Here is a 72,089-nt window from a genome sequence, read left to right on the forward strand (position 1 = left end):
GGTGAAGAGAACGGCTGTTACACATACTCCATTTTGGTGAAATCAATTATTTGGGTGTGTGAACAGTGGAATTAATTTGGGTGGTTCTTTGTTTCGTTTTTGGTGTTGATTTGGTTCGTTATTTTGGATCTTCTACAACTCTGGTTCTGAAGATTTTTGTTCATCTATTTGGTGAGGTCTTTCCTTTTGTTTATTTGTGATTATTTGGAATTCACTTAAGGGTGGTTTTGTGAGACCATTTGTGTCACATTTGTAATCGTTTGGAATCTATTTGGTTGATAGTGGAATCGGATTTCGATCCCGTGGACGTACCTCACATTGAGGGAACCACGTAAAAATTCTTGTGTTGCCTTTGATTTAATTTTTCTGCATTAGTTTTTATTCCCATTGATTAATTTACTTGTGGAGAATCACATATTTTCCCTAACAAACTTACAGTTTATTTGGGTTTATTTATTTGTGTAAATCAATGGAGGGGAATGTAGGTCGTATGTCTAACTTCAATGGAAGCAATTGGGTAACTTAGAAAACTAAAATGGAAGACCTATTATTTTGTAAAGATTTGTATGGACCCATTGAAGGTGATAGTGGCAAACTTGAGGGTATGAAAAATGATGAATGGAATAGGCTTAATCGAAAAGCCATTGGTGTTGTCCGTCAATGGATTGATGACAGTGTGTTTCATCATGTTGCTACTGAAACTTCGGCACATGATTTATGGAAAAAAATTAGAGGGCCTTTATGATAGGAAATCGGCCACAAATAAAGCTTTTTTGTTTCGTAAGTTGGTTAATTTAAAATATAAAGAGGGCAGCCCCATTCCAGAACATTTGAATGAAATAAAAAGTATTGTTAACCAACTTGCTTCTATGAAAATTATTTTTGATGATGAGTTGCAGGCTTTGATGCTACTTAGTTCTTTGCCCGAAAGTTGGGAGACTTTGGTTGTGACGGTTAGTAATTCGGCACCTGATGGAGTTGTCACAATGGACCAAGTCACTAGTAGTTTGTTGAATGAAGAAACTAGAAGAAAATCAGCGGGTTCCTCTCATTCGGAAGCATTTGTTGTGAGAGGCCAAAGCAAAACAAGGGGGAGGAGTAAGACTCCTCGTGGTCATGATCAAAGCCGTGACAAATCAAAAGATGGTTCTTTTTCAAAGAAAGGGCATATGAAGCGAGAATGCCGAAAGCTCAAGAACAAGAAGAAAAGACATGACAAAAGTGTGGACAAGAAGCAAGAAGACACAACGGCAGTCACTATCGATGATCTCATGGTCGTTTGTGAAGATGATTGTATCAATTTTGTGGGCCAAAAGAGCAATTGGGTGATTGATTCTGCTGCTTCTTTTCATGTGACTTATCGAGTTGATTTCTTCACTACCTACATCAAAGGAGATTATGGTTTTGTTCGAATGGGTAATGAATGTTTGTCCAAGGTTATTGGCATGGGTGATGTTTGCTTGGAAACAAATTTGGGCTGCAAGTTGTTGCTTAAAGATGTGAGGCATGTTCCTGACATTCAACTTAATTTGATCTCTACTGGGAAGCTAGATGATGAAGGTTTCAACAACAAATTTGGTGATGGAATATGGAAGCTCACAAAGGGTTCTTTGGTGGTGGCTAAGTGCAAGAAGACTCATACACTTTATTCAATGCAAGGAAAAATTTGTAAAGGTGTTGTCAATGCACTTGAAGATGATACTTCTACCGAATTGTGGCCCAAGCGGCTGCAAGTATTGTTCAAGAAAGAGCTTCTACCCAGTTTGAAAGGTACACATCTCAAAACTTGTGTTCATTGTTTGGCGGGTAAACAACATAGAGTTTCTTTTTATAAAAATGTTGCTTCTAGAAAAGAAAATGTTTTGGAGTTGATTCATTCGGATGTTTGTGGTCCTTTAAAAGTTAGAACACATGATGGTGCACTTTATTTTGTTACTTTCATTGATGATTATTCAAGGAAAGTTTGGGCATTTTTACTAAAAACTAAAGATCAAGTTCTAGAAGTATTTAAGCTTTTTCAGGCCATGGTTGAAAGAGAAACAAGGCAGAAATTGAAGTGCATCTGATCAGACAATGGTGGTGAATACATTGGGCCATTTGATGAGTATTGTCGCAGCCAAGGTATTCGGCACCAAAAGACAGTTAAGAAGACTCCTCAACAAAATGGAGTTGCCGAGAGGATGAACCGCACCATTGTAGAAAGAACAAGGTGTTTGCTTTCACAAGCTAAATTGCCAAGATCCTTTTGGGGTGAGGCATTGAAGGCAGCGGTTGACGTGATCAATTTGTCTCCTTCCTATCCTTTGAATGGTGATGTTCCAGAAAAAGTTTGGACCGGCAAAGATGTGTGTTATGAGCGCTTGAGAGTGTTTGGTTGCCGAGCTTTTGTTCACATTCCAAAGGATGAGAGGTCCAAGCTTGATAGTAAGTCAAGACAATGTATTTTTCTTGGCTATGGGCGTGATGAATTTGGGTATAGATTGTGGGATCCGGTCGACAAGAAAGTCATTCGAAGCCGTGATGTTGTGTTTCTTGAAGACCAAACAATTGAAGACTTTGGCAAAGGTGATCAATCGGAGCCAAAAACTAGTGATCTCATTGACATGGATCCATCTCCTTCATCTTCAGTTGATGATGAAAATGGGGGAGATATGCAGCCACCTATTGAAGATGTAGAGGATGATGCTAATCCTAATGAAGTTGAGCTAGAAATTAAGGAAGAGCATCCAACTCAAGAACCGCCACCAGAACTTGAGTTAAGGAAATCTACAAGGGACCGACAACCTTCAAGAAAGTATCCTCCAAATGAGTTTGTGTTGATTTCTAATCAAGGGGAGCCTGAGAGCTACCAAGAAGCAATTGAGCATACAAAGAAAGATGATTGGAAAAAGGCCATGGAAGAGGAGATGAATCACACCTATGATTTAGTAAAGTTGCCTAAGGGGAGAAAAATTTTGAAAAATAAGTGGGTCTTCAAATTGAAGAATGATGGCAAGAATCTGAGGTATAAGGCACGTCTTGTTGTGAAAGGCTTTGGGCAAAAGAAATGTATTGACTTTGATGAGATTTTCTCGCCGGTTGTGAAGATGTCTTCTATTCGGGTTGTACTTGGCATGGCTGCAAGTATGAACCTTGAAGTTGAGCAACTTGATGTGAAGACCGCATTTCTTCATGGTGACCTTGAAGAAGAAATTTACATGGAGCAACCAGAAGGTTTTATAGAGAAAGGGAAAGAGAAATTTGTTTACAAATTGAAGAAAAGTTTGTATGGTCTCAAGCAAGCTTTGTGGCAATGGTACAAAAAATTTGACTCTTTCATGATGAATAATGGTTTTTCTAAAACCACTTCGGACCATTGTGTGTTTGTGAAAAATTTTCCGGATGGTAAATTTATTATTCTTTTGCTTTATGCTGATGACATGTTAATTGTGGGTCAAGATTATACCATGATAAACAGGTTGAAATTGGAGTTGAGCAAGTCTTTTGCTATGAAAGATTTGGGACCGACAAAGCAAATACTTGGTATGAAAATTGTTTGTGATCGCAGAGAAGGTCTGATTTGGTTGTCTCAAGAAAGCTACATTGAGAAAGTTCTTGAGAGGTTCAACATGAATAAAGCAAAGCCGGTTGGTTGTCCACTTGCGGGTCACTTCAAACTTAATTCGAATCAATGTCCTACAAGTGAGAAAGACAAAGAAGAAATGTTGAAAGTTCCTTATGCTTCAGCGGTTGGTTCTTTGATGTATGCCATGGTTTGTACAAGGCCGGATATTGCTCATGTCGTTGGTGTGGTGAGTCGTTTTCTCTCTAATCCTGGTAAAGAACATTGGGCAGCGGTAAAATGGATTCTAAGGTATCTTCGAGGGACTTCGAAGGTGTCTTTGTGTTTTGGGGATGGTAAGTCGATGCTTGATGGGTTCACGGATTCTGACATGGCCGGTGATATTGATTCTAGGAAATCTACTTCGTGCTATTTGATGACTTTTGCAGGGGGAGCTGTGGCATGGCAATCTAAATTACAAAAATGTATTGCTCTCTCAACTACCGAAGCTGAATTTATTGCTATTACAGAAGCTTGCAAAGAAGAGTTAGAAGAAATTTTTGCAAGAGTTGGGTTTGAAGCAAGAAAAGTATGTGCTTTATTGTGATAGTCAAAGTGCTATTCACTTGAGTAAAAACTCTACTTTTCATTCGAGATTGAAGCACATTGATGTGAGATACCATTGGATTCGTGATGTGTTAGATTCGAAATTGTTACAACTTGAAAAGGTTCACACGGATGATAATATTTCGAATATGATGACTAATACTTTGTCGAGGGACAAACATTTGAAGTGTCGAACTTTGGCGGGTATGGTTGATTTCTCCACCTAAGTCGGTAGGGGGAGAATTATTGGGTATACCTCCTTATTGGAGTGTGGGACCCAATTGGTTTATTAAAAGAGTTTGATTTAGTTTGGTATTAGTTATAATATATTTTTATATATTATATCTAATTTTGTGGAGACCCAATCCAATTTGAAAACAACTAAAGTTTGATAATAAACCCTAGATTCACAATATTTTAGGGTTTTTTTTTTGCTCATCTCGAGGTGAAGAGAACGGCTGTTACACATACTCCACTTTGGTGAAATCAATTATTTGGGTGTGTGAAAAGTGGAATTAATTTCGGTGGTTCTTTGCTTCGTTATTTTGGATCTTCTACAACTCTGGTTCTGAAGATTTTTGTTCATCTATTTGGTGAGGTCTTTCCTTTTGTTTATTTGTGATTATTTGAAATTCACCTAAGGGTGGTTTTGTGAGACTATTCGTGTCTCGTTTATAATCGTTTGGAATCTATTTGGTTGATAGTGGAATCGGATTTCGATCCCGTGGACGTACCTCACATTGAGGGAACCACGTAAAAATTCTTGTGTTGCCTTTGATTTAATTTTTCCGCATTAATTTTTATTCCCATTGATTGATTTACTTGTGGGGAATCACATATTTTCTCTAACATAGACTAATTTGCAAGAATTGGAACATTTGATTCATGTTTGTTTTGAAAATTATTTCGAACATGTACCACTTGAAAAAAGTGATTGCATATGAACATTACTCAAATTATTCCAATTCAAGCAATAAGCCTTCATCCACAGGTATTCAAGCAATTATCAATTAAGCACTTAGCCTCATGGCAAGCATGCTAGACATGGCAACATCAACATGCGATATGCTAAAGCGAGTAAAGGTTTACCTAGTACTCCAAGCTAAAAAACAAATGAGTTAGAAGAATGCATGATTCCTAACTATACCATATGACTAATGCAATACATGCGATATGCAATTTACTAGGTTTGGCTACTAGTATGGCATATGAATCAATTTGATAGCATGCGGTCTAAGCACGTATTCAAAGAAGTATTAAACTAACAATACAAGTTAGAATGATGAACTGAGTCTCGGTGCATGCAATACAAATGGATGGAAACATGAGAATGCTAAACAAAATGTGATGTCCCTAAACTAATCATCATAAGCTAGTAAATAAAAAGGAGAAAGACGTGGGGTTGAAAGACATACACGTTATTACAACATTACGCTCTCACGAAGGAGAGTCCGAAGTGATCTATAGCTTTACTACTCAATACAAACGGTATCACAACATCCTAAAAAAAGGAGAGCATCCTGCCCTAGTTTTGAAAAGTCACTAAAGCGTACTATATGCACTAGGCCAATTGGTCCAAAAGGATATCTCAACAAGATTACCTAATATACCTCTCACACCTAACACCGAAAAGTGAAAGGAGGATCAAACAGTACAACGGTAATCCAGATCCAAAGGTTATGTTCCCATCATGGCAGAGCCTATGACCGGTCAGCCTTTTGGCAAGTTTTTAGGCAAGCCTTCGACAAACCGTCTAGGAATAGCAGATGGCAAACATAGTGACTTAAGCTAGTAAACAAGCCAAATGAGGGGTGGCTAACCCCTCCATTTTTGGGACTTCAAAACCATTTTTTTGGCCTCTGAAAACCACTGAAAATCAGTGGTAAAAAGCTCAAAAAAAGTTGATGAAAAGATGGAAAACACAAGTGTAAAGGCTTAGAGAACAAGGTTCAAAGAAGGGTGATTAACCCCTCTACCTTTAATAGCCTTAAACCACAAGGTTCAGCCCACAAAAATAGTTGAAAAAATAGTTCAAAATCAGTAAGAAAAGATAGAAAAGAAGTAGTGCAAAGGAGCTAGTAGTGATACCTCTTGAAGAGGAATAACACTTTTGTTCACAAACCAACAAGTTCTCATTCTCAAGGGCTGAAAAATCTATTTTCAGGCTCGAAAGGGGGCCACAAAAAGTCGAGCTACAGTTTCTGGCGACTCTACTGGAGAAATTAGAGAATTTGACTCGAACTTCATGACGTGAAATTTTATCTACATTTATATATTTTTTGCATTGCATTTGTATTGGTGCGCTTAAGTCACTGTGTTTGCCATCTACTATTCCTGGACGGTTTTTTTAGGATGTTGTGATACCTTTTGTATTAAGTAGTAAAGCTATAGATCACTCCAAAAGCTAGGACAGGGAAACCCTAACCTCTCATAGGGGTGTTTTGAATGCTTTTGTGCAAAATGTGAACTCTTTGGGAATGTATGATGCAATCATCGGAGAGTCTTAATATTGAGGCGATTCCTTTCAAACTTGAGGGTCATATCAGAATCAAAATTTGGGTCAAAACCCAGGGGTTTGTATTTGATATAGTGGAAAAATATCGGAACGCGAACCAAAGCCAGGGCCAAAAATTGTATATTACACTGTTTTGACCAGCATATCCGGTATCCCGATCTGATGGAGCATTTGGTTTTAATGCTAGGTTTTCTTGAGCTAGAGAAGGAGCAGTACTTGCCTTAACCCATCACAGTCCATCTAATTCCAGAAAAAAACCCACTCAACAAAGGTCCGGTCCATTTGATCCCAAAAAGCCAGTTCAGAAAAGATCCGATCCCAAAAAATCCATCCAATACCGAAAGACCCATTCTAAAAAATCAATCCAGTCAAACCCACTTAGACTAATCCAGTTCAGATACATCAAGTATAACCAGGTCAAAATCCTTGTCAGTCAGCTCTTAGCTTACACCATCCATTCCTCGATTACCAACTCAACAGCCTTGTGATGACACAGAGTCCAAAAGAAGTTATGGCCATGATAGCGGCGTTAAACCAGGGAATTGCCATGCAAGATGAGATCAATGCTGAAATGCAACGCCCATCTAGGGCATCTACTACACATCCAACCCTGGGCCCCTAGCCGAACTTTGACTCACCTCTGCCAGTTGAAGATTTGCAAGGTTCGGATCCCCGAGAAAGATTTTTTCAAAGAGTTCACCTCTCTTCCATTTATTTCCACTTTGTCCTTACTCGGTTTACCGAAAAGTGCAATTTTTAATGAAATGCGAGTCTCGAAACATCGTAGAATCTTTTGGGAAAAATATTTTGAAAAAGAGGGTTTTGAGGTCTAAAATAATTTTGGTCCAAAATGGGGTGTAAGGTTGAGATTTAGAAGCTCTTCTTGCTGAAGAAATCGAACGTTTGGATAGCATAACTTTCATTATTGAGTGATCAACTTGAGGCGCTTAAGTCTTAAGGGCGGTCGAAAGTGGGGTGTCTACACTAACAAACTTGCAGGTGCTCTACATCATTTTAGGCATTCTTCTTTCCAAGTGATTTCATTTCCATCCTTTCTTCTTTGTGTTTATTGTCAACATTGAGGACACTGTCATATTCAAGTTGGGGGGAGTATTATTTTTTTTTATTTCCTAAAAAAAAAAATTTGTTATTTCCTACAATTATTTTTGTTATTCCCTATAAAAAAAAAAATTCTATACTCATGTTTATCTTTTATTCTTTACAGTTAGTAATTGTGCTAGTTGTGATATTTATGTGTTTTAACATGAAAAATGGTTGTAGTTTATTTTACTAGCCTCTTTGTTAAAGCATTTCATATATTCATATATGGAAAATTATTTGCACTGTACTTTAGCCACATAAACTCAATTTTTAATTGATGAGTGGATATGACTTGAAAATCTTGAAGAATCAAAGTGGAGACTCTTAACCCTTGTGAGTTTTGTGCCATTATTTCTTTGGAGGATTATTATACATTTACTCTTTTTTTTTTGGAAGCCCATTATATTGTTGATTAGTCTCATTAATCATTGTTTTGGTTGAATACTGAGAATACATTAATTTATTACCACACTTTTACTTATTTGAGATCATGAAAATTAGAAAAATCATACCAATTTTTGAGAGATGATTTTAGGCCATCTTTGATTTTTTTTTTTTTTTTTTTTAAGCCTTTGATTTAACCTTTCTTTGTTAAACGTAAGACCCAATGTATTTAGAGATTTATTGGAATTATTATGCTGTGAAACAAGGCAAACAAGTCTGAATTGAAGGATGAAAAAAAGAAAAAGAAAAAAAAAAGTGATTCATTTTAATAATGCCCTAGATTAGTTATTCTTATAAATACTCCATAAGTCATTTTTTTTACCTTCACCTTTTATCATATTACCTTAACCTTTACATTACAACATAACAAAAGTCCTATTTAATCTTGGGATGGAATGATTTGCATGTGGACATGATTTAAAAAGGGTAATAGTGTAGTAATTTTAAATTCTCAGTATTTGGCATTCCATTCATGAGACTATATTTATTCTTCCCTATTAGTGTTTTTCTTCAAAAATTTAAAATGCGAGATACTTTGATTTTGATTTACATTATTCCACTCGCATATATATATATATATATATATATATATATATATATATTTACATATTGAGAGTAAACTTTGCACATGATTAGAGTGATTTATTTGTTGAGTGCATTATCTGATGAGATTTGGAGTTGAGACATATTTCTAAAAGAAAGTTGAGTTATGTTCCACTTTGAGATTGAAATTATATTTACACTGGCTAAACTTATTCACACACTCCAGATTTTAAATATATTGAGATATCTTTACTGTTGTTAGTACTTTAAACTATGCTTGATTTTTCTGTTAAGATAACGAAATTCATGACTTTGCACTTGCACTGCCTGTATGAGAATGGAAGAAAAATTGTGAGGATACTTTTTAAAATTTTGTGGGTATATTTACTGCAAACCCTCACGAGACAATAACTCGTCCACTAGGAGTAACCTAGGGGTTTAAAGGCTTGTTGCATATGCTAAATGTAATCGAGAAACCTGCGAAAGTGGATTTTATTATTATCTTTATTATTTGTAATTTTTGTTTTGCTCGAGGACTAGCAAAGTGTAAGTTGAGGGGAGTTGATAAGTGCCATAAAGTTACATATTTAGCCCGCTAATATACACTTTATTAGTTTGATAACGAGTATTATTTTATAATTTTGTGTGATTTTGAGTGTTTTTATATATTTTGAGTGTTGTATACAAATTATTATAAATGATATATTTTCACATATATATATATATATATATATATATTATAATATTATAATATAATATAAAGAAAATATAATTAAAAAATTGAAAAGCCACCCGTTTGTTTGTTTCTATATAAATAAATAAATAAATATATATATATATATATTATATAATATATAATATATTAAATAAAGGAGTAAAGAATAAATAAAATAAAATAAAATAAACAAGAAAGAAAAGAGAGTTTCCAACCACTCTATTGACTTAGTTGTGCAAATATGCAGGTGCAATAAATTTATTTCCTCAGGCTCATGAACATAATCTCTGAACAATACCTCTAAATTAAAGACTGAACGCAATTGCGGAAGACAAGGAGCCGAAGAATGGAGACAAAGATGGAAGTGTGCGATCTGTTAATGGAGATCGATGCATCAAATTTCAACGATTTCAAACTCAAAATCTTAATAATATTGGCTTCTAAAGATTAGATAGCTTGAGGAGTGTGTAGTGAGCTCTATGTGAGCTTTATAAATGAGATGAACTGGATGTGAGAAAATGGAGGAGAGCTTTTGGAAAAAAAGGGAGCTCGGTCTTGTATGTAATTTTCTCCTTTCAGTTGTAAGTTTTATTTTCATGTGTGATTTTAGTGTGTATGTTAAAATAATTATGAGTAGCTAAATTATTAGCTAAGGTTAAGGATGAAGCCTCTTGTATAGTAGTAATTGAATACATGATTTGATCATATTCCCTAAATTGAGGTTTTAGTGATTAATTGTTCGTCTCTTCTAAATTAATTCAGTAAATTTTGGATATGAATTTAATTCGGTTTCTTTCATGATTTGAAATTTTCGAGTTAATTTACTTGCCTTGATCATATCTCTATTAAAAATCAAATATTGGATATCTATTGTGATTTGTTGCTAACAAATACATTAGATGATTTAATTTTGAATAATTTGGCGAGGAAGAACATACATAAGATTATTATTTTAAATAAACTAAACGATGATATCGTCCATAATAATTAAGATTGAATTCTAAATTTGTCATGACCCAAACCCGCCCCTATGGATTAGAGTCATAACCAGCCAGTAATCATGAGATTACCTATGGCCTCAATCAGAAATCAATCATATATAACAATAGAGGGCCAAGCCGCGGAAGCAAAACTCACAAAAATTGTCCAACGAGCTATGCATATATGATTTAACCCTTTGCTTCCAAAAATTGTCCAACGAGCTATGCATATATGATTTAACCAAAAACTTTATCATATACGTAATAACTCACAATACACAAGTATCCATATTTTGTATTACATAAGTCCAGGGTCGTTTAGTAGTCAGTATTTAACATAATTCAAAACCAAGGTTATACAAGTTCGATCATACGTGATCACAAAAGAACAAGAGATAGGTAAAACAAAAGTAAGGCCTCTTGCAATGAGGCAACCTTGGTTGACTTCTCAAAACTTGGTTTCTCATTGCTCACTGGGGCTGGGGTTGGACGTCCCGCTGCTCACCTACATATATATAAATAAAGAGTGAGCTAACACCCAGTGAATAATACCAAAGTAAAGGAGTTCATGAATGAGATTCATTTAATCATAAGTTACAAACCAAACTTGTTGGTCGATACCAACGCAAAATGACCTTAGGTCCAACACATCATATATCATATCCATATTCATATACCAAAGGACCTTGGGTCCAACTCGTACTTGCAAAATGACCCTTGGTCCATTACATGCAAAATGACCTTGGGTCCAATTTGTAAGCAAAACGACACTCGGTCTGATCTATGCAAAACGACCTTGGGTCCACCATGTGTAAAACAACCTTGGATCCAATTCACACATAAAACGACCTTAGGTTGAACTAATCCATATTCACATTTGTGCGCACTTATGACCCACGATCATGTTCACATTCACCTTCGAATTTAGAACGACCTTAGGTCCAATCATTTCCTTATTCGGAATGACCTCTGGCCCATTCGATGGCCTTTGGCCCATTCAACAGTTATACAAAACGGCCTTTGGCCCATTTAACAGTTATACAAAACGTCCTTAGGCCCATTTAACAGTTATACAAAACGGCCCTATGCCTATTTTATATCATTTTCAAGGAAACCGAATGGCCTTGGGTCCATTTCGTACTCATGTATCTTTCACTTCACATATATCAGTGCGAACCTAACGGATAGATCATTCATTCATAGTATCAAATCAGAAGCTTAGAAACTTAGCACACAGGTAATGTTTAGAAAATAATATATATACAAATTATCTTTACTAAGATATTGCTCACCGTGTTCTAGTGTTTGATTCGTCCTTACACTTGACCCTACATAATTCATAACACATTGCGTCATAATACAATTCAATCTGTTCTTTAATTTGCTTAATGTTCTTAGGCTTCTTTCATGTTCTTTAATTCATTTAGCATGCTGAATACATGTCTAAGAGTGCTTAGAAATGAAAGAGAATGGAAAACAAAGCATAAAGCATCTTTTCAAAATTTCTAAAATAAGGCTCTCCGCTCGAGCGCAGCTTTGGTCACTCGAGCGGACTGTAAAACTTTGTAAAAGCACTGGTTACATGAATTTCACACTCGAGCAAGATTTCTGACGCTCGAGTGGGGAGTCTTGCAAAACAGGGTTCGCTCGAGCGTAGAGTTTGCCGCTCGAGCCACTGTGCAAATCTCTGCAAAACTTTTGGGAGCTCAATTTTCACGCTTGAGCGACACTTTCCTCGCTCGAGTAGACAAGTCGAATTCTGAGTTTTCCAAAACTCAGTTTGAAGCTCAAAACTCAATTCCAAAGGCCAATTTCATGCATAACTCACCCAAAACTTCAAAGACATATTTTTGAACATTAATACTTGAAGAATTACATTTCTTATCATGAACTTCATGAATTGGCAAATCATCAATTTAAATTCCCATGCAAGCATGAACTCAACTTAACTCCCACCTATCATCATTAAAATATGGGTTTCAGTTCTATAGCTTCAAAAATCATGCAACCAAATTCCATAGTCCTATAATTCATGGATGCATCTCTAACTTATCCACTAATTTTGCATGTTTAACATGCTACAAGCTCAAATGTACATATTCATGGTAAAAGCTTACATGCATGTCTATACAAACTTCAATTTCATCATATTTAGCTCAATTCTTGTTCTTGGTCACATATCATGCTAGAATTCATGTAATTATGGACTTAAACTCAAGAATTTGAGTTCATTTACTTACCTAGGAGCTCTATTCTTCCAATTCCTAGCTAGTTCTTGAGTTATCTTTCTCAATCTTCAAGCTCCTTGCCCAACTCTCAAATTTTGCCTTCACTCTCTCTCTCTCTAGAGCTGTCTCTCACTCTCTCTCTAGAGTGTAACTTCAGCCAAGTATGAAAATGAGCTCAAAATGATGAGCTTAAGTGTACATAGGCCCTTATATAGACTTGCCTAATCAAATTTGATTAAGGCCAATTAACTATGCTTACTTCAATTGATTTAATCCAATTAATTCAGTTCGATTCAATTTTTAATTAAATTTCACCATAGGCTCTAAAAATCGTGCTAATCATAAAAATACAGTCAATTTTAGTTTCTATCACCTCTACGGCCTTCAATTGAATTTTTATAGTAGAAAATCAAACACTACAGTGAACAGATACAAAATAACAAACACACATAATCATATAATTAGCCCTCAAAATCATATCAAGCTCATAATTATAATCATAATTAAGATCAATTAGCATAACACAGAGTTGGGTTGTCATATTCTTCCCCTTTTTAGGAAGTTTGGTCCCCCAAACTTATGTTACCTTCTGTTGGAAACAAATGTGGGTAGTGTTGTCGCATTTCTTCTTCTTTTTTCCACGTGGCATCCTTACCATAATGTTCTTTCCATTTCACTTTTACCATTGTAATGGATTTGTTCCTTAGCTGCTTTACTTGTCCATCAATGATCCGTTCTGACCATTCTCTGTACTCCATATTTTCATCAAGTGCTATTCGGTGATAGTTAATCACGTGGAATGGATCTCGGAGATAATTCCTCAACATTGGCATGTGAAACACATTGTGCATTTGTTCCATTCTCGTCGGTAAGGCAACTCTATAAGCAACTGGACCAAGCCTCTCCAAAATTTGAAACGACCCAATGTATGGAGGTGATAGTTTACCCTTCTTGCCGGACCTTAATTGGCCTTTCATTAAATTTACATGGATGAACACATGATCACTGACTTCATATTCAAGAGGCCTTCTCCTAACATCTGCATAACTCTTTTGTCGGCTCTGAGTTGTCTTAAGCCTTTGTTGAATAACTTTGATTTTATTAGTAGTTATTTGTACAAGCTCGGGCCCTATCAAGACGCTATCCCCAACTTTAGTCCAGCAGATGGAGACCTACATTTTCGGCCATACAAAGCTTTATATGGTGCCATGCTAATGCTGGAGTGGAAACTGTTCTTATATGCAAATTCGGCCAATGGTAGGTAAGTTTCTCAACTTCCTTGAAAATTCGAACCACACATTCAAAGCATATCTTCTAGAGTTTGTATAGTCCGTTCCAATTGTCCATCAGTTTGTGGATGGAATGTTGTACTAAGCCTTAACTCTGTTCCCATTGCTGCTTGAAGACTCTTCCAGAATCTAGATACAAATTTCGGATCTCTATTCGACACAATATACACCGGAACTCCATGTAAACAAACAATCTCATCAACATAAATAGTAACTAATCGGGTATGCATCACACGTAGTTTTTACAGGCAGAAAGTGTGCAGATTTAGTCAGTCTATCAACTATAACCCAAATGGAATCCATACCTCTAGGTGTCTGAGGTAGGCCAACAACAAAGTCCATCATTATGTGTTCCCATTTCCATTCCGGAATAGGGAGAGGTTGAAGTAGACCTGCTGGCTTTTGATGTTTAGCCTTAACTTGTTGACACTGAAGACATCTAGACATATTCAGATTTGGCCACCAATAACTCCGCTTTAAGTTCTGATACATTTTGTTGTTGCCTGGATGCATAGCAAACATCAATTTATGGGCTTTATCAAGAATTCTCCTCTTTAACTCAGGAATATTCGGAACACACAATCTATCTTGGAATTTCAGCATTTCATTTACAACATTGTATCCTGATTTCATATTTGCTTCAAATTCATCAACTATCTTTTTAAGGAAGTCATCATCCTTTGTTTCTGTTTGATCTCACCGATGATTGCTGGTTCGGTTCAAATAGACCTGGTCGTCTGAATTGGAACAAAACATTTCATGTTTGTTTTTTGAAAGATGGTTTGCTACTTGCAAGTAGGCTTAAAATGCAGATTTTGCCACCCTCGGGTGGGCTTTAGAAAAGATGGTTTTGCCACTATCTAGTGGGCTTAAAACAAACATTTGATGAATTATTCCAATCTAAACAACCCAACCTTCACCCACAGGCATTCAAGGCAGTTATATCACATAAGCATATAGCCTTATGGTAAGCATGCTATTCATGGCAGTCACTCACACGCATGCAAGGATGCTAAAGCATAAAAACTCACCGAGTACTCCAAGCCAAAACAGAAACTACATTAGAAATCATGCATGATCCTAAGTATACAGAAATGTCTAATGCAACACATGCAAAAATGCAAACTATAACAGGCTCGGCTATTCTAAACATGGCACATGGAATGCTACAGCTAACATGTATTCAACTTGGAATTGAAATACAAATGCAGTTAGTATGATGCGCCGAGCCCGGTGCATGCAAAACAGATGAATGATGCAAACATGCTGTCATACTGTATGCTAATTGAAATATGCCCTAATCTAACCATCATAAGCGGATAAATAAAAGGGAGAAAGACGTGAGGTTGGAAGACATACATCACACTCACCCACACTTATTACAATTATGCCCTCGCACAGAGGGTCCGAATAAATATACAGTCCCGAATAAAAGAATATTACAGTCCAAATAATACAATCCAAATAATGTACAAATTCCTAATTAATTTACAAATTAACTAAGAAAGCTGTAAACTGGCATGCAAGCCAGGGACTGCCTTGACTCTGATGAATGATGTATGTCTGGGCTGCCTTGCGCGGAAATCCACTGGGATGCCCCAATTAGCCTCTGTTTACACCTATTCTTGAAATGCGTGCCAGGCCTCGGAAGACCGCTGATTCTTGATTTGCTGCAACAGAGAGCAGGAAAGGGGCATAGCAATATATTTTCACAAATGTATGCATGTCTCGATCCTCGTGCCGCCAATCACGCATATCGATGCATGATGGCCGAGGGGTCGAATTGTGCAATTCAATATGGAATGAATGCACGTATAAACACAACAAAACCTAACTCCATCATGGATAATCCGGAGTGTCGGTGACTTGGAATTGAGACACATTCCGTCACTCGGAATACGAAATGCACCTCGTTTCTCGTGCCCGGGCTAACTCCTATCCCGAACACGATGCAATATGCATGACATGCATGAAATGCAACTAAGATACAATCCTAACATACACAATGTTATGGAATGGCATACAAGCTACACGAGGTAATACACAACCGGGCATACACAATGCTATGGATGGAATGGCATACGCAATGCAATAATGGGCTTACACCGACATGAGAGAGCCTCAGCCACACTCACATAGGAGGCCATCAGATGAAAACAAGATAACTCGAAATGCGTGCACGCGTGCACGCAAACCGAGGACCGACCCTCAGGCACCGAAATGCCACTCTAATGAGACATGGCAAAGACATGGAATATGGTATGCAAACATGCAAAAATCAGTAGCAAAACAAGGGGGGAAAACAGCCCCGAAACAAAGCGAAATGATACCCGATGCACGGAACAAGTACCGAAACATGAATTTTGGCGCATGAAATGGCCTATAGCTATGCAATGCATGCATAATATGAACATGAGATGAAAAGACAGAAGCAAGGCAGCCCCTAGACAAGCATTTTTACAGTTCAAAGCATGGCCAAACAGTAAGCACAAATATGGCAAACCTAGCATGCAAAAATGGCCATAAATGTGAGATAATGAAGCAACTCACAGCTGCTGACCTCAAACAGATTAGGGCCCTTCAACAAAGTTGAAGAGGGGCCCAAAACATGATCTATTACAGTTTATGGCAAACCACAAAAACCAGCACAGGTATGGCTAAACTCTCATGCAAGAAATGGGCCAAAAGATGGCCAAAGAAGCAAGTGGTGGTTGCTGGCCTTAAACACAAAGGGGCCCTTCAACAATGTTGAAAAGGGGCCAAAAATAATGCATTTTACAGTTGATGGACGGACCCAAAACAGTATGCAAATATGTCCAAAATGCTATGCAAAATGAGGCCCAAAAGAGAGATATAACATGAAGTGTATAAAAGATGCCTCAAACCATGAAAGGCCCTTAATGAAACATGAATAATGGGCCAAAATAAGACTTTTTTTAGTTCTGAAAAGAACCCAAAAACAGAAGCACAATAGGCTGCCAAATCATGCAAAAATGGGGACCAAAGAGGGGTATAATGGCAAGTGACACATGGAGGTCCCAAACAGTAATGAGCCCTTCTTAAATGTTGAAGAAGGGCTCAAAATAAGCTTACTTACAGTTTACATCATGCTCCAAAACAGATTACATATAGGCCAAAAATAACATGCAAGATTATGGCATACAAGAGGGATAATGAAGCAAGTGTAAGGTGGGGACCTCAAATGACAAAAGTCCCTTAATGAAACATGAAATAAAGCTCAAATGAAGGGTACTTTCAGTTTTGGTCGGAGCTCAAAACAGTAAGCATGTGTGGCTAAGAAATAATACAAAAATAAGCTCAAAAGAGGGGAAATAGAACTTACCCTTGAAGACAAGTCTTTAGCAACTCTTGGCTTGAGTTTGCAGCACCCCTAAACTCTGGAGAACACCCTCAAACTGCTGGAGTGGAGGATGGAAGGGTAGGGCTTGATGGTGTAGTGTAAAATGGTGTAGGGTTTGAAGAATGGAAGCTTGGAGATGGTGAGGGAGAGAGATATAATGCAAAGGGCTTGAAGGGAAATTTTCTCACCCTTATGACAGAGCTGGCCAGCCAAGTATATGGACCAAAGAGGGAGGAAAATGAGGGAAAGAAATGGGAGGAAAACAAACCAATTTTCCCCCCAAAAGTTGTCCCCCCGGACAGAGATTTTTTGAGGGAAAAAAGTGTATAGCTGTAATGTACATACTGCAAGGATCATGGCCGGCCACTTTTTGGAGCTGCAGGTGGCCGGCCGGCCACCTCCCATGGCCGGCCGGCCAAGGGTCAAAGGGGTCAAGAAGATTTAATGGCCGGCCACCACAAATTGGTGTCCTCCCAGGTGTCCTCAACACAACCCTGTAATTCAAAATTGGCAACTGTAAAACAGGAGAGAGAATAGGCCACTTTTAGGAAGGGTTCAAAAGGGTCAAGTGGAATTACTGGCCGGCCACTAACTTTTAGGGTCCTCCCATGTGTGTACATCACAAATATGTGGTTAAAAGTTCAAGAAAATGGTCCAAGGGTGGTCAACATTGGCTTGGAAGTGAGAAAAACGGGCGTCAGAGGGCGCCGAAGGATATATAACTGGTTGCTGAAACAATTGCTGGCCTCCCACCCTTCTACGGCCTTCCTGGCGATAAAACAGAGGTACCTACCACAAATGAACGAAAACCGATGCAAAACGAATGTTCGGGGGCCAAAACGCGCAGTTCGGGGCCCCGAAAACTACCTGTTAGGCACCGAAGGTGGTATTCGACCACGAAGTGGGTCTCTCAGACCTCAGTGTCCCTCAAAAGGGAGTAAATAAGATATATGCCAAAAATCAAGGCAAACGGAGATGGCTAGGCGGTCCCGAACCGAGGCACACGGCCAACGGCTCCGAAAAATCGGGAACCGGGCTCCGAAATGGGCAAAATGGCCTACAGCCACAAAATGTAGCCCACAGCCACTGAGAGATGGTCTACGGGACCTTTCCCTCCCCTCAGGAAAAGAAACAGAGAAAACCGAGTCTGGTTCGCAAACCGAGACAAGGCACAGAAGAGGGTTCGAAGATCCGGAGGCAGGGCTCACGGCCGCGACTCTGAGACTTCTAAACGAGCATAATATGCAATATCACCGAGCGCTCAACTGGTGACGTCTGAGTCTTAAGGTCGGTCAAAAATAGGGTGTCTACAGTTGCCCCTCTTTGACAGAACTCGAAAGTCATAAGTGACGGGAGTGAATGTCAAAGCCTAGAGACGACCCATTTTTGACAAGGCCGAAGACTTAGACCAACATGCAAAATAAACAGAGATGTGCCCGCAGGCAGGGGCAAAATGCAAAGCGATATGCACAAAGCCGGAGGTAACTCAATGATCATGCAAATGCAGCAAGCTGTAATGAAGCAAGTATTCGCAAATAGATGCAACAGTTGTAAGGAAGAATGCAAAGCAACAACTACATTTCATGTAGTTAAGAATGCGGAGAATTGTTCAATTCGCGTCGCGTCTCACACGGAGAAGATACGATACCTGTGCGATTCGTCTGGTCACACCAGCCTCAAATGAACTGTACATACAATATCGTGCCTGCAAAAGAGAGAAATTCAACAAGCACAATATGCTAACAACATATATTCAATGTGATTCCGAAAGTTTGACACACGCAGTGCCGGTGAGTGAATGCATCGCGATGCGAGAAAGGAATGTGCACGACAACGCATGCTCAAGCACAGAGGTATGGCAATATCGAGAAATGTGCATCATAATGCAAGTATGCTCATGAGGATGCGAGTTATGTGCATGATAATGCAAAACGAGCATAAATCAAGGTGCCCGTTTGTTACGAAATAACGAGCAAGGAAACACGTGTTTCGGCGAAAGTGACTCGATCACGGCCTCCGATTCACTTCCTGGAAAGGCTACAACACATTCAAAAAGGATACATCTTGATTTCGATGAATAATGATGAGACACATGTCAGAACTTGAAACTAGGGTTCCGGCGGAGCAATTTCGCGACCGAAAGTGCACTTTTCTTGAACTTTTTCAGGTCCCGGGGACTCCAATCCTCCTCAAAATTTGCAGAGAGCTAGGTGAGCATGTGAGAGGTACGACCGGCCAGTTATTTTTCCAAGGGGAGGCCGCCGGCCACTTTTCAAAAAAGGAAATAGTCGGCCGGCTAGAAAAGGTGGCCGGCCGGCCACCTGCCCAAATCCGCGGACAATTTGGTCTTTTCACCTTTTTCTATATATTCTCTCACCCATACACTTGGAGCTCATAACTTCAGCCGTGAAATCTTCTCCTCTTGCTTCCCAAACCATTTTTTTTCTCAAATCTGACCTTTATACGCGTTTTCCAACGCTCCACGCAAGTTGTTTTTGCGAAAACATTCAGTTTCAAGCACTTTGGACTGATTAAATTTTGGTTTCGGGGCTTCTTTTCTCATTTTTGCCACTTGAGGTGAGTTTGTCTCAATATTTGGAAGATTTTCTCGGGAGTTGACTTTTGTTGACTTTTTCATTTCCCGAGAGTTGACTTTTTCCAATTTTTGCTCATTTTTGCCTCTTTTTCAGATTTTCTGAAATGGCGGGCAATTTTCCTCATGGTGGAGGTTCTCCGGGTGCCGAGGATGATTTTGACGTCATGACTTTGCCTCTGAGGGTTCGACCCTTTATTCCCGAGAGGTACGCCCTGTCGGTACATGTTCTTCCTCGGGCCATTTTTCGTCACTTTACCGATTTTGATGATCGAGCACCCGGAGATCTACTTCTGCGAGAGCCGGAGCATCACCTCTCCTATGAGGCACGAGAGGTATTTACTTCATTTTCTGCATTTTTCGTGCATTTCGTGCCTTTGCCATGCTTGAACACACAGTTTAGCCTATGACATAGTACTTTGTTTGCATCCCGAACATGTAGCTTAAACACTTGAATTTCTGAACACTTGGCTCACTAATTGATTGCGAACGCACGGCCCACATTAGTTAAGAAGTGGACACACGGCCCAAACACTGATTTGTCGAACACACAGCCCGAATTTGAAGGTGAACACACAGCACACACTGATTGAGAGTAGAACACACAGCCCAAACTCTGATTTTCTGAACACACAGCCCAAATTGAAGGTGAACACACAGCCCACACTGATTGGGAGTAGAACACGCAGCCCAAACTCTGATTTTATGAACACGCAGCCCAAGTTGAAGGTGAACACACAGCCCACACTGATTGAGAGTAGAACACACAGCCTAAACTCTGATTTTCTGAACACGCAGCCCAAGTTGAAGGTGAACACACAGCCCACACTGATTAAGAGTAGAACACGCAGCCCAAACTCTGATTTTCTGAACACGCAGCCCAAGTTGAAGGTGAACACACAGCCCACACTGATTGAGAGTAGAACACACAGCCCAAACTCTGATTTTCTGAACATGCAGCCCAAGTTGAAGGTGAACACACAGCACACACTGATTAAGAGTAGAACACACAGCCCAAACTCTGATTTTCTGAACACGCAGCCCATTTACTTGCACACAGCTTATTCATTTCATTGGCACACAACTCATTCATTTTTATACTGATACATGTATTCATTCTGAATGCAGGTTGGTTCTCGCAATGTGCGGGGATATGGCTCCACCGCTGCAAGAGATTGGTACGTTGAGCTCCCGGAGGCTGTCCGAGATTTAGTGGATCTGGCGAGATTCGGGGCCTTCTGCGTCGGGTTATCGCGTTGTCCTGCCAGGAGAACATTGATGGCAGCTCTAGTGGAGAGATGGTGGGACACCACCAACTCCTTTCATTTTTCCGCCACTAGGGATTTGACTATGACCCTGCTGGATTTTACCGTATTGACCGGCCTGGACATAGGAGGTTGGTCCATTTCTTATGACGAGGACATGGGCGAATGGGAGGCCGCCTGGATACATTTGCTAGGGGCCCGCCCGCCTGTTGACAGGGCTTCCGGGAGAGTCCGGTACACTTGGTTCTCTTCCTATTTTCGGCAGGTGGAGATGGAGCCCGGGACTCCTGAGGAGACAGAGCAGTATGCCCGTGGTTTCCTTATGTTCCTCTTCGGGACTACTCTGTTTGCCGATAGAGGGAACACGGTTGGGTTGTATCTGTTGAGCGCTCTGGTTGACCTATCACAGGTCAGTCGGTACGACTGGGGTGGCGCCGGCCTGGCTACCCTTTACTGTTACATGAGCGCGACGTCCCGCGGGCAGGGAGACTTACTCGGCGGTTATTGGAGAGCCTGGGAGGTACTTTCTGTCCTCTTGAGTTACATTTCTGCTCCTCATTACTTGTACATTGCACACACAACGCACTTTACAGTCTATATTTTGCCCTCAACACTTTGTATTTACATTCTGCACTGCTTTTCTCAGTTATGGGTCTATGTATATTTCCCGACGTTAGCCCCAGAGTTGGAGGTGGCAGGGCCCCTCATGACCCCGTACTCACTGGTGTTCGAGGGCCAGCATCGGCCGAGACCCCGAGAGACTCTCCTTTATCTCCGGCAGTATTTTGACTCTGTGCACCCATCGGAGGTACTTCAGAACTTTCAGTCCCTTCCATTTTCATCTTTGATTTGCCACGCATATTCTCGATTTCTGATTGGTTTATGCACTTGTTATCTGTAGATCACATGGCAGCCCTGGGCACCCTTGGGTGATGGCCTCCGATTTCAGTATGCTGGAGGATCGGGCACCTCCCAGTACAGGATCCTGCTCGAAGGACCGGTTGGTAGGGCATGGTTTCTGGGGGAACGCTTTTTACGTCAGGTGTGGGGGTACCTTTCTCAGGACCCTCCCGCAGCACCTCCAGTCAGTATGCGGACTGCTGATAGGCTCTCTTCCCAGGATGTAGTCAGTGCTATGCTGGGTACTGATGCTTTGCTACATCTCGAGGAGGGGGATTACGCCACTTACCGTCATACATACCTGATGCCTCCATTGACGGGAGTTCGCACCCCGATGACGAGGTCTGCTAGTATACCATCCTCTAGCCAGGCTCGGGCTCGGGCTACAGATGCCCCTTCCACTAGCAGGGTTGGTACATCTAGAGGTAGGGGTAGACTGGTTCCCTCGCTTCCTCCGACTCTTTCTCATCTCGGGTGGCCGGATATGCCGACTGAGCTGATGGGGTGGCAGCTAGGGGCTACCTCTCCGATTCCGATCCCAATTGAGCCTCCGATGCCCGGTCATCGATATGTCATTGACCCCGACTCACCGCCGGTATGTTCTACTGCTTTTCATCTATCATTCAAATGTTTAGACATTCCTTCATTCATTGATGATTTGAGTTTGTATTTGCAGCCACCCAAAGTGTACATGGAGGAGGTGATTGGATTGGTGGCCTCACTCGAGGGCATGGTCTTGCGGAGGGAGGCACAGTTGTCTGTCATGGGCTTTCAGGTACCCTTCAGTTTTCTGGCATTTATCATACTTCTGATGACATGTTGATTTCTACTGCATTGATAGACTTTTTTGTGTAGAGCACATCTGACACACACCTCACTTGTACACTGTGTTTACATGCACCCACTTCATGTAGTTTTTACTTGCATCTGCATCTGATGTACATATTTGGACTGATGTATTTAATTTGAACTCTTTGTTCTCAGATGCCTCCGGTATATGCTCAGCCGCGGGCAGGGCCACCTGGGCCTTCTTGGAAAGCTGGGCCACCTGGGCCTTTCCAGGGAGCTGGGCCATCCAGGCCTTTCCGAGGAGCTCGAGGAGGGTCCTCTCGCAGACGCAGGGCACATGTTGTAGAGGCGGAGCCCGATGAGGAGGAGGAGGAGGAGGTTACAGACCGTCAGTCAGAGACATCTGCTGAGGAGGGGGACTCCGGTCTTGGTTCCGGGAGTGGAGGCGAGGCTGAGGGGGATCCTGAGGACGAAAGCTCCGACCCGGATGATGATGATGGTGCAGAGGTTGTCCCGCAGAAGAGGATAAGGAGTGCCTCTCACTCCCGCTCTCGAGGGCATTGATGCTGCTGTTTCCTGCTTTATTTTCCTTTTTGCTAGTAGTTTGTAGCACTTTGCATATTGTTAGGCAGTTTTATTTTCTGTAAAACTTATACCTTTGCTTCTTGTAAAACATGATGGAATGAAACAGCTTTTGAAAAGGTGTTTGTATTTTAAACTTTTAGCATCGTATCGCATCATTTTATTTTGCACAAAAATGAAATCGAATGGGAATGTGCATTGTGTAATCACCAAGTCAGGTAGTGAACCGACGCAACAAACTAAGCAACTCAACTTACTAAGATATAACAGAACCCTAGCAAGTTTACAACTCGATAAACAAAATACAATAATGTTGACAACTCGATAAACAAGATTTAAACAAAAAGCTTAAATAAAGAGTAACAACTCAAAAACACGAAATACGACAGCTCGACAAACAACTCGATAAGCAAAACGACAACTCGATAAACAAAACAACAACTCGATAAACAAGACTTAACAAAGCGAAGTGTACTTCGGACGATCTGGGCACCGGAACGCATCCGAGACAGAGGGAAATAGAGGCTTTTGACACATCCGTTGCACGGAAATGCTTGAAACTTCCCCTCGGAGGGTAAAACAGGGCCAAAGGAATACACTGAGCATGGCCGGCCACTTTTATTGCAGATAGGGGGGCCACCGGCCAGTTTTTTGTGTTGGAAAGGAGAAATGTGGCCGGCCAGCTAGAAGAGGTGGCCGGCCGGCCACTAATCCCTGCAGCCGTCCAATTTTTGACACGTGTCCTCCTGAATAGTGTTTTTCCCTCTTTAAAAGCCCTGGCTCTGTGCTTTGATTCAATTCATCTTAGTTTTGCACAAAGATGGAGGCGTTTCTCGCTGAAAATCTCACAGCTTGGATCGCTTCTCTAGATGGCTCGGAAAAGTTAAACTTCCGGGGTTTCGGCTTGAATGCACTATTCACGCAGAGCCGCACTCCGTTGCATCTCCCTTTCCTCCATGCCGCGGCGAGGTTTTGGAATTCGGTGACGCATGACTTTAGCTTCGGCGGCCAAGAGGTATGTCCAACTTTTGAAGATTTTCAGGTTTTGATGGAATCTGAAAGTCATGAAGAGATCTTGCCCCAGTTCCACTTTGGTCACGCCCAAGCTTTAGGGCGGATGTGTGGACTCACCGCGCATGATGCTCGATCTCTGATCTGTAATGGGGAACTGGATATCCTTGGTTTGATCCATCGCTTTTCTGGCGCCGGCGACCGCAGCAACCATTATTGGCAAAGTTTCCGGCAACACGCCATTTGCTTGTGCTTGCTGTCTCACTTTCTGCTTTCCCCGGGCTTCGGCGGAGCTAGCATTCGTCTGATTGAAGTTGCCCAAGGCTTGAGAGAAGGAAAGAGCTGTATCGCCATGACCTTGGCTGAGACGCTGATGGGCTTGGACTCTGTCTATCGCTGGGAGACGACTAGATTTGCTGGGAGTCCACTGCTGCTGCAGGTAATGTTTCCCACCCATCTCACATATGTATTTACTCACATCACTCGACCCTCAGGCTCGATTTTTCTCACAAACCCTTGTCTTACTTTTCTCTCATCGTACACCTCTCTATTCTTTATTCTCTCATTTTTCATCCCTCCCCAGGTATGGTTAATGGACAAATTACAGGTCGTGGACTCTTGCCCGGCCTACTCAGCTCGAGGCTATTTCTTTCGACAACGCCTAGTCAATGCCTTCGATGAAGGATGGTGGTTTGACTGGATGTGCAATCTGTCCGCAGACCGCATTGCTTGGCGTTGTCCTTGGCTCAATCTCACGGCGATGAGCTATAGCATGTCCCGGCTGATCGGGATCCAGTTGATTGGTCTAACCCACTGCGTGTTCTATTTTCCATTCCGGTTCCTGCGCCAGTTTGGTCATGATCAGACTTGCCCACCAGAGGGGATTGAGTACCCGGTTGCTTTCCCGGTCCGAGGTGCACAACTTGCCCGATATGCCACAGCATGGAGGACTAGAGAGCTTCTGGCTCCTGCTTCCACTTTCAATTGCACTTTGTCTGACGAGTGCTTGGATTGGCTCAACGAGGAGGCACAGGTTAGGCCTAGCTTGGCGTCAGAGGCTTCGGCCAGCTCTGGGAGGGGGCGCAGGGATACTTGACTCGACTATGCCCCAGATTTATTGCTTTATTAGTACTTTCAAGTTTTCTTTATGAATGTAATAAAAAGCAGCTTCGATTGTATGCAAGAGTAGGAGAGCTCTGTTTTGAAATCAATGAAATTGAAGGTTGTGGTACTGAAAATTTTCCGCTCTGGTCCAAAAATGGTCTTAGTTGTAAAGAGATTAATTTGAACAGAGTCAACTTTTATTAAAACTTTTCGAAACCATTTTCGATATGGATCAGAACTGGACACGCCTAAGATCTGTCACTGAGACGCACAACCCTGGATCCTTGCAACTGGAAAGTTGCCCCTAGTTTGGAGAGTACCGCGGCACTGCATGGCAACGGAAAGTTGCCCCTAGTCTGAATAGCTTTGCGCCGTTGCGGCAACGGAAAGTTGCCCCTAGTCTGAGTAGCACTGTACCGGAGATCGCGATAAATGCTGATGGATAAAGATGACCGAGATAGTCAAAATGGACAAAGTTGATCGGGAAAAAGTTTATGGCTGAACTTCAGGGTGAAGTTGCCTACGTATCCCAAAGATGGGAATCAAGCCTTACGTAGTTCAGGCTTAGGTTCACTCGGGTATTTTCACTCTCCTTTTACGCTCTAACTTTTGCCAAGGCCGCCCTTTGCGGGTTTTCAACCTTGCGAGCTCAGTTTTTATATTTTCCAATTTTTTGTGCTCTAACTTTTGCCTAGGTCACCCTTTCGGGTTTTCGACCTAGCGAGCCTCTCAAGGGTAATATTTCTTCAACTTGTCCATGTTGATTGGTTATGAAAACTCTAGGCCATCTAGATCCATCAGAACCACAGCTCCACCTGACCAGATAGCTTTGATGATGTAAGGACCAGTCCAATTGGATTTGAACTTGCCCCTTGGGTCGTGGATGGGAGCTCAATTGTCCTTGAGCACCAAATCTCCTTCTTTTAGGTTCCTGGACTTAACCTTCTTGTTGAAAGCCCGGGCAATTCTGCGCTGATAGCCTTGAATATGGTACAGTGCTTTCAATCTTCTTTAATCAAAAAGCATGAGTTCCTCAAATCTGCTCTGCTGCCAATCTGCCTCGACTATTTGACACTCAGCCAATACTCGCAATGACGGAACCTCAGTCTCAATAGGTAGAACGGCCTCCATCCCATAAACCAATGAATATGGAGTCGCTCCGGTAGAAGTTCTAATTGAAGTCCTGTAGCCCCACAGAGCAAACGGCAGCTTATCTGGCCAATCCCGGTAGGTTTCCACCATCTTTTGCAGTATGTGTTTGATATTCTTGTTGGCGGCCTCGACCGCTCCGTTGGTTTGCGGCCGATATATAGATGACTTATGGAAAGCCACGTTGTATTTCTCCAATAAGTCTATCACTTCCTTCTTGAAGCGGGAACCATTATCTGAAATTATCTCGTTTGGGACCCCATAGCGACAGATGATGTGGTTTCTGATAAACTTTGCAACGTGTGACGCCTTCAACACTGCATACGATTGGGCCTCGACCCATTTCGTGAAATAATCTATCGCAACCAGGATGAACTCATGCCCATTTGACCCCTTCGGAGTGACAGCCCCGATCACATCGATTCCCCAAACTGAAAAAGGCCATGGCGAAGTCATGTTGTATAGCTTCGACGGCGGGATGTTCATGCGGTTTGCATGAATTTGACATTTGTGGCATCGCCGAACAAAACTAATACAATCCTCCTCCATGGTGGACCAGTAATAACCCTGTCTGAGGATCTTCCGTGCTAGCATTACTCCGTTCATATGCGCACCGCATTCTCCTCCATGGATGGCCTCCATTAGGCGCTTCGATTCCTCGGCTTCAACACACAGCTTGTGCATTCCCAGATGACCTCTTTTATACAGCTTACCCCCACAGATGATAAACTGAACGGCCATTCTTTTGATTGCCCTTTTATCCTTGGCATTTACCCCTGGCGGGTATGCTTCCTTTTCCAAGAAATTCCAAATGTCATAATACCAGGGGTTCTCGTCCTGAACTTCATCTATAGCGACGATCGACTCGTAGGCTGGCGCGAATTTCTAGTCAATGATGACCGGACGCATCCGAATTCCAAATGGGATGTCTATCATGGCAGATAGAGTTGCTAGAGAATCTGCGAACCTGTTGTTCTCTCTTGGAAGATGAGCGAAGTTTAGTTTTTCAAACCGAGGAATTAACAAGTCCAAGGCCTGGTGGTACATCAGCATCTTTTCTTCCTTGACTTTCCAGTCTCCGTTTGCTTGAGATACAACAAGGTTCGAATCCCCGATGACGTCCAAACGTCTTGCCCCTAGTTCCAGGGCCGCTTCTAGACCGGCAATGCACGCCTCATACTCTGCTTCATTGTTCGAGACTTTGAACCGGAGTTTGAAGGCTAGAGGGATACGGGAATTGTCGGGTGCTATCAGCAACACCCCTATCCCATACCCGTACTGATTTGATGCTCCGTCAAAGTACATCGTCCAATATTCGTCGTCGATGTGCAAAATGGCTTCATCTGGGAATAGGTTCTCCACTGCTTCACCTACTTCGACTGGATGATCGGCCAAGAACTCTGTCACTGCTCTTCCTTTGACTGACTTGCGTGTGACATATTTCAGATCGAATTTGGAGAGCAACAGCAGCCAACGAGCTAGCCTACCCATAAGTGTCGGTTTCTCGAAAAGGTATTTGATGGGATCTAGTCGTGAAACCAACATTACGGAGTGAGCTAACAAGTAGTGGCGCAGCTTCCTGGTAGCCCATACCAAAGCCAAGCAAGCCTTCTCAAGCGGAGTGTAGCGGGTTTCGTAGTCCAACATCTTCTTGCTCAGATAGTAGATGGCCCTCTCCACCTTGTCCTCCGATTCTTGTGCAAGCATGCAGCCCATTGTAGTCTCAGTCACTGAAAGGTACAATATCAACGGTTTCCTCGGCTCTGGCGGTGACAACACGGGCAGGTTCTGCAAATATTCTTTGATCTGTTCAAACACAGCTTGACATCGGTCGTCCCATTGGAATTTCTTGCCTTTCTTCAGGAGACCAAAAAGTGGTTCACAAGTCAAGGTTAATTTTGAGATAAACCGTCTTATGAATTGCACTTCACCCAGAAAGCCTCGCACCTCCTTTTCAGTCCTTGGTGGTGGTATTTCTAAGATGGCCTTAATCTTTGAAGGGTCGACCTCGATGCCCCTTTGTGTAATCAGAAACCCCAGCATTTTTCCCGCTGTAACACTGAAAGTACATTTCTGAGGATTTAGACGCAACCGAAATTCTCTGATCCTTTGAAAAAACTTTTGCAAGGCGGTGTAGTGGCCCTCTCTTTCCTTGGACTTAACAATCATGTCGTCCACGTACACCTCAACCTCTTTGTGGATCATGTCGTGTAATATCGTGGTCGCGGCCCGTTGATAAGTAGCTCCGACGTTCTTCAACCCAAACGGCATTACCCTGTAGCAGTAAGTCCCCCACGGGGTGGTGAATGCAGTCTTTTCTCTGTCTTTTGGCGCCATTACTATCTGATTGTACCCTGAGAAGCCATCCATGAATGAGAGCAAAGCATGCCCTGCTGTAAAATCCACCAACTCATCTATATGCGGTAAGGGAAAGTCGTCCTTCGGACTAACTCTGTTCAAATCCCTGAAATCCACGCATACCCGGATCCTGCCATCCTTCTTCGGCACTGGAACGATGTTGGCCAACCAACTCGGGTATTCGGGTACCAACGGAAGCCTGCGTCGATCTGCTTGGTGACCTCTTCCTTAATCTTGAGAGCCCAGTCAGGGCGGATCCTTCTGAGTTTTTGCTTAACAGGTCGGGCTTCGGGGTCAAGGGGGATCCGGTGCTGTACAATCTCAGGATCGATCCCAGGCATGTCTTCGTAGGACCACGCGAAAACATCTTTGAAATCTTTTAGTAACGCGACTAAGCGCTCGCGTTCCTCCGAAGACAGCGTGGACCCGATCTGGACCAGCCGCGAGTCCTTCTCAGTACCAATGTTCACGGTAATGATTTCATCCGTTAAGGGTTTGACAAATCTTTCATGCTCCTGCTCAATTAAACGTTGCAAAACCGGAGGAATTTCTTCCTCGTCGTTTTCATCAAAATTTTGAAAGTCTGAATTTATGCAATAAATTAAGGGCACAGAAAAGTACTCAGAAACCACAGTCACTTGATTCTCATTAAGCTCATCCAAATCGTCCGAATTCTCGGTTACAACAGACTCAAATGAGAAAGAAAAAGACAACCTGGACATAACTGTGGCATCCGGGTTATCATCCCCAGGATTACCAGACTCAGACTCAGTCGAGCTGGAACCTGATTCCGACTCACAGGACTCGGTGGAATCAGATTCCGGCTCACTACCTGACCCGGTGTTGCTGGACAAAAATCCCTCCTCGTACTGCTAAGTGAGAGAGGGTGCGATAGATGCATCCAAGATAGTCGCTAAAAAGCCAGCAGCTGTTTCATCTCCAATCATGGAAACCGAGGAGTTATCCCCCAAGCACTTTTGGTCGATCGAAGGATCTGAAAGTAGACACGCCAGTGCTACCCTCATCTCAAGTTCGGTGCTCTCAGAATCCACTGCCTTACACTGCTTATCGTCAGTTGGTGGGTCTGTCTGCGCCTCGGCAACGTCATCCCCAGATAGTTGTAAGTCGAAGAAGATCTCAAAACCAGGCACGCATTTCTTCTCCGCGTTCAGCCATGGTTCTGGGAAGCCGCAAAATGGAAAGTCTTCCCCCTCCCGGACGAAGCGTCCGTTTAGGGTACCCCAAATGGGCCGGTACATTAATTCAAACGGCTTCCCAGCCTTCTTTGCTCTAGCCCTTCCGGCCATTTCTTTTCCCTTCCTCACCCAGTCCTCTTTGGTGGGCAGATAACCCAATCCAAAGGTGTGAGGGTTGTGTGGCACTTCGGCCAATGCCGCGACGCCTTTCCAGCCGCTTCTTCCCAATCCCATTCCGGGGATGTGTTGTAACTTGTTCATGAGGTAGACAAATTGAGCGTTGACGTACACCCCCTCATTCACAGCCATAACATTTTGTACCACTCGAGCCTCAGCCAAAGTGAACCCGGAGAAAAACACATCCTCTATGCCGTGCTCGATTTCCAATACAGGTGTGGACACTTCCGGCGGCGGATGGATTGATGAATTCCCAAAAACAATCGCTACCCCCTTCCCGTGAGGGTACTTCAACATCTGATGTAGAGTGGAAGAGACTGCCTTGACCTGGTACAACCACGGTCGCCCCAAAAGTAGGTTAAAGGTTGCGGGAACGTCCAAGACATGAAATTCAATGTTATGTTGTCCTGGACCAACCTTGGTTTGAATTTTGACAGTCCCCATCACTTCCCTGCTGGTATTGTCGTATGCTCTGATCACTTGAGTAGTTGGGACGAAGTCCGCGGGCTTCAACCCGATTGCATACGCTGTTCTGGTCGGGCAGACATTAATAGCAGACCCGGTATCAACAAGTACCACCGGTATCCACTTGTCTCTACATTCCACGGAAATATAGAGAGGTTTGTTATGATTTGTGCCCTCAGGCGGTAGTTCTTTGTCCGAAAAGGTTAATGCCGGGGAAACTCCTCCCGGAAAAACCAGTCCGACCAGCTGTTCAAGCGTAGTATCTATAGAGAGTTTGGATTTGTCCATAGCAGATAGGACAGCTTGCCTATGTACTCGCGATGCCATAAGCAGTCCCCAGATGGAGATGTCTGCTTGTATCTTCTTTAGCTGTTTCAGCACAGCTTCCTCTTCAATCTGCTTCTCCTTCTGTTTCTCCGCTTCTCTATCCTTCCCGGATGCCTCGGGTTGGTCTAGGTGCGGGGGCTTGAAGTACCGCCCGCTTCTCGTCCCTCATCGAGGTACCAAGTGTCATCCGGTTGATTACTTCCCCAATCTTCATCCGTGTGGGCAAGACATAAGTCATCGTCTTCCCACCACATTCCGCTAGCATTTAAAAGGCACCCGTCCGATTCGGGCATGTTCGTGCTCGCAGCACTTTCAGTCTGTATGCCCACAGCATCCTCCGTTCTTGTGCCCACAGCACTTTCGATCCCTTCATGGATCTTAGCTTTCCCGGTTCTCTCAGAACCTTTCTGTTCAACCTGCGTTAGTGCAGCTTGTTGTTCAGCCTTTCTTGCATCCACAATGTTTCCGTCCAGAGCGAAATTCTTCGTACCGACGCTCTCCGGCAATGTAACCTGACTTCCGGCCCTTCCGGCCACAGCTGATACTCTCGCCCCTGCCGGGCCCTGTTCTGGTTGGGATTCTCCCACTATATCTGGTTGATCATCGAGCCATCCAGTGGCCTCTGCTGATTCCTCATAGTCGAACCAGTTGATTGTTGCATCCCCTGATTCTTGATCATCGAAAAATTGTAGGTTGGCAAAGTCCTCCTCTATAGCTGTCAGATCATCTGCCCCTTGCTCAAATCCATCTCCCCGGATCATACACAGCTCTCCTATCTCTGGCAATTCTATACCCAGCCCAATCTGGCCTGTTGACAAGATGTACTCACTCGGATCATAGACTTCCCCAGAAAAACTCTGCCCAATCCCAGATTCAACAACCCCATTCTCTCCTAAAGTCTGCCCTTCCCCATCTTCGATGGCCACCACCGTCGGCTCTGGTTGGGTTGTGGAGATGTCCACCATGCACAAGAAGTCAGTGCAGTCGGAGAGGAACACCTCCGGCTTGGGTAGGTGGGTGGGAGTGATATAGATGCTAGGATCGTAAGACACGACCCCAGTCTGGATAAAGTTGACTCTTTTGGGCGGTGGAGTTTGGTTGTGTAGGGAGGGGGTTGGTTGTGACGTTGGGTTTTTCTGGCGGCAAAATCACAGTTTTGTCAACGAGGTCTTGAATCTCGTGACGCAGCCTATAACATTGGTCGGTATCATGGCCATACTGCTGGTGATATGCGCAGTACTTGGCCGGGTTGTGAGAAGGAGGGAGTGGGTTCGGCAATGGCCTCGGCTCTAGGGGCTTGAGATGTCCCTTTCTGATCAAGACCCCCAGAGCCTTAGACAAAGGCATGTATAGTGGGGTGAAGGTTCTTTGGCCTCTGGGGGGATATTTGGAGGTTTGAGTATTGCTTCCGGATGCACCGGAGAAGGGTGTGGCTGCCATGGGCCTTAGAAGGGGAGGGGGAATGGTGGTAACCATGCTGACTTCAGAGGCTCTTGCGTTTACAGCGCCGCTCGGGCCTGCATTGTTGTTACGGTTGAAAGTCCTCCTCGGTTGCTCCCTATCCTGGTCAAACAGACCTTGCCTCATTGCATCTTCGATTTGCACCCCTATCTCGTGTAAATCCGAGAAAGTGGGAAAGGGGATTACAATCATTCTCTGCATCAACTTTGGGTGGAGATTGCGCACAATCATCCGGATTTGGTCCTTATCAGTGGGCCTCAAAGTCATCATTGACGCCTTTGCTCTCCATCGGATTACAAAGTCTGAGAAAGTTTCCTTGGGCTCCTGCCTTGTCGTTTCGAGATCACGAGTTGTAATCTCGATCTGAGTGTTGTACGAGTATTGCGCGACAAAGGCCTCAGCCATTTCATCCAAATTCTTCTTCACTTCATCCTCTAACTTCGCGTACCAGTGGGCGGCCACACCCGACAGGGTTCGGCTGAACAGTGAAAGCTTCTGTGGTCGGGTTAGGCCCATTGGCCGCAGGATGTCTGAGAATAGCCGAAAATGGACCATGAGGTCCCCAGACCCGTCAAAGCGGTCAATTTGCGGCATTTTGAACCTATCGGGCAATGTCACGGCCACATCAGTATATCCGTCCTCGATATCCGGAATAGCCTTTACCCCTTGGGATTTCTTGAAGAGCTTCTCAAGTTTGCTCAATTTCAGAGCTGTATGGTCAATCTCGAACTCGAAGGGAGAGTCCGGATGGTTGGGTGTATGGGTTTTGGACAGCTGTGGTGGAAGCGGGGGCGGAGCTGGCCCCGTTGGAAGATTCGTGTCCTCTTATAGGTTTTGGAGATTTGGCACAGTGTTCTGGGTGTTAGGCAGAGCGTTCTGAACAGTAGGTGCCTGCTCGGGTAATGGAGCCCCTGGCGGAGAAGGGACTTGATGTGAAGCAGATGCCGCATTCTGCTGTTGTAGTCTGGTAATCAGTTCGGCCTGCTGGGCCATGATCTCGGCCTGCTGTTTGGCAAACTCATCCCGGCGAATGGCGTCCTGTTGCATGGCTCTCATGGTTTCCTGCATCTGACGCATCATTTCCTCGACTCCTGTCGGTGTTGCCATACTGCCTTGGTTCGTCCGAACTATTGGCAAGTCTATTTCTATAGCAGTAATTGGGATCCCAATCTGACTGTTCACTGACGGGGTAGTCCTCTGCTCAGATACACTGCGCTTCCTCGGTCTCTGCCTGATAACCGGGGGTAGAGAATGGAACACTGGTTGTCCGTCAATTAGATCCTCGGATCGATTGAGTCGACGACCTCGTGTCCAAAGTGCTTGGGGAATGTCTGCTGGGTTGGAAGCAATTGTGCTGGAACTGCCCTAGCAAAAGATAAATAAAGCGAAAAGGAAATAAATAAACAGATAAACGGACAGCATAACAGCTTAAAATAAATGCATGACACACAGCCTGGCATAACAACACACAGTCGACAAGCTGAATACACACTGTCCTCCAACACTGATTATTATCCCTGAATCACTGTCCTTAAATCTGAATCTGATACTCGCAGATAACTGATTCTCACATACTGACTGATGCCCGCAGGCCTGATACCCACAATACTGAACTGATGCCCGCAGGCCTGATGCCCAAACCCTGTAAACTGATACATGCATTCGTATGGAGACGCACCCCAAAAAGCACATAACAAGTAAGTGAGAGCCAAAACACCCCTATGTTGGGGTAGGGTTTCCCTGTCCTATTTTGTCAGGAGGTAGGGTTTCACTACGCACACAGCGATTTCAAACAACCTATAAACAGGTAAGCAACCTGTCCTAGTTTGAAATGGTCACTATGGATCCGAATATGCACTAGGTCGAATGGTCAAAGAGGGTGCCCCGGTAAAACTGGGGTTTGTGTTCCCATACTGGCAGAGCCCACAACCGGTCAGCCTTATGGTCATGCCTTGACAAGAATGGGCTCCGGCAAACCGTTTAGGAATAGCAGATGGCAAACACGGTGTCCTAGGCGCACCAATGCAAATGCAATGCAAAGAAACACACAAGTGTAGTCAAAAACAGATATCACGAGTTCGAGTCAAGTCCTCTAAATCCCCAGCAGAGTCGCCAGAAACTGTAGACGTCCCCGAACGCCCCAGGAGGGTGAGTCCCGTTCTGTTCATTTGGGGTCACTACAGCTCAGGACTCTCAAATGTCACAGTTCTTAATCTGAACCAAAGAGTCCAAATCCGGCAAATCGTTTTGAGAAAACAGATTTTTGAAAGAAGTGCCAAACATGGACTGTTTTGCCAGATACAGAGTCGCCACCTAAATGTTTTATTTTGGGAAATTTAGGAAACCCTGACTCGTTGCCTAAGGCCACGTGTCCGTCATCACCAAAGTTGCCTCGGCTCGAGAACTTGGGTACGATTGGGGAAGGTCACTTCGTGAGCACCCCCGCTCGCCCGATCAAAGATCGGCCTCTACTAACCATGATATTTATTTTTGAAAACATTGTGTGTTCTTATTCCGGTTATTAGCCTACATTACTATGTGATGCGCACAGCATACAAGTATAGACCGGGTCGTCTGAATTGGAACAAAACATTTCATGTTTGTTTTTTGAAATATGGTTTGCTACTCGCAAGTAGGCTTAAAATGCAGATTTTGCCACCCTCGGGTGGGCTTTAGAAAAGATGGTTTTGCCACTATCTAGTGGGCTTAAAACAAACATTTGATGAATTATTCCAATCTAAACAACCCAACCTTCACCCACAGGCATTCAAGGCAGTTATATCACATAAGCATATAGCCTTATGGTAAGCATGCTATTCATGGCAGTCACTCACACGCATGCAAGGATGCTAAAGCATAAAAACTCACCGAGTACTCCAAGCCAAAACAGAAACTACATTAGAAATCATGCATGATCCTAAGTATACAGAAATGTCTAATGCAACACATGCAAAAATGCAAACTATAACAGGCTCGGCTATTCTAAACATGGCACATGGAATGCTACAGCTAACATGTATTCAACTTGGAATTGAAATACAAATGCAGTTAGTATGATGCGCCGAGCCCGGTGCATGCAAAACAGATGAATGATGCAAACATGCTGTCATACTGTATGCTAATTGAAATATGCCCTAATCTAACCATCATAAGCGGATAAATAAAAGGGAGAAAGACGTGAGGTTGGAAGACATACATCACACTCACCCACACTTATTACAATTATGCCCTCGCACAGAGGGTCCGAATAAATATACAGTCCCGAATAAAAGAATATTACAGTCCAAATAATACAATCCAAATAATGTACAAATTCCTAATTAATTTACAAATTAACTAAGAAAGCTGTAAACTGGCATGCAAGCCAGGGACTGCCTTGACTCTGATGAATGATGTATGTCTGGGCTGCCTTGCGCGGAAATCCACTGGGATGCCCCAATTAGCCTCTGTTTACACCTATTCTTGAAATGCGTGCCAGGCCTCGGAAGACCGCTGATTCTTGATTTGCTGCAACAGAGAGCAGGAAAGGGGCATAGCAATATATTTTCACAAATGTATGCATGTCTCGATCCTCGTGCCGCCAATCACGCATATCGATGCATGATGGCCGAGGGGTCGAATTGTGCAATTCAATATGGAATGAATGCACGTATAAACACAACAAAACCTAACTCCATCATGGATAATCCGGAGTGTCGGTGACTTGGAATTGAGACACATTCCGTCACTCGGAATACGAAATGCACCTCGTTTCTCGTGCCCGGGCTAACTCCTATCCCGAACACGATGCAATATGCATGACATGCATGAAATGCAACTAAGATACAATCCTAACATACACAATGTTATGGAATGGCATACAAGCTACACGAGGTAATACACAACCGGGCATACACAATGCTATGGATGGAATGGCATACGCAATGCAATAATGGGCTTACACCGACATGAGAGAGCCTCAGCCACACTCACATAGGAGGCCATCAGATGAAAACAAGATAACTCGAAATGCGTGCACGCGTGCACGCAAACCGAGGACCGACCCTCAGGCACCGAAATGCCACTCTAATGAGACATGGCAAAGACATGGAATATGGTATGCAAACATGCAAAAATCAGTAGCAAAACGAGGGGGGAAAACAGCCCCGAAACAAAGCGAAATGATACCCGATGCACGGAACAAGTCCCGAAACATGAATTTTGGCGCATGAAATGGCCTATAGCTATGCAATGCATGCATAATTTGAACATGAGATGAAAATACAGAAGCAAGGTAGCCCCTAGACAAGAATTTTTACAGTTCAAAGCATGGCAAAACAGTAAGCACAAATATGGCAAAACTAGCATGCAAAAATGGCCCTAAATGTGAGATAATGAAGCAACTCACAGCTTCTGACCTCAAACAGATTAGGGCCCTTCAACAAAGTTGAAGAGGGGCCCAAAACATGATCTATTACAGTTTATGGAAAACCACAAAAATCAGCACAGGTATGGCTAAACTCTCATGCAAGAAATGGGCCAAAAGATGGCCAAAGAAGCAAGTGGTGGTTGCTGACCTTAAACACAAAGGGGCCCTTCAACAATGTTGAAGAGGGGAAAAAAATAATGCATTTTACAGTTGATGTCCGGACCCAAAACAGTATGCAAATATGTCCAAAATGCTATGCAAAATGAGGCCCAAAAGAGAGATATAACATGAAGTGTATAAAAGATGCCTCAAACCATGAAAGGCCCTTAATGAAACATGAAGAATGGGCCAAAATAAGACTCTTTTTAGTTCTGAAAAGAACCCAAAAACAGAAGCACAATAGGCTGCCAAATCATGCAAAAATGGGGACCAAAGAGGGGTATAATGGCAAGTGGCACATGGAGGTCCCAAACAGTAATGAGCCCTTTTTAAATGTTGAAGAAGGGCTCAAAATAAGCTCACTTACAGTTTACATCATGCTCCAAAACAGATTACATATAGGCCAAAAATAACATGCAAGATTATGGCATACAAGAGGGATAATGAAGCAAGTGTAAAGTGGGGACCTCAAATGACAAAAGTCCCTTAATGAAACATGAAATAGAGCTCAAATGAAGGGTACTTTCAGTTTTGTTCGGAGCTCAAAACAGTAAGCATGTGTGGCTAAGAAATAATACAAAAATAAGCTCAAAAGAGGGGAAATAGAACTTACCCTTGAAGACAAGTCTTTAGCAACTCTTGGCTTGAGTTTGCAGCACCCCTAAGCTCTGGAGACCACCCTCAAACTGCTGGAGTGGAGGATGGAAGGGTAGGGCTTGATGGTGTAGTGTAAAATGGTGTAGGGTTTGAAGAATGGAAGCTTGGAGATGGAGAGGGAGAGAGATATAATGCAAAGGGCTTGAAGGGAAATTTTCTCACCCTTATGACAGAGCTGGCCAGCCAAGTATATGGACCAAAGAGGGGGGAAAAGAAGGGAAAGAAATGGGGGGAAAACAAGCCAAGTTTCTCCCCAAAAGTTGTCCCCCCGGACAGAGATTTCTTGAGGGAAAAAAGTGTATAGCTGTAATGTACATACTGCAAGGATCATGGCCGGCCACTTTTTGGAGCTGCAGGTGGCCGGCCAGCCACCTCCCATGGCCGGCCAGCCACCTCCCATAGCCGGCCGGCCAAAGGTCAAAGGGGTCAAGAAGATTTAATGGCCGGCCACCACAAATTGGTGTCCTCTCAGGTGTCCTCAACACAACCCTGTAATTCAAAATTGGCAACTGTAAAACAGGAGAGAGAATAGGCCACTTTTAGGAAGGGTTCAAAAGGGTCAAGTGGAATTACTGGTCGGCCACTAACTTTTAGGGTCCTCCCATGTGTGTACATCACAAATATGTGGTTAAAAGTTCAAGAAAATGGTCCAAGGGTGGTCAACATTGGCTTGGAAGTGAGAAAAACGGGCGTCGGAGGGCGCCGGAGGATATATAACTGGTTGCTGAAACAATTGCTGGCCTCCCACTCTTCTACGGCCTTCCTGGCGATAACACAGAGGTACCTGCCAAAAATGAACGAAAACCGATGCAAAACGAATGTTCGGGGGCTAAAACGCGCAGTTCGGGGCCCCGAAAACTGCCTGTTAGGCACCGAAGGTGGTATTCGACCACGAAGTAGGTCTCTCAGACCTCAGTGTCCCTCAAAAGGGAGTAAATAAGATGTATGCCAAAAACCGGGGCAAACGGAGATGGTTAGGCGGTTCCGAACCGAGGCACACGGCCAACGGCTCCGAAAAACCGGGAACCGGGCTCCGAAATGGGCAAAATGGCCTACAGCCACAAAATGTAGCCCACGGCCACTGAGAGATGGTCTACGGGACCTCTCCCTCCCCTCAGGAAAAGAAAAAGAGAAAACCGAGTTTGGTTCGCAAACCGAGGCAAGGCACAGAAGAGGGTTCGGAAATCCGGAGGCAGGGCTCACGGCCGTGACTCTGAGACTTCTAAACGAGCATAATATGCAATATCACCGAGCGCTCAACTGGTGACGTCTGAGTCTTAAGGTCGGTTAAAAATAGGGTGTCTACAGCAACACTTTCCTCGCTCGAGCAGACAAGTCGAATTCTGGGTTTTCCAAAACTCTGTTTGAAGCCCAAAACTCAATTCCAAAGGCCAATTTCATGCATAACTCACCCAAAACTTCAAAGACATATATTTGAACATTAATACTTGAAAAATTACATTTCTTATACATGAACTTCATGAATTGGCAAATCATCATTTTAAATTCCCATGCAATCTCAACTTAACTCCCATCTATCATCATTAAAATATGGGTTTCAATTCTATAGCTTCAATAATATGCAACCAAGTTCCATAGTCCTATAATTCATGGATGCATGTCTAACTTATCCACTAATTCTGCATGTTTAACATGCTAAAAGCTCAAATGTACATATTCATGGTAAAAGCTTACATGCATGTCTATACAAACTTCAATTTCATCATATTTAGCTCAATTCTTGTTCTGGGTCACATATCATACTAGAATTCATGTAATTATGGACTTAAACTGAAGAATTCGAGTTCATTTACTTTCCTAGGAGCTCTAATCTTCCAATTCCTAGCTAGTTCTTGAGTTATCTTTCTCAATCTTCAAGCTCTTTGCCTAACTCTCAAATTTTGCCTTCAGTCTCTCTCTCTCTCTCTAGAGCCTTCTCTCAGTCTCTCTCTAGAGTGTAACTTCATCCAAGTATGAAAATGAGCTCAAAAGGATGAGCTTAGTGTACATAGGCCCTTATATAGACTTGCCTAATCAAACTTGATTAAGGCTAATTAACTATGCTTACTTCAATTGATTTAATCCAATTAATTCAATTCGATTCAATTTTTAATTAAATTTCACCATAGGCTCTAAAAATTGTGCTAATCGTAAAAATACAGTCAATTTCAATTTCCGTTGCCTCTACGGCCTTCAATTGAATTTTTATAGCAGAAAATCAAACAGATTTTCCTAAAATGAACAGATACAAAATGACAAATACACAATCATATAATTAGCACTCAAAATCATATCAAGCTCATAATTATAATCATAATTAAGATCAATTAGCATAACACAGAGTTGGGTTATCACAAAATTACTGTGTTGGACATTAAGGGAATTGATCAAATTATGTTATTTGATTATTATTTATATTTGATTGTGGATTCTGAGACCTTAGTCCCGTTTATTTGATTACTTGATCAATTCCAGCTTTATCTTTGTCATTGTGTTGGATTAGTAGAATTTAGAATAAAAAATTTCAGATTTGTTAACTAGGTTATTGTGTTGCATTAGTAGAATTTAGAATCAAAAATTTCAGATTTGTTAACTAGGTTAAGGTAATTTAAATTCCAAAATAATGCCGTTTGGTAACACTTACGTTTTCAGTTTTCTGTTTATATTTACAAAAATTAAAAAAACTCAAATAAAAACTTGTTTGGTAAAATTTTTGATTTATAAATCAGTGGTCTCAGTTTATAAATTTGGCCAAAAAATAAAAACACAAAAAATGTGTTTCCATTTTGAGTTTTCAGTTTTTTTTTTTTTTATCACCCAACATTAGCCACCACCCGCCATCATTTTCCACCACCGTCTTCCGCCACCACCACCCACCACCCACCCTCCACCACCACCACCACCTCCACCTGCTACCACCACTCACCACCCACCTGCTACCATCAGCCACCACTCACCACCACCACCCACCTGCCACCACTCGCCACCACCACCCACCAGCCACCTACTCGCCACCACCACTCACCCCTCACCGCCACCACCACCCACTGTTATCCACCCGCCACCTGCCACTACCATTCACTGTCCGCCACCACCACCCACCACTTACTTGCCACCACCACTCACCACCCACCTGCCACCACCATTCACCACCTGCCACCACCAGCCACCCACAACCACCAGCCACTTGCCACCCACCCGCCACCACCACCCACCATCACCACCACCGCCACCACCACCCACCATCACCCACCACCCACTCGCCACCCACCTGCCACCACCACCCACCACCACCACCCACTCGCTACCACTTACCACCCGCCACCGTCACCCACCCACCCATCACTACCACCACCCACTACCCACCTGCCACCACCACCCACCACCACTACCACCTACCACCCCGCCACCGTCACCCACCCACCCACCACCACCACCACCCGCCACCTACTCGCCACCACCTACCATTCGCCACCCAATTGCTACCACCATCCACCACCTGCCGCCACCACTACCGCCACCACTACCACCACTCGTTACCACCCATCACCCACCACCGTCACCCACCCACCTACCCACCCATTACCACCCGCCACCACCACCACCACCACCACCACCACCCACTACGCTACCACCCGCCACCGTCACCCACCCACCCACCACCACCACCCGCCACCTACCCGTCACCACCCGCCACCCACTTGCCACCACCACCCACCACCCACCACCACCACCTCCCACTCACTACCATCCGCCACCATCACCCACCCACCCACCCACCCGTCACCACTACCCACCCACCACCCACCGTCACCACTTTCCACCACCGTCTTCCGCTGCCACTTGCCACAACTTGCCATTTCTCACTCTTTTTTATATTTTTAAAATTTTTTAAATATTTTGTCAATTACCAAACACGTTTGTAGTTTATGTTTTTTCAAAAAATAAACAAAAACCAGTTTATAAAATTTTTGTAAATATAAACTAAAAACGTAAACATTACCAAACACATCCTTAATTTTCACAAGTCCCTGTGGGTTTGACCTTGCATTCATTTGCCTATACTATTATACGGTTCGTGCGCTTGCAAGTAAATTTAAAATTTCACAACACTATCGTCTTTATATTAATGTTATTCACTGAGCTTTAGTTCACTGTATGTACATATATATGTATAGGTGAGTGTTTTGGAGATCTGGCCTAAAGACTTTTGTCTGGATCTATGTTTTGTTGTCAGCCAGCCATTGTGCCTCACGTAGAAGTTCCTAAAGTGTCACATGTTATAAGATCCAGTTGTTTCTGTATGTAAGACTTTGTTTAGTTTTGTTAGCTGTACTTAAGATGCTATAGTTAAGTGTATAGGTGTAAGTGAGAATGATTTTTGGGATATGTATATAAATTTTTATATATTCTGTTTCATATAAGTCAACACAACTCATTGGACGATTATATTTATGTATATACTTCCGTTAGCACCTTAATTTTGTTTAATCTGTTTAGAGGCCTTCGGTAATCTCAAGATTACTGGCTGGTTACAATGCTAAACCTATAGGGGTGGGTTTGGGTCATGACAGAGTGGTATCAAAGCACGTGTTATATCACACACATAAGTCCATATGAGCTATAGGATGTCCTAGAAAAGTAATAGGGACATGGCATTATCTCGTGTGAGTGTGCGTAAATTTTTTTGTGTATGTTTGATAAGAAAATGAAAATGAAACCTATGAGTATGAACAAAGAAGTTATGTGGAATAACATGTCATGTTGATTTCGATATTGAATGTGTAAGTCATGTGAACATGAACATATGAACGTGAAAGTTATATGACTTATGTGAACATATCTGAACCAAAATGAAAAATGAAATCACTGAGAACTTTTCCTATGTTAATAATTACCCTGTTTATGTATAGACAAATGGACAAGTAACGTGGATGAATATGAATCTTCTGATGCTAGAATTAACCGTTTAGAAAGAATGGTTGAAGCCTTAACTAAATCTATGAGACAACAACAACAAAGACAATCACTTTTACCTCATTTGCCGTCTCTAGTACAAGTTGAGCTGATTGATAATGATATGATAACTCTGACACATAAATACAATAAAATGAAGCCATCGGAATTTCTAGGGGGTATTGAACCGTTGAAAGCTGAGGCTTGGGTTTTAGAAACAGAGAAAATATTTGAAGTATTTTCGTGTACTGAGGCACATAAAGTTTTGTTGGCAACATTCACACTTAAAGAAGAAACTAGGAGATGGTAGATGTTAGTACGAAATGATAATAGAGGTATGACATGGGATAGATTTAAAGAAATTTTCTATGAAATTTTTTTTCCCCAAAGCATCCGAGATAAGAAGGTATCCGGATTCGAACAACTAAAACAAGGTGATATGACTGTGGCTGAATATGAGGCAAAATTTACTGAATTAGCCCGATACTCACCCCACATGATAGACACTGACTACAAGAAGGCTAAAAAATTTGAAGGTGGGCTTGACCTAGACGTGTTTGACCGAGTTGGTGTTTTAAAATTATCAAAGTATGTGGACGTTCTTAATAGGGCCTTAATGTCTGAGGCAAACATAGCAGCTTTGAAAATATCAAAGTCGTTATCATCAACTAAATAGGAGAGTAAGAAACAAAAGAAACAAAAAGTTGAACTGACAAGTAATTCAATGACCTCCGTGAATGAAAAATCTAAGGCGAGAACTTTTGACAATGTACTCGGGGAAGCAATGTGAACAATGATATACCTATCTGTAAAGAATGTGGGAAACAACATTAAGGCATTTGTCGCCACGTATCTGGAGCTTGTTTTAAATGCGGAAAGAGATGACACTTGGCTAAATGTTGCCCACGAGCTCATCCGAACAACAATAGGCCTAATGCTAGTACGACTGGTTCTATTTCTGTAACTAGAACAAATGCAACTTCTACTCTTGAGGGAAGCAATATTAGGCAATGAAGGGTTTATACCCTAGTTCTAGGAAATGCTCAGAATACTGAAATGACTGACGCAGGTATTACCTTAATTATGCGCTAATGTTTATGTGAGAATTTGTGTGGGAATCGTACACTCCTTAACTTGATATAAATTATGGACATGATGATTAAACCAATTGAATTATTAGAATTTTGAACTCTAGTTATTGACTGTCTTGAAGACTTACTACTTAATGTAAATTATATGTGAGATGCTTGAAACTTTATGAGTTTGACAAATCACCCGTGCCACGGAAATTGTTGGGACTTATGGACAATGAGAATCTGCTGGGTTAGATCTTTATACCGTATTGCAATAATTTAATATGAACTGTTATGTATGACCTTTTGAACTATACTAGAATGATTGGACACGGGAACACACTATGATTGACTGTAATATGGAAAATGTTTGGACTTACTTATATCTATACCTTTGCTTGGGACGTTAATTGATTCGAACTCGACACACTCGTTGTATCTACTACATTTGTATCTAGACTGAGTAGACTTGTGAATCATTGCCTTAACTATCATATCTGGGGGAAACTGTTTTGTGTCCATCCACACATCGAACTTGTGAATCCGTATTGGGAATATTATTAAATTCTGGACATGCGCATATATAACTATACCTTTGCTCAGAATGATTTGTCATGTTATTTGTTTTATTAACTAGACCATCGAGACTATGACTTTGTGATGATGTAACTTATTTGAACACCCCATATAGTAAACCTATGCTTTGGTGATTGTATGACTGATTTGGAACTTTTGCATAATAACTCGCTATTATGTGCTACCAAGGAACTTTATATGATACATTACTGTGTACCGTATGCCTATATGAAAGACTTATTTGAAAACTGCAATATTAACTATGATACTCACCTCTTGATATGAACAACTGCGTGCTTATGTACCTACATGTAAACTTATTTGAAGAATGCCACATTGTATATGACTTGAAACACTTCGATAAGAACTAGTATGATACATGACTCTGATGTGATTTTGAGAACTGATGAACTTAGAATAATTATGGAACTATTGACTATGTACCTAAGCAGATGGAGTATGAACTATAGAACCAAATGTACTGTAATAACCATGTTCCGTATTATGCTAATTGATCTTTATTATGAATGTGATTATGTGTTTGGTATGATTTTGAGTGCCATTTATATGAATATATGTGGTTTAGAAATTTTATCTGTTTGCCGTAGGAAAATCTGTTCAACTTACTGTTATAAACTGAAAAATTGAAGGCCTTATCAACCACAGAAACCGAAATTGATTGTGCCATTGTGATTAGCGTAATTTTTAGAGCCTACGGTGAAATTTAATTGAAAATTGATTCGAACCAAATTAAATAGATTAAATTGATGAAATAGTACTCAATTAATTAGTGTTAATGAAATGTGATTAAGGGAATCTATAAAAAGGCTCATTCTCACTCAATTCCTCTCTTTTAAACTCATTTGGCTGAAATCACACCTTAGAGAGAGAGAGAGAGAGAGAGAACCGAATTTAGAGAGAGAGAAGGGCCAATCTTGAAGATCTTGCTAAGGAGCTCAAGCTTTGAAAGGCTAGGCTTAAGAATTTGCTATAATTTGGAAGAATTGAAGCTCATAGGTGAGTAATTGAGCAAAGATTTATGAGTAAAGTTTGTAATTTTGTGAATTCAAGTGATATGGTAGCTCATGGCAAAGATTGAATTGAATATGAAGTTAGAATGCACATGCATGCATGAAATTACTATGAATCACCATGAATTGCCATGGAATTGCATAAGCTAGCATGAATAATGTTGAACATGGAGAATTGGGCACCAATCTTCACATGTATGCATAATTTTCATGGGTTTCATAATAATAAGTGTCATTTGTAACATTTGAAATAGAAATGAAGTCAAAAATTGACATGCATGCATGATTGATGAAGTTATGAAATTGGTATGAAGCTTGAGTGCATAAGTTTGGACCATGCAAGAGAAATGTTGATCTATTTGAGAATTAGATCATGATTTTGAATAATTAGCCTCACATTGGTGGCATTCTTATATTATGTAATGCCACTCCATGTTTTTGTACCAAAAATGTGAGTTTTGAACCTTTGAACATGGAGTTTGAACCTGAAGAACAATTTTCGAAAATCCAGAATTTGGCATATCCGCTCGAGCGGGGAAAGCGCCGCTCGAGTGTGAAATGCGAGCTCCCATAACTTTTGCAGACATTGATGTTCGCTCGAGCGGGGACATTCACGCTCGAGCAGGGAGCCATGTAGTGTGACTTCCAGCTCGAGCGTCCGAATTCACACTCGAGTGGCCAAAACCACGCTCGAGCGGGGAGCCCTGTTTTAGAAATTTTGTAAAGTTAGTTTTGTGTTTCAATTTCTGTTCTCTTCCATTTCTATGCACTCTTAGGCATACATTTAGCTTTGTAAATAAGTTAAAAGGATAAGAAAGAAGCCTAAGAGGGATGTATGAATTAAGAACGGATTAAATCGTTTGTGACCCGTTATGTTTATGAAATGTGTAGGGTCAAGCACGAGGACAAATCATCCAGCCGATCACTGTGAGTAATATCTTAGTAAAGATATCTTGGAGTATGTTGTTTGTCCAATTGTTTATCTCCATACAAATCTTATGAGCTTGTTAATTTGAATTGCGGACAAATGTTTGTTATTCCATATGGTTGGGCCAAAGGCCGTTGGATACAATTGATTGGGCCAAAGGCCGTTTGACATACATGAATGATTGGGCCAAAGGCCGTTGGATACGAATGGCTGGGCTAAAGGCCGTTGGATACAATTGATTGGGCCAAAGGCCGTTTGACATACATGAATGATTGGGCCAAAGGCCGTTGGATACGAATGGTTGGGCCAAAGGCCGTTTGACATACATGAATAATTGGGCCAAAGGCCGTTCGACATGAATGATTGGGCCGAAGGCCGTTTGACAAGAATGATAGGGCCAGAGGCCGTCGGACATGAATGAATTGGGCTCGAGGCAAAGGCCGTTTGATGTGTTCGAGTTTGAATTCGCCTATTGTACTAAGTAGAATTCTAAATTGGCCCAAGGCCTTTTGATATATGTAAATCTCATTTGTGTACCTTCTTTATTTGATATTATTCACTGGGCTTTCGCTCACACTCATTCATGTGTATGTAGGTGAGCAAAGAGATGTCCAAACCCAGCCCCGGTGAAATGTGAGAAAGGTCAAGTTTTGAGAAGTCAGCCTTAGCGTCTCACGCACGAGACTCGTTTTCACCCTTTTGTTCTTTCGTTATATTATATGTTGGCGAAAACAATGAATCACCTTTGTACATAAGTTTTGGCTTGGCTGACTAAGTTTTGAATGATCCTGTGCATATAGAACTTTGTGTTATTTTCCCTTTTGGTGTGAGCTATTAATGAATACAGATATGTGTCATTTGATGTGCCATGTAAGCACTGCTCTATGGACAATTTGTAAATTTGCTTCCGTTTGGCCCCTTAACTCTGATGGATTACGTTTTGTCTAGTTTGAGGCCACAGGTAATCCCTTGATTGCTGGCCGGTTATGACCTTAACCCATAGGGGCAGGTTCGGGTCATGACATGTACTTCGTTTGAAAATGATGGGTATAGAAGTTTTATCTAATCTGATCTGATAGAACTTTGATTTGATGAGACCTTTGTTTGAATTGATAGAACTTTTGTTTGATGACATACGCTCTGAACTTTTGTTTGATCTGACCAGATGGAACTTTCATATGATGTGATCCGATAGGATTTTCATTTGATTTGATTTGATTTGAGGAGACCTTTACCTAATTTGGGAACCATTATCTGATTTGATTACGTTATGAGGGATTATGAATTGTTTATGACCGAATGACCGGATTGTGTTTCTACAGGAACTAATTGACTAGGAACTTGAATCAATTTTGAACACTTATGAAGAATGTGAACCGTCAATAGTAGACTATGTGATTATAAATAGTTTTTAACCATATGCCTATAACTGATTGTGAACACACGTGAATGGGAATATAGAATTTTGTAACTTATGCTTTGGAAATATGGGAATATGTATATATGACACATAGTTAATTGCTCCGGTATTACCATTACTATCATGAACTTGTTTGAATAAGAAAATGATTGCTTTTGTGTTACCATACTTCGAAATTGATGCTATGAGACTTGTTGACAGTAGACTAGTTTGATTGTAAAACTTGACTACTTGGAAGTATATGTAATCAATATGTTCTATGATTGACTACTTCTATGTAAATGTGTAATGCAATTGAATCTGTAGAGACTGAAGCCAATGAACAATATGTGAATGATTACTTCAGAATTGTGTTTATTGCTATAGGGTTAATACATGAATTTGCCTTGTATACCTGATAACTTCTGAATGACTTTGAATAACTGTGGTGGATTGCTGCATCAAATACCAAATTGAACAATGAACTGTTAAATGACTGGGAAACGAATCAAGTCTCTGAAACAAGCTGAATGGGGAGGAAACTACATATGAAAATGGGAAACAGTGTGAACCTAAGACATCTTATCTATATATATATATGGTAACTCAAGTTTGGAGGACCAAACTTTTTAAGGTGAGGAGACTGTAACAACCATGATTCGTAATTAATTACTAATCCGTAATTAAGGATGTTAATTAAGTGGTTAAAATAAATTATGTGTTTATTATATATTTTGTATGTTATTTGGCTTTTTATCTGTTACTTGTAGAAATATTTGTTTAAAATTCTGCTTTGATTTAAAAATTGAAAGCCTTATTGGCCTCTAAAACAAAAATTAGTTACATCAATATGTTATTCGAACTTTTTGGAATCATATGGAAAATTTTATTAAAAACTGATTTAGTTTAATTAATTAAGTTGTGTTTGGTGGGCCAAATGTTTTAATTATTGTATTAAGCCACTACAACTATATAAACATGAGCCTTAAGCTCATTTGAGCTCATCTTTGCCCATTGTTGAGTGAAAAAAAATCTGAGATTGTATTCTAGAGAGAGTGAGTTTACTTTTAGAAAGAGAAAGTGTAGGAATTGAAGAGAAATTGAAGGCTTTGGCTTGAATTCTTCAAGATTGTGCAAGTATCTAGCTAATTAAAGACTCTAGGTAAGAATTTAATCTCTAAATTTTGAATCTAAGTCATCTAGCATGAGATTTCATCAAGATTATGAGTTTAAATGCATAAAATAAGCTTAGAATGAAGGAAATGGTGCTAAGTCATACATGCATGTATGAAATTGTCAAGAACTCTCATGTTTGAACATCATTCATGCCATTAGAGATGAAATTAAAAGCTAGAACTCACATGCATGCATAATTTATAAAGGTTTGAGGCTCAATTGCATGTGTTTAAAGTGAAATGAAAGAATTTGAATGAATTTGAGACATACATACGTGGAAATATGAAGTTTGGCCATGTTGAATTTGGTTTTGAGCATCCAAATTGTTATTGTAAGTTATTTGGCACATGCATGTTTGAATCATCTTGTTTTACCATTTAAATTTATGTTTTGAAAAGGAATTTCTTGCATGCAAGAACTTTGGAGCTCAATTTTGGAAAAGTTAAGAGGTTTTGAGCAAATGATTTGTGAATCATCTTGTATTTGAGTTTTCTAAAATGTTTTTATGATTACCAAAGTGTTTTCATGAGTTTGGAATGGCCATGCAAGCCTCTACAAGTTATAATACATTTTTGGAGTCCAAACTTTGTGTTTTAAAACCTAGAAAATTCACAGCTGGCTCGAGTGACCAAGTGCTGGCTCGAGCCAACATTGCGAGCTCCTAGTATTTTAAACTCTGCAAAAGCTGGCTTGAGCGACGAAGTGGTGGCTCAAGAAAGCCCAATTTTTGCCTTTAGCTGGCTCTAGTGACGAAAAGCTAACTTTAGCCAACAGTTTATTTTCAACATGTTTTTAAAAGATGTTTTAAGTATATATCTTCGTTCCCATCTCTTTCCGGGCATTCTTAGGCATGATTTATGAGCCATTAAGAATTAATAAGCTAAGAAACATCATATGTAAGTGAATTAGAAAATATGTGTCGAATCCGATTATGTGGTTCAACATGAACAAGTCATGTGACATGGAATGAATAAGAAGTCAAGAGCAAGAAAGCTAAGCCATGTATGGCCATATGAATGAGTAATAATAAGACGTGTTTTGTGCTATGTACATTTGTATTTGTAGGTCAAGACTCGAGACTGACCAACCGTTTTTGGAAGCCCACAGTTTGTGATGATTTTGATAGAATTCAAACAAGAAAAATCATACATACACTAATAAAAACAAGATTCAAACTTAATTTTCACCAAAATTCCTGACGAAATTAATTTTGAAAATTCCTAAACATATATATAAACCCCATAAAAATTTAAAAATAAAAAAGTTCCTAAAATTTCATTATATTTAAGAGATGAAAATCATAAAATAGTTGGACAGAAATTGCATGCACAGTTCACAAACTCAATATCCAAGTAGTGGAATTAAAATGAGACAAGTCACATTTCTATCTTGAAAAACTTATCATTTATGTTGAATGGGTTGCACTGAATCATTTAATCAAGGTTCTGAAAAGCAGTTGCGGTCGTCGTAACGGTGGCGGTGGCTCGGTTGCGGTTGTGGAGTGTAAAGGCTGTAGCGTAACGGTTGCGGTAACTAAAACCGTGAATTTTTTTATTTTTCGCACAATTTGAAAAAAAATTTACTGATACGCATATTTTTTTCCCATGATCATATATATTGGGTTTAAAATAAATATTGATAATTTTTTGTAAATTTTTAAATATAATCTAATATATTTCATATTTTTAAATCACTATAAACTGAGTTTTTTACATTTTATTTTAATAATTAATGACTTTATATTATACAAAAAATCAATCACTAACTATTATATATAAAATAAACAATGACAAAAGTAAGAGAATAAATAAGAGCCTAAATATATATATATATATATATATACATATTTTAACTAAGCTAAATAGATAATGACCACACCTATTATTATTATGATTATTATTTTCAAACAATATATAGATAACACACAAACAAAATAGTTGAGTGATAGTAGCTGAATAGAATAGCATAAGTCTTATAGCTTCAACAAATCAATAACATGTTCATCTTCCCTCTTCTCTCTTTCTATCTCTTGCTCCTCCATTTTCTTTCTTTATCTTCCCTCTTCTCTCTATCCCTCTTCTCCATTTTTTAGCTTTTTTTGTCTATTTTTTCGAAAGAAACAATTTGGAACCATTACATAACAGTGCATAACAGGCCGTTACGACTGTTATGGCACCATTACGACTGCTACAGCAACCGCTACGGCCGACACACCTGTGAATCTCAATCACACTGCAAAAGCGGCCGTAACGGGTGGCAGTAACCACCAAGACCGTTACGTAACGGCGTTACGTAACGGTTGCGGCCGCTTTTTAAAACCTTGCATTTAATAAACTTTGAGACAAAACTAACCAAGCCACAAACCATGACAAAACTAACCAATCCAATGACCCTTAAATTTCTATGGCTGGGATCAATGTGTCAAACCCTAACTTGATCAAGACACCTCTCTCATGGAAATGATTTCATTTGTAAGAATACCCCTAGTCAATGTCTCATTCAAGAATAATCTGAATACAAATTTGCATAAGAAAACCTTTAAATGCAATTTCGACAACTACCCTGTGTGTGAAGTTTCCAAAAGTAACAAAACTTAGAATAAAACTTAACTCTTTCCTAGGGGTGTCCGCGGTTCGGTTTGGGACGGTTTGCGGTTCGGTTTGGACCCGCCCGCATCTATGCGGTTTGGGAAAAAGTCAACCCGCAACCGCCCGCAATGCGGTTTGCGGTTTGTGCGGATAGGGTTCACGGATGTGCGGGCGGTTGCGGGCGGTTTGCGGATTGAACTTTTTTTAGCTTTAGCAACAATGCATCTTAGCTTTAGCAACAATGATACCAACTAATAGCCATAAGATCATCCCCTAATGCTAACAAAGCTACACAAACTGTCAAGTATTTAAAAACTTATCAATAGACTCATAAGATCATCCCCTAATGCTAACATCGCTCTAAACCTAGATAATCCAAAAAACATGGCACTAAGTAGATTATCATTTTCTACATGGATAACATAGAAAAATTTAGGTAAGATATATAACAAAATGGCAGCAATATAGATATATAACCATGGAAAGCATCACAGCATTGAGTCAGAAGGAATACCTTAGTAACTGTTGGGGAATGTCTCCGAGAAGGGTGGATAAGATGACGACTTATAGTCTCAGACATTTCTAGAGTTATCGAAAGCTGAAGAACAGCACTAATTCTAGTCAAATCAATGAGGCATCAATAAAAACAATGAGGCATCAAAAAAAAAAAAAACTAAGATTTCAGAATTAACAGAGGCCAAAACAACTAAGATCAAACAAAACAAATTCAGATTTCAGATTGAAGCAGAATCAAGCAGAATCAAGCAGATTCAAGCAAAAGTTAAAATATTCAAGCAGAATCAGTTACTTTTTTATCACACAAGTTGTCAAAATTTGATCCAAGTTTAGTACTTGTAAGTTTTACTAGAATGCAGTAAAAACACACACGCTTATAATTCAAAATTGGAGGCTTTCATAATTCATTTCAACAAGGCCACCACAACCAACATCCTTTGAGGACTTTAAACAAACACCTAAAATTCACAAATCCAAAAGCAGACAAATCATTCAAAAGCCCAAAAACCCCCAAATCCTTAATAAATAAATAAGCAAATAAACCTAAAACCCATAAATCAGACAAAACATGATACTATGAAAAACAGAAGCATTACCCCCCCTATTCATAACTGATTCAAAACATATTCAAATATCAAAACAGATTCATAACAAATTCATAACAGATTCAAATATCAAAACAGATTTATAAAATCTTGATAAAGGATTGAGGACACAAACAGATCTGACATAAAAAAGAAAATTTAGAGATCGGGAAGAGAGAGAGAGACAGACAGACAGAAGCATACCTGAGAGTTGCCGGAGAGAGAGAGTGAGAGTCGATCAGTGGAAATCAGTGGCCACCATCGCTATCGCCACAGAGAGAGATGGAAGAACGAGACGTCGATCGATGGAAATCAGTGGACGCCGTCGCCATCGCCACAGAGAAAGAGAGATGGAAGAACGAGACGTCGATCGGTGGAAATCGGTGGAAACCAGTTGTTGCCGTCGCCATCGCCACAGAGAGAGAGATAGAAGAACGAGAGAGAGAGAGAGAGAGAGAGAGAGAGATGAGATAGAGAGAGTTGCTTCTGTAGTGAGTTTGATGATATTAGGTTTAGGGTTTTGTTTGGTTAGGCAACAAAAATAATGAACGGTCCAGATTTTTTAGGGAAAAAAAAAAAATTATTCTGTGCGGCGGGTTGTGGCGGGTGCGGTTTAAACCCGCAACCCGCCCGCAACCCGAAAATTTGTAATATTTCAAACCGCACCCGACCCTAATATATTTGCGAAACCGCCCATAACTGTGCGGGTAGGGTCGGGTAGGGCGGTTTGGGCGGGTCGGATGACCCTATGCCCAGCCCTACTCTTTCCCCACAAATAATACTCACATTGCTACATAAATGTTCACATACACAACATGTCAAATCTAAGAACTCAAGCAAATAGCAATTCATTTATATCCTATAAGAAAAGAGGAATTGAAAAAAACAAAAACAAAAACAAAAACAAAAAAACAAAATTTGGGTTCAAACAATAATTGAATATAAGACCTACCAATCATAAAACCAAAAACCCATCAAAGAAAATAAAAAAATTAAATCGTTGAATCAACACAAAAAGAACATGTTGATAGCTAGCTAAACTACGAAGACCCAATCCCACAACAGCACACAATTAAACTCCACCAAGACTCAATCCCAACATAGTAATTCCTAAAAACATAGAACACTGTTAATAAAGAACAAGATTAACATTACATTATGTTTGGCTCAATCACATAAGGAACAAGAATAACATTAAGATGTTCAAGCTTCTGTTTTCACAATAACTTTCTCATCCCAACAATTTTAACTAAGCCCATTCCGAGAGAATTGACCAATGAACTTTTTTATTGCAATCATGAGGGAAAGAACTTAAAAGTACTATTCACATAAATTTGGTTGGATCTCTCACCTTTTGTTCAAATTCTCAACTTCTTCATCTGTAACCTGACCTACAAACACCACCTTACTGATCCCATCCGATGGCTAACACTTTCCCTTAAAAAAAATTTAAAAAAAATTCAAAAATACTAAAATCAAAGTCAATCACTGAAATCTAAAGACAATATATATATATATATATATATATATTTAAATTAAAACAAAATCGTGAAATGCTTGTTTGAAGGGAAACGAGATATACCTGGTGAGAATGAGCAGCAGAGGTGATTGAGGGGGAATAGGAGACGGGAATTTCAGACCAGGTGAGTAGATCTGTGGTGGATGTGTGAGACTTCCTCATTGGTGTACTTCTCTCTATTGTTCCTTCATTCACAAAGAAATCAAAATGCTCGAACCGTAAAAGAAAAGAAATCAAACAGAGAATGAGAATGCCTTATTCTAGAGAGAAAATGAAGTGTATGAATCATTCAAGCAAAACCCTCAAAGAATCTGAAGTAAACTATGTGGAGAAACACAAATATTTTTTTTTTTGATAAACTCCAATCTAATGAAAGATGTATTGAAGCTTTACATTTGATCGCAATGAGAGAGAGACAGAGAGAGAGAAAGAGAGAAAGAGAGTTTGCTCCTGCCGAAAGAATGAGGACAGTGTCTCTAGAATGAACCAGATCGAAGTGCCCAAAATCTATCTTCGAACCCTCTCTCTTTTCCCTTTCTTCTCAACTTCAAACCGTCTCTAGAATGAACCAAATCGAAGTGTCCCTTTAGGGTTTTGCAAGCAAGTTTTGCTTCTGCCTCTTCAAATCAACAAAGAGAATAAAATGTAACAATTTTTTTCAAAAGAGAAGTCACTTTTACCAAACCCTAAAACTAAAAAAAAATTACTTTTGTCTTTGGTTTAACAATTAAAAAAATTACTTTTGTCTTTGATTTAACAAATAAAAAAATTAAAAACTTAGTTGCTCTCATGTCAGTTGATGTATATGTTCCTTTTTTTAATATATATATATATATATATATTTTGGGTAAATTGGCGCTAGAAAATTTCATTTTGACGTTTTTTTTTTTTAACATACAATTCACGACATGCATTGAGCGTTGTAAAAAGAAAATACTTTTAATAACAGACAATGTGTGCGTCGTAAAAAGTGCAATACTTTTAACGGCAGGCGTTGTGTGTGCTGTGAAAAGTGCAATACTTTTCACGACTGACGTATGTGTGTCGTGTATAATTGATGTATTAATGACATGTCATATTCATGTCATAGAAAGTTTTATTATTTACGGTAAACATTGCAAGCCGTAAAAAAATCATCGTTACTACCATTCATGGCCTACGCAATAGACACGCCGTGATTGGAAAATTATTTACGACGTGCAAAAAAAGCAAGTCGTAAAAGTGGAAAACTACTGCGTGTATTTATTATATGTCGTTAATGTGGTGCCATAAAAAATCAGTTTTGTCTTAGTGGAACCAATTACAATAACTGCATCGGGTGGTATCAAATCCTAGTGCAATCCTAAAGTTATGCTGACATTCAGTATTAGGATTACATTCCATCATCATAAAGAAACTATTATGCCAAAAGGGCATTCCTATTTCTTGGTTAAGTTGTCCTAAAAGATTATCAATATCGGTATCACTCGTTGAATCACTATCTGAACTTGTACCTTCTATTTGATATTCATAATCACTTATTATGCCGTAGACTTCTAAGTCATCACTGTTTATGCTTACAATATCTTCTTCTAAATCTATAATATGTAATCTTTCTATCTGTTTATTAGTATAGGCTTATGTCTTTTTGGGCAATTTTTTAAAAATGATTAGGCTCTCCACATATAAAACAATATTTTTTAGTACTAGGTTTCTTAACATATCTTTGTTCGCTTTTATCTTTCTCTCCTTTAGGTAGATGCTTATAATTAGTTCTATTAAAAGTTCTACTATTTCTAATAAATTTTTGTTTTTTCCATAGTTTTTTATATTTATTCCTCCAATGTTTATTTTTTTATATTTTTCATTTTTTTTCTTTCTCCTATTATGTTTATTTTCATATTGTTGTGGAGTGTATATTATGCAACTGCATAAATCATAGTTTTGTTTTTTCAAATCTTCCTATATTTTGACTTCTATACATTTTTCTCTAAGCTTTCTAAATGTAAAAACTATTCTAGGTCCTATTCCTAAAGCTCCTCTTATATTTACTTCTCATATGGCTATTCTTGCTGGTAAGGTTGTATAATAAATTGACCATTGTTTCTCTATTTCTCTTCTAAATTCTCCAGGTCACTTTCTAAAATATTTATTTCCTATTTCTTCGTCAAAACTTTTCCGTGTCCTGGCTACTATGACTAAATATTCTTTACTAAATGGTACAAAATATTTCCAACTTCGTAGTGCTATCTGATCTAATTCAGTTAATGCTATGCTTTGAGTATAATCATTTCTTTTGGAAGGGTCATATTCTATGAGCATTTCTTTTATAAAACTAGTAAAATTTCATGGGTTATCTCCTAATCCTTTAAGGCTGTCTAATGGTATCATCGTATTTTCTTTTAAAAGTTAAATATATATTAAAAGCTAAATCTTCTAGAAGTGTTTCCATATATTCCCACATATCATTTCCTTCAAAGGGATTATTCATTCAGGCTTTCATTGCATCTTTTTTTCTTTTTCTTTTTTCCATTTCTCTATTACTTCTTGCCATATCTGAGGGTCGAATTTAGCTAAATCTAAAAGGGTTCCTTGGTTAGTGGCTGGTTGTAATTGTATGCTTAGATCTGGTTGTCTATGTTAAACTCATACTATTTATTGGGATCTGCTTTACTACGTCATTTATTGGTTAATGGTCGTCTTCCTCCTACCTCATATTTCATTGGTTCTTCTACTGTGGGCTGTGGCTGTAGATTGTTAGTTCCTGTGCTTTCTGTTGTTTGAGGAAATGTTTGAGTATTCATATAAAATGTGTCTTCTACGTTAGCCTGTTTTGGTATTTTAAATATATCTACATATTCGGTATGAAATTCTTAGTCCAAAAATGACACTGCCTCATCATGGGTATGTCCCCTAGCTATATATTTATAATATCTAGTATCTAATATTTTATTCATATCACTTAAGGTAAAATTATCCAAATCTATTTCATTAATATTATATATCCTATTTTGTGATACTATTTTTTTTCTCTGTCCTTACATAAAGCTGATCTATGCTACTATGATTATCTTGATTTTCCTCCTTATCTATGTTACTGAATTCATCTTCTTTGGATCTTTTTGGGGCTATGTATATTGATTAAATCTTACTGCATAACTACCGTCTACTTTTTGATATAGTAGGTTATGTTGAGGGGCTAACCTTTTTTGTCCTAAGAAATCTCCTAAATTCCAATCTAGTGCTGCATTATTTGCAGAATTATATTTTTTAGCTAGTAGTGCCTTTATTCCTTTTGCTCCTAATAACTTAATTATCTGATCATTTATAAGTCTAGAATGGGTATCGCTTTTTGAGACCGCTAGGCCTAAAAACCCTGTGCAAACTAATAAATCATTTTCTCCCATTTTCATTTTATATCTCTACTTTTTATTCATATTTTTATCTTTTTATTAAAGGTTGAGGTTGGTAAAAGAAAATCTGGTGTGAAATAAGCTATTCCTCCTTTTGAATTCATATCTAATTTATAGCTGCCTAATATACTTTGTCTTACATCATTAAACCTATCATCATAAAGACATACAAAGACTCTAGCTCCTAAATTTTCTCTGGTTAAAGCCTTAATTCCTATTACAACTAATCATAAGTGGGTCATCTTGAGATGTTCATTTATAGCATAATTATAACTGTCTATATTTATTAAATTTAGCTCTATTTTTTTTATCTTCATGAGTTACGGTAATCATTTGTTCGCCATAGTATTTAAATAAATATTGCTTCCTATGAATTTTTCCTAGTTTACACATATACTTGGTTGGAATTAAATCTAATTTTTCCTTTTTGAAGTTCCTATTTGTTGTTCTACATCTATGAATTCTTCGACCTTAATATCTTCATCTTCATTATGCTTTTTACTACTACTTCCTTTTACTAGCTGTTTGAACATTTTTATTTTCTATAAGTTCTACAAACAGGCTTTCTTACTGTTAATCCTAATGGTAATTTAAGATTTTTAAAATATTTAGCTATATTTTCTTCGTTTATTTGAGAATGAACCTTACTTGTCCTTCAACCGTTTTATCCTTTTTGATGCACTAATCTTTCTAAAGAAGCTATACGATTTTCCAAACTGTGTAGTTGTTATGATAGTTCCTCAAATCTTTCACACAACCAAATAAGAAATAAAATTTCTATGTTATTTTGTCTTACAAATATTTTATCTAACTGATTTATTCTTTGATAGCTACTAATTCCTTCTGGGTTATTATGAAAATCTTCTGCTTGTTTTAAAATGGCCAAATAATCTCTGTTAGCTTTCTTATTACTGCTCATAAATTAAGATCTTATTAATTGCTCTAATACTTCTAGCTTTTGTTTTAAATTATCCTGAATTTGATTGATCTGTTCTATTTGTCTAGCTATTTGATTTATTTGATTATGAGTTGCTTAGATTCTAACTCTATTTGTTTCAAATTACTAGTGTTTATGGTTGAAATTAAGGTTTCAATTTCTAGCTTAGTGGGAACCTTTTCTAAATTTAAATCTAACCTTTTTTGTAGAATCGAGCTACACTGATCTTGGATATAATCTAATTTCTTATCTTGATCATTAATTATACGAAGATGGTCTATAAACAAGGTAAAAAGATTGTTGATTTTATCCACATCCTTTTTAATATTTTTTGCAAAATTAATCTGATGATCTATAATACTATTTAGCTGAAAATTATGTTTGTTACGAAGCTTATGTGTAAAATTACCTTCAAAATTACAACAAAATTTATTTTTATCTATATTAAGGCGACGATTATTATAATTACTGAGATCTAAATCTAGGTATTCTACTTTTCTCATATACAAAATTAAATCCTAATTTATAATTATTAAAAGCTACTATAACATCAAACTTGTAACTAATTTTTTCAATAATAAAAACTACTCTATTTCCGTAAGCAAAATGCATACACTAACTTAAATTTTCTTAAAACCGAATATTGCTCTGATATCAATTTTTTCGGGGGTTAGTGGTTTACTACTATTTTGGAATTGGGCTGAGAGTTATCTAGTTAATTCTGCAGTTATTCTACTAATAAGTTCTTAAGCTGTTGTATTAATTGCTCTAAGGCTTCTTGTTTTATTGCTAGCTGTCTGTCAATTTGTGTGACTCTCAAATTATGGTGTGCTAGAGATCTACCTGTAGCTAATAATAACAGAAATTGATATAATTATTTCAGATCTTCTATCTCTTGTCTAAATTCAGTACTAGCTTTAATTTTAATTCTAAGTTCTCTTTCTAGAAGCATGAAACTTTGGGTTTAAAAGATATTATATTGAAAATATTCCTTTGGTATTTCGATTTAGATTACTCTTCTATTATTCTAAATTTCTTTCATTATTTTGTAAAACTATTTTTAAGTGATGTTTGCTTTCATTACATGTACTCCCACCTTGAAACTAGTCTTGTTTGACATAGTTATAGACACTCCATTTTTGACTGCTCTTACGACTTGGATGTCACCGTTTGCCCACCCAATAATGAAGTTGTATATGATTGTCAAGTGCTCGAACCCTATACACCTCTTACCTTGTTTTGGACCAAACCACAATTTTTCAAGCTTGAAAACCTTGGGACCTGCCGACCTCCTTGTGTGGGCTACCGGCCACTGATATTGGCTACCAGCCACAAGTGTGTTTTGGCAGATATTTATGCCAGCTGTGCCAGCTGTTTCCACAGGTGCTTGTATCTACTTACACGTGTATGCATAGATGTTTCTGAGGGAGTTGCATGTTTTTCTATAAATATGAGACCTTTCATTCCATTTTTGAGGGTTGGAAAATTTGAAGCAAAATATTTTCTCTCTCTCTCTTTCTCTCTCTTGCAAATTCTTGAGCCTTTGCCTATACACTCTAAACCAAATCTTATGGTCTTTGAGTTGAGGTACTTTTGAGCCTACTTTGAGCTCTTGAGGGTGTGCAAGTATTGATTTGTTGCTCAGAGAGTGTTCTCTTCTTCAAGAGGTATAAGGCTTAGCTTGTTGCTTTGATTTATTTGTTATTTTTCCTACTATTTTTAGACTATTTTTGGATTGTCGAAACTCTGAAATTTTGGACTGAAACTTGTGGTTTAAGGCCAATAAGGGTGGAGGGGTGGCTCATCATTCCTTCCACCTAGCTTATTAGGCCTTTACCCTTATGTTTCCCATCTTGTTGTCATCCTTTTTTTTCTTTTCTTTTTTGAGCTTTTAAATACTGATTTTTAGAGGCTTTTCAATGGCAAAAAACATGTTTTGAAGTCCAAAAATAGAGGGGGTAGCCTCCCATCCTTATGCTTTGTTTACTAGCTTACATAGCTCTATGTTGTAACTTATCATTTTGGCTATTTTTGTCTTAATTTTAGCATGTTTTAGAATTGATTTAGCACTATTTTAGCACTGTTTTTAGTTGTTCATTGCATTTGTGCCTTGTATTGCATGCTTGTAGTGTAATTGTCCTTATAGGCTTGGTGGTTTAGGCCTTAGCCACCAACCTATTTAAGTTGATAGTGTTTATTTCCTGCTTTCTATATTTGTGATCACCTCTAATCACCTCTACAACCTCCCTCTTTTCTTGGCTTTTCATTTGCTTTGAAAGTTATTTTAAGCTAGTTATTTGTTTTAAGCTTGAGATTGAGGCATTGTGCTTAATGGTTTAATCCCTTTGGGGGTTCATTACCAACGGTATGATACTTCTCTCATGCCTAAAACAACACTTGGTTTGATGCTTCTTTCCATTAGAGGACTGGATTTTCACTTTTGGACTTAATTAACTAAGGAATGGTTGGTAATTAAAATGGAGTAATAAAATTGGGACTAAAATAATGCAAGATAATAACTTGGTTAGAGTTCAATCGGACGTTAATTGAAACCTTGAGTCTTGAATCGTTTCATACTTGTTCGTGATGAAAACGATTCAAGAGTCATTGTCAACCACTTCCTTTAATGAACCTATGATAGGGAGGGGGTTTGAGAGTCTTTTATGTTGCATTTATTGAATTGTACCCCTTTGATGCATAGGCCATCATGCAATGAAATTGCATCGATTGATGGTTTGTGAATCAAATTTATCACTCCTTTGAGCTGTTTGATGATGAGAAGGGGTAAGTTATACAAACAATCCTTGAGAATACCTTGGTTGTGATCTATTTGCTCTCTGTTGTAGCAGGAGGGACCATGCTCTAGTGGCCGGTATACCACTATTTCTGGATGGCAGGCTATCATTTGTGGCTGGCCGGCCACCATTGCAAAACCAAGCAGTGGCTTTTTGAAACAGAACAGAGTTGATTTTGAGGTGAAAAACAGTGCAAGTGTTCTAACTGTGCAACAGAAGCTTTTTGATAGCAAAACAGTGGCTTTTTCGGGTGGAAATCCGCGCGCATGCATGAGCACTCCTCGCTTCCCGTGGCTGTTTAGTTTAATTACTTAGCTTAGTCATTTCTTTAAATTTTGTAAAGTGTTGTAATTAATTAGTTGTAGCTAGTTAATTTTGTCTTGTAAATAATTAGTTAGTTTTATGTTCTAATTATTTCTAGATTAGTTATTTAATTTATTGTTGTAATAAGTAATTAGTTAGTTTAGTTAATTTATTTCATTTGGGTTTGTAATAGTTGGTTAATTAGTTTTAATTAGTTAGCTAGTTAGTTTATTTGGACTCTCTTGCGTGAGGGTGCACCATTGTAATAATTTGTTTGTGTTCCAACCCCACATCTTTCTTCTTTTTATTTACTTGCTTATGATGGTTAGTTTTACGGCATCATGTTTCGTTTAGCATCTCTCATGCCTTGCATCCACTTGTCTTGCATGCATTGAGCTCAGCGCATCATTCTAACTCACATTGTTAGTTTAACGCTTCTTTGAATATGTGCTTAGACCACATGCTATCAAATTGATTCACATATTATGTTAAGTGGCCGAGCCTATTTAGAGTGCATATCGCCTGTATTGCATTAGTCATATTGCATTAGTTAGGATCATGCATTTTTCTAACTCTTTCATATTTTTAGCTTGGAGTACTAGGTGACCATTCATTGCTTTAGCATATTGCATTGCATGTTGATGTTGCCATGTCAAAGCATGTTCTCCATGAGGCTAAGTGCTTAAATGATAAACTGTTTGAATGCCTATGGATGAAGGCTAATTGCTTGAATTGGAATAATTTGAGTAATGTTCATTTACGATCACTTTTTCAAGTGATACATATTCAAAACAATTTTCAAAACAAATATGAAATCAAATGTTCTAATTTTTGCAAGTTAGTCTATACTTGTGTGTGTGCGCATCACATAGTAATGCTACCCTAATAACCGAAACAAGAGCATATAATATAAATAAAATTCACATCATGATTAGTAGAGGCTGGTCTTTAATCGGGCAAGCGGGGGTGCTCAATGCATGACCTTCTCCTCTCGTACCTAAGTTCTCAAGCCGAGATAATTTTGGTGATGACGGACACGTGACTTTTAGCACGAGTCATGGGTTTCCTAAATTTTTCAAAAATATTTAGGTGACGACTCTGTATTTGGCAAAGCAGTCCATCTTTGGCAATTTGATTCAAAATCAATTTTCCAAAAGATTTGTCGGATTTGGACTCTTTGGTGTTTATCTATTTCACATTAAACTTGTGAGATCAGATTCAGAACTGCGGGAGTCCGATACTGTAAGGCTAGTCGTCTTCCGAAAGGAGCACAAAAAGTCGAGTTACAATAGTATAGTTTTATTTTTCTATTCCTTACCTTTCCCATCCTGCCTACAATTTCACTCTAATGCCTGATCACGGCTCAGAGGGGTTTTTTAGCTAAGATCACTCAGTAATGAAATAGAAAAACAATAGATACTATAAAGGTTCAAAGCATGTAATATTAATAAGCAAGCAAACATTCCATAAAGTTAGTTTTTCAAAAAGAAAATATATATTTGAGCAGAAGAGTTACCCTTTTAAAAATACCTAAGGAAAAAGAAAGATTATTCACACTTCATATTAATATAAGAATATACTTACAAAGGATTATGTTACAGATACTAGGACACTAGAAAGTTTTGACAGACAAAGATGTGAATATTTGAACAAGGACTTGAGTTACTTGAGTGTGTGTTTCTAATTGAAGAGTGATTCATACTTATAGTGGTAACTACTCTACTGAAGAATCAGTCAAGGGTTAAGATAAGGATGCCAAATACTATTTGAGCCCTATCGCATATCGTTCAATTCTTTCTCTTGATTTTTTGTATACAGAATAAACAATAACAATAAAAAATGGGTACAATACACATGTAAAGACTCTTATAATTTTTCTTTAATGTAGTAAGATAAGAATCATCTGATCTATTAAAATAATAAGTAAAGAAAAAACAAACTACTTATCGACACAAATAATTACAAAAACTATTATATTTTTTTTGACGTGAGTTCTAATCACTATGCTTGGTTATCATTTTTCAAAAACACTTTTCAGAAAATTTTACTTTCTTATTTTTTGTGTTTTTTTTATTTTTACTGAATTTTTTTAATATTTTGAGCAATTTTTTAATTTTTAAACATACCTAACATAAATATACCTAAAAAGTAAAAAAAATTAAAAAAAAACCTTTTAAAAATTTATTAAATATCAAAAATACAAAAAAAAATACGAGAATTCAGTATATTTTTATATATTTATTAATTTTTTAAAATATTTTTTTACAAATTTTTTACTTTTTAAATACATCCAAATAAAATACATTTAAAAAAATAAAAAAATATTTAAAATTTTAAAAATATTCATTAAAAACAAAAAAAAAATACAAATATATTTTTAAACACACCGAATATATTTTTTTGAGCGTGAAGTGAGGCTTTATCTCCGACAGCAACAAATAATTATGCTAGTTTTTATCGTTTTCTATCAATATGGAGTAGTGAGGCTTACTGTAAATGCCTACTGACGTGGACGCTTGATGCCTAGATGCATTATCTCCGACAGCAATAAATAAGATAATGTCAGACACCCAAAATATTCTATCAAAAAATTTTACTAAATACCTTACACGGTGTGGGATCATACAATATGACTCTGGTGTAGGTCTCGCATTATATAACACATTTAGTAAAATTTTTGATAAAATTTTTGAGCTTCTAAACATTTGTGAACAAATAATTATGCTAGCTTTTATCCTTTTCTCACAGAATATCAATAGGGAGTAGTGAAGCTTACTGTAAATGCCTGCTGATGTGGATGCCTAGATGCTCACTGGATGGTGAAGTTGGATGATACTCTGGAATGCCCACTCGATGGTGAAGCTAGAAATGATCAAATCCTTTCAAAAAAAAAAATTTGATCTCCTCTCTTTGTTAACCTCTCTCTTTGTTTATCTTTCATGTTCCATTATATCTCTCTTCTATCCATCAAATCTCTTTGCCGATTCAAGTCCGTATCTCGTTCATGGCACTCTGATCTCTGATCTCGCCCGAACCCACTTCACTCGATGATTCATTCTCATGGATGAGTCTGATTCTTATTGCCTCTTCTCTGTAGACTACTAAACCGACAATATTTCAATCGCAACAAACCTCGAATTCCCATCTGTTGAAGCCGAATCCTATGAGGATTGAGGTGCTTTTTCTAGGTTGCTGAAGTCGAATACCCATCTGTTCGTTGTGGGATTTTACACATAGCTTGGAAATATTACGGTTTCTGTATTCTTCTCTCTTTCTAATGAGATTTGTCGGAGCTCCTCTACAGCTATTTTTTCCTCCTTTTTTTATTCTTAATATTTTGTTCCTACAGTCCTTATTTTTTCCCCTCATTTTTTGATCTGTTTTTTTCTCTAAAAATATTTCTTGTATAATTTATTTTTGAAAATTTCTATGTAAAAATTTGAAGGAAATTTAAATTTTTCTTGGTATTCATTTGTTCAATTCTTGTTTGTTGCTGTTGGTTGTTTGTTGTTGGGAAATCAAAGACGGTTGGTTGTTGTTGAGCTGGCAAGTTTGGCAATTGCCAAAACTCCTGTCAAATTTGGCATCAGTTATAGCATTGCTATAATTTAGCAGGGGATATGGCAGACCGTTTTTTGTGCACACCTGCTATAAAATGGCTTTGGCAGCTCCAATGGCAGACCATTGGAGATAAACTCCATCAATTGTTATTATCTTCCAAAAACCCACGAATGATCATTATTATCTCTGCAAATAGTTCACTATTGAATTCAATTATTTATTTATATAATAACGTTTTTAGAGCACAAAACCCAATGGAAGCAACACCATTATTGAGTAGTAGTACCTTTTCTTGGGTTTCATCAGTTTCAAATACGGTGCTGAACACTGGTCCTCAGACCCACTTCGCAGCAGCAACAAATTCAGCAGCAATTGCATTTTCTCTGTTGCATTCGGTCAGGTGAGGCTGTAGTGTGAATTTGTTTTCCGATTATTTGATTCACTTAAAAAGATGGGTTTCACTCACTTGGGAGAGAAATTAATTGGGTTCAGTCCAAAATCTAAAATCAGTGAAGCAATTATTAGTATGATCAATATTGTTGTTGATGTTGTTTCTTAAGATGATGATTATAATATGATATGCACATTTGGTTTGGAATATGATTCACTTAAAATGATAATATAATATGATATGCACATTTGGTTTGGAATATGATTCACTTAAAATGATAGTTTCACTAAATTGGAAGAGAAATTAATTGGGTTTTGTCAAAATTGTAAAGTTAGTGAAGATATTATTGGTATGATCAATGTTTTTGTTGTTGTTTTTTTAAGATGATAATTACAATATGCACATTTGGCTTGGAATATATATATTTTTTAATGCTTATGATGTTTGGTTTTGTTATTGTTGTTTTATGATGATGTGTAGAGTTTGGGTGTAGCTTCTAAATGCATGAACTGTCTATAAACTGTTGATTACACTATCTATGTGCATTTCTGTTCCAATGTAAGAATTTGGGGATTGTTAAAAGTAATGGGTTTGACTCTATTGGTAGTTTTGTGAAAGAGGGGTGTAATTTGTTGTCAGTGTCTATTTCTGATATTTGGGTTTTGACTCTGCTTAACAAAATTGACTTGTGCTTTCTAAAACTTTTGATGTAATTCTTTAATTTTCTTTGATCACTGGGGCAGATTCCTGATAAAGTTATTCGGGCAGCAGAAAGAAGAGGATTAACAAAAGGTTGATGGTGTCTAAGATGGCTGAGTTTGAAGAGGTGGCCGTGACTTCTGATGTGAAATCGGGAAATATGGTTTTTGAGCCTGTTCTAGAGGAAGGGGTCTTCAGATTTGATTGCATTGCGGATCATAGGAATGCAGCTTTTCCCAGTCTTTCTTTTGTTAATCCCAAAGACAGGGACACACCAATTATGACTAGCCACAATGTCCCTTCATATATCCCTACTTTTGAATGTGTTTTTGGAGAACAAATTATTCAAATTGAGGTCAGTTACATAACGTCATTTATTATCTTCCTCACCATAAGTATTTACTTTATTCTGTGCAGATATATATGGTTATGCATTTATAAATTTTGCTGCACATTTCACTAATGTAATTGGATTTTTGTTTTGATTTAGCTTCCAATCGGCACCTCATTCTATGGAACCGGAGAAGTTAGTGGGCAGCTTGAACGGACGGGGAAGAGAGTAAGTTAAATTGGTTAGTGATCACTGAACTTTGTTCTTATTCTTCATGTATTGAGCAATTATGTTATATAAACAGGTTTTTACATGGAACACGGTTGCCGGGGCTTATGGGCCTGGTACTACGTCCTTGTACCAATCGCATCCATGGGTGCTAGCTGTTCTTCCAAGCGGAGAGGCACTAGGGGTTCTTGCTGATACAACGTGACGATGTGAGGTACTTGTGATTTTTTATTTATGTCATTTTGTCATGTATATGACTATCAAATGGATAGCTGCGTTAAAGGTCAATTTTATTTGTTTTTATGCAGATTAATTTGCAGAAAGAATCAATAATAAAGTTTGTTGCTCCATCAGCATATCCCGTCATTACATTTGGTCCATTTGCTTCACCAACCGATGTTTTGATATCTTTATCTCATGCAGTTGGTAATCTTCTAAAGAAATTTATAATTTGTTCATTAAATCTACTATATAACGTCTTTGAATGCTTTTATTCAGCTCTCCTCTAATTTTCTGTCTTAGTTCTTGGAGACAAAGAAAGAGAGAGGATGCCTAAATTATGTGCTGTTGATTCTTTTCAATTTTTTTATGGTTTTCGCCCACTGATACATTTGTGCTTTAAATAGCTGCTTCATTTTCACCGGCGATTGTGGTGTCTGTATTTACCAGCTTAAGAAAATGCAAACATTTGGATTTTGGATGATATGGCAGATATTTTTTTTCTTTGCTAGTGTTCTGCCATTGTTGTTGTTGTCGTTTCCCACTTCTGGATAGTAACTTACTACCAGTATAACTGGTAATTTTCTCACCAGGTACTGTATTTATGCCGCCAAAGTGGTCACTGGGGTATCATCAATGTCGTTGGAGCTATGACTCTGATGCACGAGTTCGTGAGGTTGTTACTTTTGCATTTAAAGAGCTAAATAAATTCTCTATTTCTCTCTCTCTCTCTCTCTATATATATATAAATGTTTGTTTGTGCATTACTATTCTTTTCCACTGTTTTTTTTGTTTTTGGTATCTTATGACCAAGTTCACAATCAAGGACATATTTGACATAGGATATATGCTTGGTTTCTTGTTTTTTTGATGAGTAAAAGCTGATCCTGACATTTATGATTGTGGAAGTCATTTTATTTTTACCTTCAAAAGAAAACAGAAGAAAGCTGTGAATTTTCTATGATTGTCTCTATTTTCTAGATATTTTGATCCTTGTATTTTCACTTATCCATTCACATATGCAGATTGCCAGAACATTTCGGGAGAAAGGTATACCTTGTGACGTCATATGGATGGATATTGACTACATGAATGGGTTTCGTTGTTTCACTTTTGACCAGGCATCTCCTCATTAGACGATCTTAGTACATATATCCCTGGGACCATAAATGATTAGAAAATGGTTAGCTATTCCCTAGACCCTCCTGCCATTATTGACAAGGAAAGTGAACTATTGTGATTTGTATCAGGAACGCTTTCCAGATCCAAAATCTTTAGTGAAAGATCTTCATCTCACTGGATTCAAAGCAATCTGGATGCTTGACCCAGGGATCAAACATGAAGAAGGATACTTTGTTTACGATAATGGTTCTGCAAAAGATGTCTGGATTCAAACAGCTGATGGAAAGCCTTTTGTTGGTAGATCACTTTATGCCTTTACATTCATGCTTGACCCAGGGATCAAACATGAAGAAGGATACTCATTTTCAAGTTTTAACTCTGTTTTTTAGGGGAGGTTTGGCCTGGGCCTTGTGTTTTCCCTGACTTTACACTGTCTAAAACTCGTTCATGGTGGGCTAGTTTAGTGAAAGATTTCATTTCTAATGGTGTTGATGGTATTTGGAATGATATGAATGAACCAGCTGTTTTTAAGGTGATGCTCAGAACTCTTCCTCCCTTGCTTGCATATTTTTTAATTTGTTCATGTTCTTAGCATGTTTCTTCACAGGCTGTAACAAAGATGATGCCTGAGACCAACGTGCATCGTGGAGATATTGAACTTGGAGGTTGTCAAAATCACTCGCATTATCACAATGTATTATCCATAGCTCTATTCTTATGCTTTACATTTTACATTTTTATAAAGATCTTCACCCCCATCTTATGGTTGCCACATGATACGCTTTAGAACTTATATTTATTTATATTTGATGTCCTTTGTAGGTTTATGGGATGCTGATGGCACGATCAACATATGAAGGCATGAAATTGGGCAATGAAAATAACCGTCCGTTTGTTCTTACTAGAGCTGGGTTTATAGGTAGCCAGAGGTATGCCGCAACATGGACAGGAGACAACCTGTCTACTTGGGAGCACCTTCATATGCGTATCTCAATGGTCCTTCAACTCGTAAGTGGACAAGGGATTTTGTGAAGCTTGACCAGAAATTTTGATTTTTGCGTTTTTGAGCTTGTTTTAAATTTGAACTTTAAAAGTGTTGTCAATAGTTGACCTTCTCCCTGGACCTATCTATAGCTTTTTCTTTGGAAGACTTGGAACTACAAATTAGTTAAATAAACCCACCATGCTAGGCGATGCTTTAGAAAATCTATCAACGACAACAAAAATGTACTCCATACCTCTATTATGAACTCCACAGTTGTGTACTAAAGTGAAATTAAACACCTGCAGGAATGAGACCTATATTTATCTAATTGTGTCTAGTACTTGTGTTTTGGAGGTTAATAAAATCTCTTATTGTTAATCTTCCTTTGCTTATCACTTGATTCTTTTGGTCTTCCATTAGTGTCTTTATTTTTCTTTAATTCAAGGAAGTTTTAAAACAAGACATTGAACCCCACAAGCGATCGTCTGGTCTTGTGATTGTTTTGCCAAGAGATTTCTTTGTTGAGAAAGAGAATAATGCTCCACATACCTAGATTGCTTAAAGTTGGATTAGATATATGGGAGTGAATTAGGTTTCTATTTTAAGTTAAACATGCTATCATGTTGAGCTTTTTGAATATGAGACATTGCGCCAATGAAAATTAATTTTTCATTCAGGGGCTCAGCGGTCAGCCGCTTTCAGGACCAGATATTGGTGGGTTTGAAGGGAATGCAACACCTAAGCTGTTTGGAAGGTGGATGGGTTTTGGGTGCAATGTTTCCTTTTTGTCGTGGACATTCAGACACTGGCACCATTGACCACGAGCCTTGGTCTTTTGGGGAAGAGGTTTGTCCGTACTTCATAGTGACAATTAACAATTTTACTGCTTTTGAACTTTGTGATTTGGGTTCAAATGTTTATTCAACTGATGTTTGTAATCAGTACTACAGAAACACTAAAAGCGATTGTGGATAACATAAGCTTTGGTAGGAGGCTAGGAGCTTCACTTAAATGAACTAAGATGCTAAAATATGCATGTTTATGGTTAAAGAGTTCATAGTGCTTCCTTCTCTTTCTATATGTAGGAGTTATAAAGTATTTCGAAGAAATTGTTCACTTTCTGGTGTTACCTGAATTTACTGTGAATAGCTTGGCGCATTTGAAATTGCCAAGGAAGGATCTCTAGTATCCTTCTGGAGCGATTTGAAAGGGTCTTTCACAAAATGACCAAAATATCCCTTGGATAGGCAAATTCTGCGCTAAAAGAAGAGTAGGTGATTCTTTTAAGAGCTTTAAAAGAAATACAAATAAAACTATGTGCATGCAATGTATACAAGAAAACAAAAGCAAAAGGTGAACTATACAAAATTTTCATTGTCCTAGAAGGTTCTCCTAGGAAAATTTCTAATGGATAATTGCCATGCCTCTCACCACATTCACTCCTGGAAAATTTTCCATTTTTCTAGAAGGTTCTCCTAGGTTAATTTGGTTTTCTGTTATGTTACTCGATGTTGTTGAGAAGGGAATCAAACTGCAGATTTTTGGCTACAATGTCTTGTGACTTGAGAAGTGCAATTCGTACGACGTCCCTCATGTTCTGAATGAAATTACTAGTCTTGATATGATTGGTTGCAATTATACCAGATAGAAATTAATACAGTCACTCTTTTGTAGCTTGCTTTTTCTCTTTTTCTGGCCAAGGCTCGTACATCTGTAGTACTGTACCCAGGTTATACTTCTGATTTGTAATTTGTTAGTGTTGGGTAGTGGTCCTTGCCAAATCACAACTTATGCACTGTGTCTTTTTCTAAAAAGGAAACTTTGAAAGAATTTTGGCATGAGAGTATTGCCTAAAGAGATTATCCTTTTTTATAAAAGGAGGAATTTGTCACCAGATATGATTGCTTAAAAATCAACCAACTGGTTTCAACATATTACCTTTCTTTATTTGTGAATTGACATCTTCAATACTATCCTTGACAGCTACCAACAATAAAAGGAAAAATAAGTTCAAGGTCTTCCTGAAGGAACTTTTTGTGGTATGGGGACCAGTGTTTATAATACTTACCATTGATTAATGGCTGCCCTACTTCTAATGATAAAATAGAATAAGGTGGGAGAGGGGCTGAGGGATGGAAAAGATCGGATCTCAGCTTTATCCTATTTTTCTTCAAGTAGGATGGAAGGGATTCTCGTAACGATAAGAGATGGACAGATCTGTTATCGAGAACTAGCAAAGTCAATTGCTGAGGAACTTCTGTTCTCAGAAATCTCTATGCAAACAGGTGCGAGCAGACACCCACCCACACAGAAGGGGGGGGGGGGCAATCGCCCTGTATTCAACTGGAAGTGATGTTTTGTGGTCTAAGAGTGTGACAAAATAATCAATCCTTTGCATAGAAGTTTAGCTGTTACTCGTCGTTTTGTTTGAAATAACTACATTGCTTTTTGAGTTTGAGTTTGAGTTTCAACTTCCAATTTTCACCGAGTTTGGGCTCCATATTTGTTACAGTGTGAGGAAGTTTGCCGCTTGGCTTTAAAGAGGCGCTACCGGCTTTTACCACACATATATACCCTTTTTTATATGGCACATACGAGGGGTACTTCAGTTGCAACTCCTACTTTCTTTGCTGGTGGGATGCTGTTGAATTACTTTATTTCAATTGTATTGAATTTTAAAGTATTTTTCATTTTATTCTGGAGAGTGTAAGTGTTTTTAATTGTTGTACAGATCCCAAAGATCCCAGGCTAAGAACACAGGAAAATTCATTTATGTTGGGACCATTACTAATATATACAAGGTTGCCATTCTTTTCCTTTGGAGATGAAATATTAGTTCATTGTAGAATTTCATAT

General features: G+C 39.3%; 1 long non-coding RNA gene and 1 pseudogene across 4 annotated transcripts in view; one reads left to right on the plus strand and one right to left on the minus strand.

The window, feature by feature from the left end:
- Window positions 1-10,678: 10,678 nt before the first annotated feature.
- On the minus strand, window positions 10,679-55,049 carry LOC114264181 (uncharacterized). 3 transcript variants are annotated; one of them, XR_014348609.1, is made up of 6 exons: window positions 54,334-55,049; window positions 52,956-54,188; window positions 52,166-52,249; window positions 48,303-48,343; window positions 14,268-14,465; window positions 10,679-10,950 (listed from the first exon to the last, which is right to left on the minus strand). It is a non-coding gene; the product is annotated as an uncharacterized LOC114264181 (long non-coding RNA). The 3 variants fall into 3 exon arrangements; XR_014348608.1 differs by lacking the exon at window positions 14,268-14,465; XR_014348610.1 differs by lacking the exons at window positions 14,268-14,465; window positions 48,303-48,343.
- An 11,359-nt stretch (window positions 55,050-66,408) lies between these two features.
- LOC114301417 (uncharacterized) overlaps window positions 66,409-72,089 on the plus strand; it is an 8,643-nt pseudogene continuing 2,962 nt past the window's right edge. The window contains exons 1-13 of the transcript XR_014348611.1: window positions 66,409-66,703; window positions 66,839-66,907; window positions 66,984-67,121; window positions 67,216-67,333; window positions 67,720-67,802; window positions 68,152-68,247; window positions 68,377-68,545; window positions 68,638-68,780; window positions 68,856-68,942; window positions 69,071-69,256; window positions 69,911-70,079; window positions 71,746-71,866; window positions 71,965-72,034. The product of XR_014348611.1 is annotated as an uncharacterized LOC114301417 (transcript). The remainder of the gene's footprint in view (window positions 66,704-66,838; window positions 66,908-66,983; window positions 67,122-67,215; window positions 67,334-67,719; window positions 67,803-68,151; window positions 68,248-68,376; window positions 68,546-68,637; window positions 68,781-68,855; window positions 68,943-69,070; window positions 69,257-69,910; window positions 70,080-71,745; window positions 71,867-71,964; window positions 72,035-72,089) is intronic.

Source organism: Camellia sinensis, chromosome 13 (genome assembly GCF_055761805.1).
Source record: "Camellia sinensis isolate YWXY chromosome 13, ASM5576180v1, whole genome shotgun sequence".
NCBI lineage: Eukaryota > Viridiplantae > Streptophyta > Magnoliopsida > Ericales > Theaceae > Camellia > Camellia sinensis.